Source organism: Solanum lycopersicum, chromosome 8, assembly GCF_036512215.1.
Source record: "Solanum lycopersicum chromosome 8, SLM_r2.1".
NCBI classification, from domain to species: Eukaryota; Viridiplantae; Streptophyta; class Magnoliopsida; order Solanales; family Solanaceae; genus Solanum; species Solanum lycopersicum.
In genome coordinates, this window is record NC_090807.1 from 3,423,588 (window position 1) to 3,494,285 (window position 70,698).

General features: G+C 33.0%; 9 protein-coding genes and 2 pseudogenes across 11 annotated transcripts; 5 read left to right on the forward strand and 6 right to left on the reverse strand.

Annotated features, from left to right (window-relative positions):
- Positions 1 to 1,102: 1,102 nt before the first annotated feature.
- Positions 1,103 to 6,925, reverse strand: LOC101256504 (uncharacterized). 2 transcript variants are annotated; one of them, XM_004244575.5, is made up of 3 exons: positions 6,740 to 6,925; positions 4,818 to 4,998; positions 1,103 to 3,575 (listed from the first exon to the last, which is right to left on the reverse strand). In XM_004244575.5, exon 3 carries the CDS (start codon positions 3,371 to 3,373, stop codon positions 1,382 to 1,384), a length of 1,992 nt encoding a protein of 663 aa, XP_004244623.1. In that variant the 5' UTR covers positions 3,374 to 3,575; positions 4,818 to 4,998; positions 6,740 to 6,925; the 3' UTR covers positions 1,103 to 1,381. The 2 variants fall into 2 exon arrangements, with proteins under 2 accessions (XP_004244623.1, XP_025888112.1); XM_026032327.2 differs by lacking the exon at positions 4,818 to 4,998 and having other exon boundaries at positions 6,740 to 6,903.
- Positions 6,926 to 10,548: 3,623 nt separating this feature from the next.
- LOC101262233 (cation/H(+) antiporter 18-like) lies at positions 10,549 to 14,081 on the reverse strand. Its single transcript, XM_004244676.3, has 4 exons — positions 13,973 to 14,081; positions 13,247 to 13,509; positions 12,022 to 13,023; positions 10,549 to 11,936 (listed from the first exon to the last, which is right to left on the reverse strand). Exons 2-4 carry the CDS (start codon positions 13,439 to 13,441, stop codon positions 10,728 to 10,730), a joined length of 2,406 nt encoding a protein of 801 aa, XP_004244724.1. The 5' UTR covers positions 13,442 to 13,509; positions 13,973 to 14,081; the 3' UTR covers positions 10,549 to 10,727.
- Positions 14,082 to 14,301: 220 nt separating this feature from the next.
- Positions 14,302 to 18,305, reverse strand: LOC101262542 (cation/H(+) antiporter 18-like; annotated as a pseudogene).
- A 192-nt stretch (positions 18,306 to 18,497) lies between these two features.
- LOC543663 (V-type proton ATPase subunit E) lies at positions 18,498 to 23,486 on the reverse strand. Its single transcript, NM_001318159.1, has 6 exons — positions 23,256 to 23,486; positions 22,056 to 22,156; positions 21,103 to 21,295; positions 20,253 to 20,446; positions 19,999 to 20,098; positions 18,498 to 18,843 (listed from the first exon to the last, which is right to left on the reverse strand). The coding sequence occupies exons 1-6, from the start codon at positions 23,355 to 23,357 to the stop codon at positions 18,808 to 18,810; spliced, it is 726 nt and encodes a 241-aa protein (NP_001305088.1). The 5' UTR covers positions 23,358 to 23,486; the 3' UTR covers positions 18,498 to 18,807.
- Positions 23,487 to 24,933: 1,447 nt separating this feature from the next.
- On the forward strand, positions 24,934 to 28,614 carry LOC101257090 (ubiquitin-conjugating enzyme E2 10). The gene is made up of 5 exons (XM_004244577.5): positions 24,934 to 25,072; positions 25,205 to 25,291; positions 26,384 to 26,511; positions 27,823 to 27,927; positions 28,215 to 28,614. Exons 2-5 carry the CDS (start codon positions 25,222 to 25,224, stop codon positions 28,356 to 28,358), a joined length of 447 nt encoding a protein of 148 aa, XP_004244625.1. The 5' UTR covers positions 24,934 to 25,072; positions 25,205 to 25,221; the 3' UTR covers positions 28,359 to 28,614.
- A 3,430-nt stretch (positions 28,615 to 32,044) lies between these two features.
- Positions 32,045 to 36,858, forward strand: LOC101257686 (uncharacterized). The gene is made up of 3 exons (XM_004244579.5): positions 32,045 to 32,331; positions 33,006 to 35,916; positions 36,261 to 36,858. Exons 2-3 carry the CDS (start codon positions 33,048 to 33,050, stop codon positions 36,524 to 36,526), a joined length of 3,135 nt encoding a protein of 1,044 aa, XP_004244627.1. The 5' UTR covers positions 32,045 to 32,331; positions 33,006 to 33,047; the 3' UTR covers positions 36,527 to 36,858.
- A 6,856-nt stretch (positions 36,859 to 43,714) lies between these two features.
- LOC101257985 (protein KTI12 homolog) lies at positions 43,715 to 46,322 on the forward strand. Its single transcript, XM_010326336.4, has 2 exons — positions 43,715 to 43,962; positions 45,123 to 46,322. Exon 2 carries the CDS (start codon positions 45,123 to 45,125, stop codon positions 46,029 to 46,031), a length of 909 nt encoding a protein of 302 aa, XP_010324638.1. The 5' UTR covers positions 43,715 to 43,962; the 3' UTR covers positions 46,032 to 46,322.
- Positions 46,323 to 47,210: 888 nt separating this feature from the next.
- On the forward strand, positions 47,211 to 52,584 carry LOC101262836 (COP1-interactive protein 1-like). Of its 2 annotated transcripts, none has more exons than XM_019215095.3 (3): positions 47,211 to 47,388; positions 48,255 to 48,593; positions 49,490 to 52,584. In XM_019215095.3, the coding sequence occupies exons 2-3, from the start codon at positions 48,338 to 48,340 to the stop codon at positions 51,940 to 51,942; spliced, it is 2,709 nt and encodes a 902-aa protein (XP_019070640.1). In that variant the 5' UTR covers positions 47,211 to 47,388; positions 48,255 to 48,337; the 3' UTR covers positions 51,943 to 52,584. The 2 variants fall into 2 exon arrangements, with proteins under 2 accessions (XP_019070640.1, XP_010324678.1); XM_010326376.4 differs by having other exon boundaries at positions 48,255 to 48,428.
- A 2,390-nt stretch (positions 52,585 to 54,974) lies between these two features.
- LOC101258284 (uncharacterized) lies at positions 54,975 to 62,746 on the forward strand. The gene is made up of 3 exons (XM_004244581.5): positions 54,975 to 55,465; positions 56,751 to 56,768; positions 57,039 to 62,746. Exons 1-3 carry the CDS (start codon positions 55,138 to 55,140, stop codon positions 57,227 to 57,229), a joined length of 537 nt encoding a protein of 178 aa, XP_004244629.1. The 5' UTR covers positions 54,975 to 55,137; the 3' UTR covers positions 57,230 to 62,746.
- On the reverse strand, positions 58,143 to 60,071 carry LOC138337767 (probable WRKY transcription factor 53; annotated as a pseudogene).
- LOC101258576 (probable WRKY transcription factor 53) lies at positions 60,743 to 62,746 on the reverse strand. The gene is made up of 3 exons (XM_004244582.5): positions 62,225 to 62,746; positions 61,809 to 61,937; positions 60,743 to 61,673 (listed from the first exon to the last, which is right to left on the reverse strand). The coding sequence occupies exons 1-3, from the start codon at positions 62,551 to 62,553 to the stop codon at positions 61,049 to 61,051; spliced, it is 1,083 nt and encodes a 360-aa protein (XP_004244630.1). The 5' UTR covers positions 62,554 to 62,746; the 3' UTR covers positions 60,743 to 61,048.
- Positions 62,747 to 70,698: the final 7,952 nt, after the last annotated feature.

Consider the following 70,698-nt stretch of genomic DNA (forward strand, 5'->3'; position numbering starts at 1 on the left):
TAACAAATTGTATTACAGATTATTAGCATAATTTGATGAAAACAAGATCAAAAACTTGAAGAAAATATATTAAAATACAATAAAAATAATCAAGATTAAACAAATAAAATAATAAAAAAAGAAAAGAACATAAAGATTTAATACGAAAGTAATTATGTTTAGTCTCTTTTTTACTTCTTATATATCTTTTCTCTATTAACAACAAAAGGTGATAAGAAATAATCACCGACAAAAGTCCCAATTCAAAATTATATTGATTTTCGATAAAGAAGAATTGATATACACATTTATTAAGAAAAATGCAACTTTTGATCTTTCCTCTTCATTGTAACTGTTTTCCAAATGAATTTAAATCATTGTATCTAGAAGTATGAATATAAATATAAATTATTATTTAATATTAAAATAAAATAAAAACAATATAGTGATTCAATTTTTAATTTGAGAGCTCCACTGATTTTCTTTTCTTTTCTACCTATAGATTTTTTAGATGAACACTTCCAGTGATTATTATTCGTATAATTTAATCATTTCTAAAAATAATTCTTTTGCAATTATTTGTTGATACTTTTAAATTTGTGAGATATAGACTTCTTTGATTTGCTAGTTGCCACTTGCCAGTTAGGAATAGTAAAATAAGGAACAATCAAACTGAGTTATGTCACCAAACAGCTCCCAACAAGTTGTCTTGTAGTGTGTATATAATATATATATATATATATACACATATTATATATATAGAATAGTCCATATAATTTTTGTTAAAAGAATAAATAGAATAGTCCAGATAAATTTTTCCATAACAACATAGTTTATTTGAATAAGATAAGGGGATAAAATTTGCATACAATTTAATATATTTGGTATTTAATCCAAAATAGTTGTCAGTTCCTCTAAAAATATAGTTATCTGATTCGTGTCAGATTCTTCAAAAATATTTTACTTTTGAAGGAACTAACACACATTCACTAACATTTCGAGTGACATATAGTTATCTGATTCGTGTCAGATTCTTCAAAAATATTTCACTTTTGAAGGAACTAACACACATTCATCAACATTTCGAGTGACGGAGCAGAGCCTTAAAATGACAAGTACAGAATAATGACAATGTTATCAAACTCAGATATACAAATGATGTTATGGAAACATCTTTATGATGAGTTACTCATACTACAAAATATATACAAGACCAAAGCAACAAGAAAACATCTATGCACATTATTACCACTATATATTAACAGTATAAAGTTTGAGTCGAAAATGACTCAAACAAATGAAAGAGAACAGCTTCTCAAATACATAATAGTGAGCAAGCTAGATAACAGAAATGATACAAATGTTGCAGAAACTCGAAGCAGTCCAATCGAAATAAATTACCTCATATCCAGTTCTTTGGCGTTACAAAAGGTTTGCCTGGCTTGGATGTAGTCGCTGTGCCTGGACTGCTGTTTAAGGTATGGCATGAACCACCTGCCAGCATTGCCATCAAACTTCCTCCGTGCACTCTTCCTTCGGAAACTGATGATGAGCTTCCACCTACTGCCATGCTTGCTTGATTGAATCCAAAATAGTTCCAACCGGTAGATGTCAAAACATTACTACCTGTGTTCATGATATCAATCTCCTTCATCTTCCCAGGATTTAGGGGTGTTGAATCCAAGGTCGAAGCCCCTAAAGTATCACCACCACCATGAACGCGTTTGTCTTGCTCCAGGGCACCATGAGATTCAACAAGTCCACTCTTCCCTTTTGCAAATGAGTCACAAGTACTATCATTTTGGCTGAATCCGGAATCAGGTTGACCCCAAGAACATCTTTTTCCGCTGCCATGCGCCTTGCAGAAATCAGTGCTTCCCTGAGCACTTTTTGTACAGTCTATGAACTTGCATCTTTTACCACCACCGTGACGCACACAGTAATTTGTCCGGCCCCTAGCACTCTTGGAGCACTCTGGTACAGCACATCTCTTACCACCACCGTGTTTAACACAGAAGAGAGTCCCTCCGTGAACACTCTTTGGGCAAATCCCACCTCCTTCAAATGAACATCTTTTCCCTCCACCATGACCCTTACAGAAAGGTGTGCTCCCCTCTGCGCCCTTATTGCACCCTTCAAATGTGCAACGTTTCCCACCACCGTGGCCTTTGCAAAACATGGTGCTTCCTTGTGCCCCTTTAGAGCACTGGGGGTACTGACACCGCCGGCCACCTCCATGTGAAATGCAAAAGCCAGAGAGTCCTTCAGCACTTCTCGTGCAATTCTCTTCCTGGCATCTCTTGCCCCCACCATGTCTAATGCATAATCCGGACTTCCCTCTGGCAGCACGGGTGCAGCCTTCATGACTGCAACGGCGTCCACCCCCATGTGCAATGCAGAAACCAGTGCGTCCTTCTGCACTCTTGGTACAATCAAGGAATTTACACCGCCGACCACCGCCATGGGCTTTACAAAAGGCAGTTCGACCTTCAGCTCCCTTATGGCAGTCTGGTTTTTGACACCTACGTCCTCCACCATGGGCAATGCAAAAGCCGGAAGCACCCCTTGCTCCTTTAACACAATCCTTGAACTGACATTGTTTGATGACACTGTTGCGTTGCTGCTTCTTTGTTCCGGAAGTACAAGTGACTGAGCTATTTTGATTTGTTACTATACTTGAGGAAGGATCAGGAGAGACTGAAGATGGCTCAATTTCTTTTGTCACCTGTTTCGAGAAGTAACTAGACCCTTCGTCCTGTGGCACATGTAACGGATGAAAAATGCTACTGGTCTTCCAATGAGAAACCACTGATACTTCATGAGTCTGACGAACTCCACCAAAACCATGTGGCACCTTTATGACACTTTGAGGTGAAGTGGAGGTCAGATGCAAACTGGTAACATCAGATTCAGCAGCACTACTGGAAAGACTCAATTCCAGATCAATTGCAGGCCCTTCATCAAGTACTCTTGGATCAGAGCTAATCACACTTTTTGGCCTTAGTTTCTTATCATTGGCCAGATAAAGACCGAAGTCCACCTCCAAGTCCATTGAGGACTCGCCAATTTCTTTCGCTGGAGATATTGAGGTACATACAATGCCTGAACTCCACTTACTTTCCAAGGCACTTGATGAATGGCCTAAGCTTAGACACAAAGATGAACCAATTTGCTGATCAACAGATCCACGAATCAAGCTCCAATTGTGTTTTATTTCCTTTGTAGCAGGGAATAAAGGCATTAAGGACCCAACGGAATCAAGTTGCAGGGTGGTATTAGCACAATCGGCACCTTCAGCTTCAGCTTCGTTTACTCGGATAGAATCTCCCATACTCTTGGATGTATTCGATGAAGGGTTTGCAGCAAACCCCAAATAGTGGAATCTGGAGTCCATGACCAAATACTAGGATGCAACACTCCTATTGAACCAAATCTCAACTGCAATTTGCAAAAGAACAGACGCCTCCCTTCCAGCCTAAAAATTAGTTAGTAGCTAAACTAAGGTTAGATGTGTCAAAAAGAGCACATCCCACCCCCGCTTACGAATCCAGAAGTATCCTTTCTATCCATTAGATATCAAACTTTACACCAAGTTCCTGTAAACAGCAACAATGGAATAAAACTTTATACTGAGTCAAATCTTCAGCAACAAATCATGATAAACAATCATCCTGTACCACATTGAATTTCATTAAAAAGCATATTTCAGGTCACTCATCCACCGCACAGAAGACAGAAAGTCAAGAGAATATGAAAGGAAAGATTTAGCAGATGTATACCAGAATAACAAGATCATTTTTAAGCAAACAGAGTATGTTTTGGGGAAAATTACATAGAACGATTTGACTTCTCTCCCCCCTTCCCCTGCTAACCATGCAAGATTCTTATTGCTAATCTGACCAAAATAAAACATTTTCCTCTTTTATTTTCTGAACTTTCTATTTCAGCTATTGTTTCCTTTGTTTCGGGTATTGCTGTTATCTGTTGTTGTTACTATTCTTTTCTCCACTATTTTGGCTCCTTTACTACTGTATTTCCTTTTCTTACTAATTGTTGTAATTCTTTACTCAACCGACGGTCTATCAGAAACAATTTTTCTACCTTTAGTAGGTAGGAGTAAGGCTGCACATGCACCACCTTCCCCAGACTCACTTGTGGGTTACATTTGGTATGTTGTTGTTGCTGTTTCCTATTTCTGCTATAAGTTCGTACGGAAAGAGATCATATACTCAGAAGCAAGCATTCCAAACACTTTTAGCTCTTCCCATGTAAACAAGAAAGCCCGGACCATACTAGTTTCAAACTTCTAAATCTCAGGAAGAACCATATAAGTGGCTAGCTACACATATGGAGCTAAAAGCGAACAGACACTTTGTTTTACTAAATCTATAAATCAAGCAATTCTTTTTTCAGTCTATGGCTCTATATAACAGCATTTGTTTTTCAGTCAAAGTTCAAAGGTGAAAAGGTACTGAAAAGCTCCTTGTCGGGTTTTTAAACGCAAAATGCAATTAAAGTGTGATTTAGTGAAACAAGACACATTATGTATATGATTGTATATTTCATTTTACTTTTGGAGTAAGCTTGAATACTTATGGTAAACTAGGGTAACTATGAGTATACCTCCTTCCTATAAATCACATTGAAAATTGACCTAAGCTAAAAAAAACTGTCCTACGCCACAAGGAACTGTTTTATTAGCATTAAAACTTTTGATCATATTAAAGCTTGATAAGATTACTGTCCGAAATAATAGAATCACAGAACTACAAGGATATCAACTAAGACATACTTAGCAAAGCAGAATATGACGAAGAAATATGAATTTGTCCACTTACACAAATAGGATTCTTCACTAAACCTCATTTCATGTTCTACCATACTAAAGAATCATGTTGCTTTGTGTACTCTTTCCTTCTTGCTCGTTTAAATCCAAAAAAAATAAAAAAATCAGCCAAATTAATTGAAATCAGGCAGAACACTCCAGATTCAATTCCTTCTTTGCTTTCCACCTCAAGACTGCATAACATAAGAAGAAAAATGAGGGCAAAAAGAAAGGAATTTCAAATGTCCCAAATACAAATATTATAGAAGGAAATTAATCATAACCAAGAGAGAACCAATACAGCTATCTAGTTTTCTCTTGATTAGTATAACTTACAAATAACTTGAACCGAGGGTCTCTCGGAAAACAACATCTCTGCCTTCACAATGTAGGGGTAAGGAATGCATAAACACCATCCTCCCCAGACCCCATTAGTGGATTACACTGGGTATATTCTTGTTGTAGTAAGACTTAATCGAAGAAAAATTGCAATACAAGGATAACAATTTTAAGAGCAGACCCTAGTTGTAAAAGATATTTTTTTTGAGAAAGTTAACGTAAGTTGTAAAAGATATTTCAATCCAAGTTAAAACAGCGAATTGAGGAGTAATTGTTTAAACAAACTAGCTCCCAATCAGAGTTCAACATTCCAAATTCAACCACAATTTCCACCTTTTCCTTTCTGAAAAAAAATACAGATCTGAGAGTACAAAATCTGAAACAAGCAATCAAATCTGTGAAAAAATGTTGCAAAAAATTCAAATAGACAAAATAGAGCTTGAACTTAAAATACATCAGGAGAAAGATTTGAAGGCCTAACTTCTGAAAAAATAAATTCAATCCGAGTAAAAACAAGCAAATTGATGAAAAATTGCAAAAATATACTAGCTAATAATTAATAACCATATTCTCAAAGTTCAAGCTTACAAATTTCACCTAAAAATACCATCTTTTTCTTTCTTAATAATAACACTTGCAAGTACATAGCTCAATTAGGATGATGATTCGAAAATACACTGCTAAAAGATGTCCAAATCCAACTAAAAACAACAAAGCAATTAAAAATTTGCTAAAATAGACGGGGCAAAGTTCAAGATATTATATTCAGCTAAAAATTAAACCTTTTTTTCCCTTTCTTCAAGAACAGCAACAATAAAAACAAATCCAATGTAAATCCCACAAATGGAGTCTAGTGAGAGTGGTGTGTACGCATTCCTAACCCCCACCTTGTGAAGGCAGAGAGGTTGTTTTCCGAAAGACCCTCGGCTGAAGTACTTCTTTTCTTTTCCTCAAAGAAAAGAAACTTGCAAGTGCATAGCTTAATTATACAATCCCAACTAGATTCTGATTTAGGGTAGGTAGATAATTGGCATGGCTCAAACGACGGAGTTATTCAATAAGCAAACCAATCACGAGAAATACAAACCAACAAATCTGGGACACCATGTTCCTAAAATCAAACAGAGAGAACAAAAAAACTTGAAAGTTAGATTTCTTTTTAACAAGGAAAACTCACAGCCGCTACCTGCTCCTATGCCATAATTCGCGAACCACACAAAAAGATAACCCAAGCCCGGTGCAACGAGCTCGAAGCAGAAGGGAAACCCCTTGCTTTCGAAAAGTTAGATTATAGATTCAAGAGAGTACCTTTACATTTGGGGACTTACTTTAAATACAAATGACTATATCTCTATAAACCCCAGATAGGAACTCTATTAAAAATCTCACCTTTTTCTTTCTTTAAAAACAAAAAATCTTACAAACATGGCTCAATTAGCTAACCCCAAGTCCCAACTAGTTTCAAAGTGAAAAAGTTATTCAATAAGCAAAACCAATCAATATAACACAACAGAAACAAGAAAAAAATCAAAATTCAATATTTATGCCAACATGTTCCAAAATCAATACAGAAAACAAACAAATTCAAGAAAGTACCTTTTCAGGAGGAAACTTCTTTTTTTTTTTTTTGATAATTTTTGCAGGTGGGGTTTGTTTCAAAACCTCAGAAAGTATGTGTAAAGTGAAATTGAGATAAAGAATGAACTAGGGCTTATATGATTTCAGCAGCCAACAAGGGAGAGAAACAAAATGAGCACATTATGTGTATAGTAGGTATATATATACATATATGTAATCTGACATGTACCTATAAAGTACCTTGTCATTAGGATCCAAATGTTTGACTTATTATTACTATTAGACACAAGATTTTTGGGATATTGATTTAACACGAAGTTTAAGAAAATAAAATCAGATACATATTAAAATATTATATAATTTTTAAAAAATTAAATAATATTTCATGAAAAACGAATAATTTGAAACAGATAAAGTATAACATCAAGTTTTCCTTATTCAGTAAGCTATTTCTTCGTATTAGAATGTTTACATTTCTCCTCTTTATAGGTTCGAAAGTTATTTCATATACGTTTAAATTATTTTTCTATCACTATCGTTATTTTAAATATATTTATTTTTGATCTTGTCTCTCTTGATTTTTTATTACGTCTCTTTACTCATTCCTATTATGAATTTATTTTTTGCGACAAAAAACTATAAAAAATAAAAAGGACTTAGAGGAGATTAGTACTCTACAAATCTACCTGAATTCATACTCTCTCCATTTCAAATAGAATGACGTCATTTTCTTTTTAGTCTATTTAAAAAAGAATGATATTATGTCTTTCGATTTTTCATTACGTCTCTTTACCCATTCCTATTATGAATTTATTTTTTGCAACAAAAACTATAAATAAAAGGACTCAAAGGAGATTAGTACTCGACGAATCTACCTGAATTCATACTCTCCGTTTCAAATAGAATGATCTCCTTTTCCTTTTTAGTCTGTTTCAAAAAGAATGATTTTTTTATTTTTTCTGGTAATAATTTTTTACGTGGTATGTTTAGTACTATAAAATTAAAAGGTAATTTTGTATATTTGACATAATTTTAATTTAGAATCACATGATTAAATTTTTTTTATATTTTCTTAAATTTCGTATCAAATTAAACTAGATTATTTTTTATGAAACGCATTCATCGTGATTTAGAGAAAAATTATACAAATAATTAAATATATGATTTCCTTTTGATGAGTGGAAAGGTCGAGTGGAGTTATAGTTTTGCAGACAAAAGACACATGTGATACACACAACGTGTCCACCTTTTGACAATTAACGATTGATTGATGGATGATTAAAATTATGCAATTATTAATAATTTAAACACTAATTATATTTTTTAAAAAAATAGTTATGAAATAACAATATGTTTAGAATTTTAATTTTTTAAATTTTAGTTGTTATGATACTGTGGGTCATTGAGTCAACTAAATCATCTATTCATTGGGTGCTCTATGTTAATTTTATATAAATACCTATCAATTTCTACATAGATATATACAGATTCCGTAACGAAGTTAATGGATGTTCGAGTATCCGGCGGACACCATGTGGACCCGCCCCTGAATATTAAAATTAATCATGTTATACTTTATTTTAAAAGGAGTATAGTAATATTGTAATACAAATATAATACAATATATGAATAATTAAATGATAAAATAAGTAAAAGATTTCAAAATTTGTGAATATTCATAAACAAAATGATCAAAGTTAATGTGTATATGAGTAATTGAGAGTTAAACGACTAATAAAATATAAAATGTATCTATAGTTGTTAGAATTAAATAAACCTCTTAGTTATTTAATATTTTTCTATCAAATATAAATAAAATAATATACAAATTGATTAGCATAAACATATTTTAATTATGTAGTAAAATAACAATTAAACTTTGTATTTAGTGCGTTTAATTTATGAAATAACAAACTGAGCTACTAAGCATAATATAAGTTATGCTAGTATTAATTTTAATACACGAATAACTCTATTTATAGCCATCAATCAAGTATTTTTTTTTTCAATTGCTTATCAAATTTATCTTTAAGTAAAGGTTTTGAATTTGATTTTTGAATCTAATTTTACCCCTTGCACAAAATTTTATAGCATGAATTTGAATTCAACCGAGTTTTAATATATTATTTAGCTTGTTATATGATATTTGATACTTAAATTAAGTCAAACTATTTTAAATGCACGCAATATAACTTTATCAAAAAAAATATATATATTCAAAACTTTAATTCGAATGAAAAATGAAAAAACACATAAATAATTTATTAATTAATGTTTGAATTTGTCATATTCAATAAAAAGTTGGCAGCGGCTCGACACCGTTAGTGGTGCCCTCCTTGACTTTGGTTATTATTATTTAATTTTTATGGATGTTTATATTAAAATTTAATATAATTTAAATTTGTATAGATAAAATAATTAAATTTTTTTATAAATATAAATTTTTTAAATTAATGAATTATCACTACTAGAGAACCATTAATTTTTAATTAAAAAACTGTGATGAATTTTTTCTTAGAATTCAATTCGTCAATGACATTTTTAACGACTTATAATTATTTATCAACAAGGTGAATTTAAAGCATTTTTTTTTCAAATCTTTATTTTTGAAATTCAAAAAAAATAAATAGAAAGATATCTTTCTTAAATTAAAAGGAGGGATTTATTTTTTAAAAAAAAAAAAATTGGTAAAATCATAGCAAAAAAGATGAACCCTTGAGTTTAATATTCTTTTGTTCCTTCAATCTATGAACCACTCTATGTTGGCACATTTGCAGTATTCTTTTTCTTCGATAACCATGCTTTTGAATTTCAGAAATTAAATTCTTTTTTTCGTATTCGATCTCTAGAAATTTAAAAAATAGATGCATATATAAACTTGTTTATTCTTTTTAAATATGAGAACGATGTTTGAGATCCAATTAGAATAATATAGCGTTTCAAAAACATGTCATCTCAATATTCTTTGCTATGATACACAAGTTCCACATTTAATTATTATTTAAACACTTTATTCCTTTTATTTTCTTACTATAGACATTATTTGATGAATTGCACAAAAAAGATATCATTATACTAATGGATGTATTATTATTTTTAATTAAAAAAACTAGTTATGGGGGCTATTATATCCATTTTCCATTAGAGTAAAATAAAGAATAATCATTTCCTTACTTTCAAATGTAACCAATTATGTTGCTCAAACTCTAAAAAAATATCGGCAGTAGTATTGTAGACCCTCTCAAAAAAGTGTATTTTTAGAAAATTCGATACGAATTGTTGGGTTTTATTTGCTCTAAATTTCTTACCATAAATAGGTTTTCTTTGTAGGAAAATGTTTTGGATTGACTAATCCTTTTCTTGTAGGAAAAGGTTTACGATTCTATAAATAGACATGTTCCTTCTAACTTAATCAGCATTCACAATGTAGTCTTAAGGGCTTTGAGAGTTTTGGTTAGAGAGAGAATTTGTGGGTCACAAGTTTGATACGTTATCGCTTGTGTGAACCTCCCATGTATTTCGAGTGAATTGGTTGAGGTTGTTTCTCTCTGTATTTTGTACTCTCATATTTATAGTGGATTGCTCATCTCCTTTGTGGACGTAGGTCGATTGACCGAACCACGTTAAATCTTTGTGTCTTTTGGTATATTTCTCGTTGTCTTCTTACTCGTGGTCTTTCGAGGTTTGCTTTGCTAGCTTCCGCGTTTACACCTGCTTATTTCCGATCCTAACACGAATATCATAACATTTTTAAAGAGTCGGAACAACACGACTTCAAAGAAGCTCGAAGATTTTGCAGCTTTGTTTACAACACAAAAGGCAGAAGGAAAAACAAGAGAAATGAGCAAATCTGATAAACCAATAGTCATCTGTTACTGTACAAACTAACTGTAACTACAACATTATCCTATTTTTCGTGTTACCTCCTGTCCCGCCTCAGGAGGATCAACGGTATTCTCACTTACTATCTACATAACTTGAACATTTAACCCTACCTAGTGTTTTTTTAGTCTGAATCACTATTTCCTTCTGTTAACTCTCCATCCTTCAATGAATTGATTGAATCTTGCGATAACTCGCTTTGATACTGTTGCACAACCAAAACTGATGCTGTAGTTGAAAATTCGGAACAAGTTAACAAGTTACCTAAAGGACCTAATTCTGGACAATCACTCTTTATATCCAATGCTAATACTACTTGACCCTCAGACATTCTTCCAACAAGGAACAGATTACATCGCTTATATGCACGAATTAGTTCTGTAGTCCCAGCTCCATCCTTCACTAACTTCTCTTCATATTTGATTGAATCATTCTTGGACATGTTGTGTTTTAAGTCGGTAAGCAACTCTTCATCCTTGGATTGAGCCTCGGGGCTATAAGTTTGATCTATATCTAAGGTGACACTCCTTCCAGCAACCTCAGGGTCAACTAGGAAACGAACCACGAGTAAGTTAATGCCGGGGTGCTCTGCCATACGCATACCATAAGCAAGTGCTTCACGATCATCATGACCCCCGAAGAACAAGATGGTTACTTGAAAATCAACATTGCTAGCAGATACATGAGATGCACCACCGAGTCCTCGGTCTACCAAGATACCAACTGAACAAGGTGCATGCTGAAGAACTCTCCTGTTCACATGCCTAAGATCATCTCTTGTGGTTACAAAATGTCCATCGATCCTTTGACGTTTATGGAATGGGAGGATTATCATGGCGACCCTTTTCCCTTCAGCACCAGCGATGATGTCTTCGTGCATGCTATTCATGGGAGAGATTGCAGTTGTTGGTCGAATAGAAACCTTACTAAGATGCTCAAAAGTCTCAAAAACAACAACAATTTGGTTAGTATCCGAAACCTCTCTTTTTTTCCAAAAAGGCAGTCCATTCTTTCTAGCCTTGTGGACCATTAGAATTGCTGAAGACCTTTCAGAAAGCTCCATGAGGTGCATTGCATACACGCGAAGTCCTTTCTTTGCAGTACCACGAGAAGCCTCGATGAGATTGATCATCGTGGGAAGACTCCTTGTGCTATGGAAACAGGTCAAGATTCGGAGTTGTTTGCTCGTGTCTTTCCTCTCAATTGTTCTGTGCTTGTATTCGGTTGTAGCCAGTTTAGCTGGCTTGTACACTGATACTACTATAGGTGTTGTAATGAATGTAGTGACGAGTGCCATCAAAACGATAATGGCAAATGTTTGATCATTCAATACCTGCAAAAAAATTGAACATACAAAGTAAATTACGCGAAGTAAATTCAAAATCAATAAAAGTTTAATCGATCTGATTTGAACATACTCCTCTGTCTTTTCCAATGTTGAGGACAATTAGCTCCACTAGACCTTTAGTGTTCATTAAGAAACCAAGCATCACGGCCTCCTGAACAGGCATTTTGCACAAGAGCGAGACTAAAGTAGTGCCAACGATCTTCCCAAAACACGATGTAAATATGACTAAAACAAGAAGACCCCATGATTGTGCCCCTTGAATAGTAGCTATGTTTGTTTTTAGTCCACTCGAAACAAAGTACAACGGAAGGAATAGACCGGAAACAAGATCCTCAACTTTTACCACTAGAGCACCAGAAAATGGCCCTTCCTTTGGTACAAGTACTCCAAGCACAAAAGCCCCAAATAGGGCATGAATACCAATAGTGTCAGTAATGAATCCTGCAGCCAACACGGCTCCAAGTGTCGCACAGACGTACAATTCATCAACCGGTTCACCCTCAGCACAACGTTTATCCATCCAGTTGAATATCGGAGGACCAATGACTAGGCAAAGCAAGACGAATCCAGTCCCACACAAAAGTACCCATACTGAAATAAGGGGTGAATTACTAGCACCTGAAAGGGAAATAGCAAGTGCAAGCAGAATCCAAGCAGCCACATCATTGATTGCTGCAGCAGACATGGCCATTTGACCAACGTCAGTCGTTAAAAGCTTGAGTTCAGCTAGGATCCGAGCCAAGACAGGAAAGGCGGTGATGGAAAGGGATATTCCCATAAAGATTAGAAAAGGGCCTTGGCTAACTCCTTTAGCAATAGTTCCTCTAAGAACACATGATGTGCCTATTCCCAATGTGAAAGGGAGGCTAATTCCTGCAAGGGCAATAATAAGAGCTTTCTTTCCAGTACGACGAAGATACCCTGGATCTAACTCGATCCCAACAAGGAAAAGAAAGAATAGGAGGCCAAAATTTGCCAAAGTATCTAGTACTGTGAGGCTCCTTGGTGGAAATATTGCATTCAGATACTTCTGGTTCCGGCCAAGTGCAGATGGACCGAGAAGAATTCCTCCCTAGCAAAATAGAGATCAATTTACAGTCAAACCTCTCTATAACAGTCATCCTTTATAACAAAATTTCACTTTAACGGCCTAGTTAGATCTTTTGGAATCGACTTTAATATATGTTATCTATAACACCATCTCGTTATAGCAACCAAAACATATCCAGACAAACGACACTGTTATAAAGAGGTCTGACTGTACACTGATAGTGTAAAACGGGAGAAAGACTTACGATAATCTCAGCAATGACACGAGGCTGTCTTAGAGGACTGAGAAGATAGGCGAGGACTCGAGTGAGTACAAGCACCAAACATATTTGTACAATAGCAAGTGGAAGTGCATAGTCCAATGGACTATCTCCTTGGAATACTCCATTAGATGTAGCTTTCATAGGTGATGGACATTTTGTTATTGTAGTTGAAGCCATGTTTGAGCTTGAAGAAAACAAACTCAGATCAACCAGAAAACATCATAATCTATCTCATTTTTCAATATCTGCAAACCAAAAAAATCATGTAGAATCCAAAAATTAGATTTTTTTTTTTAGCTTTTTCTTTTGGCTCAACACACAAACATGCCATTTAACCTGTCCATCTATATCCTTCAATTTTGAGCATGCACAAGTAAGTACTCACACACATTCGTACGTTGCATAATACATGCACGACGCTATGTAAGTTTCCACAAAGAATGCAAGTTGCCACATAAAACGTGTGTCTATTTGTTTTAATTTTTTTTTTCAAATTCACAATGAAACATAACTAAGCCGCGCTTATTTCAAAATAGTCAAAGGTTATTTCGAAAAAATGAATATTTTTTATGGTCAAACATGTCTTTTCATATATAATTTTCCGGTGAAACGATTCATCATCCGCCCAACGCCGCCACCCCAACCAAATCATTGCGCTCATTTCCTCTTCATATATATATAGAGAGAGAGAGAGGAAGAGAGAGAAACCTGAACGCCGGAGAGTTTGGAAACAGTTGAAAGGGGAGAAAATATACATTTTCAAAAAAATATATATATCTCTGCAAAAAATTGCAGATGAATTAATAGCAAAGTCAATACACAACGAAGACAAAATGAGAGTTTTAGAGAGAGAGAATATATATATATAGAGAGAGAAATATGGAGGAATGTGTGTTAAAGACCGTGCGATATAACACACGCCTTTCATTAACTGTTTGTTACTAGAAATAAAAAGATAATAATCTCGTGACAAAATCTATGACTACCTTTATTTTATAGTATTTGATTTGAGAGGTATTAGCTAATCGCGAAGAATATTTATCTTTGATCATAATTTTCATTTATTAAAATTGACAATAAATATAATAAATTTCCGAACAACAAAAACAAAGGGAAATGAGTAAACTCTAAATATGTTAAAGAGTACAAACTAATTGTGACTACTACTTTTTCCTATTTTTGCGTATTACATTTAAGAGAATCAACGGTATTCTCACTTACTATCTACAGAACTCGAACAGTTGGAATTTACGTAGTACTATCTCCTTCTGTTAACTCTCCATCCTTCAGTGAATTGATTGAATCTTGAGATAACTCGTTTCGATACTGTTGTACCACCAAAACTGATGCTGTAGTCGAAAACTCGGAACTAGTTAACAAGTTACCTAAAGAACCTAATTCTGGACAGTCACTGTGTTGATCCAATGCTGCTGCAACTTCACCCTCAGATATTCTTCCAACAAGAAACAGATTGCATCGGTTATATGCACGAATTAATTCTGTAGTCCCTGCAGCGTCCTTTACTAACTTCTCTTCATATTTGATGGAGCTGTTCTTAGGAAGTCTGTGTTTTAAGTCGTTAAGCAACTCTTCATCCTTGGATTGAGCCTCGGGGCTATAAGTTTGGTCCATATCTAATGTGACACTCCCTCCAGCAACCTCGGGGTCTACTAGGAAACGAACCACGAGTAAGTTAATGCCAGGGTGCTCTGCCATATGCAAGTGCTTCACGATCATCATGTCCCCCGAAGAACAAGATGGTTACTTTGAAATCAACATTGCTAGCAAATACATGAGATGCACCACCGAGTCCTCGGTCTACCAAGATACCAACTGAACAAGGTGCGTGCTGAAGAACTCTCCGGTTCACTTGCCTAAGATCAGCTCTTGTTGTTTCCAAATGTCCATCAATCCTCTGATGCTTGTGGAACGGGAGGATTATCATTTCGACCCTCTTTCTCTCGGCACCAGCGATGATGTCCTCGTGCATGGTATTCATCGGAGAGATTGCAGTTGTAGGTTGGATAGACACCTTGCTGAGATTTTCAAACATCTCGAAAGCAAAAATAATTTGATTAGAATCGGATGCCCCTTCCTTTGTCCAAAAGGCTATTCCGTTTTTTCTAGCCTTGTGGACCATCAGAATTGCTGAAGATCTTTCAGACAACTCCATAAGATGCATTGCAAAGACGCGGAGTCCTTCTTTCATTGCTGTACCACGAGAAGCCTCGATAAGATTGATCATTGTGGGAATGTTGTTTGCTAAAGAAACAGGTCATGATTCGGAGTTGTTTGCTCGTGTCTTTCCTCTCAATTGTTCTGTTCTTGTACTTGGTTATAGCTAGCTTAGCTGGCTTATACACGGCTACCACTATAGGCGACGTGATGAACATTGTGAAGAGTGCCATCAGAACCATGATGGCAAATGTTTGATCATTCAGTACCTGCAAGATTGAACATTTGAAACAATGTAAGCTTACAAGAAGTAAATTCAAAACCGATAAAAGTAGTTTAGTCGATAGAAATGAAACGTACCCCTCTATCTTTTCCAATGTTGAGGACAATGAGCTCCACTAGACCTTTAGTGTTCATCAAGAAACCAAGCGTAACAGCCTCCTGAACAGGCATTCTGCACAATAGCGAGACCACAAAAGTGCCAACGATCTTCCCAAAACACGATGTGAATATGACAAAACCAAGAAGACCCCATGATTGTGCCCCTTGAATAGTAGCTACATTCGTCTTTAGTCCACTCGATACGAAGTACAATGGAAGGAACAAACCAGAAACAAGATCCTCAACTTTTTCCACCAGAGCAGCAGCAAAAGGCCCTTCCTTTGGTACAAGAATTCCAAGTACAAAAGCCCCGAATAAGGCATGAATACCAATTGCATCAGTAACGAATCCTGCAACCAGCACGGCTCCAAGTGTAGCACAGATGTATAACTCATCAGCCGGCTTACCCTCAGGACAACGTTTAGCCATCCAGTTGAATATCGGAGGAACAGTGGCTATGCAAAGCAGGACAAATCCCGTTCCACACAGAAGTACCCATAGTGAAATAAGGGGTGAATGACCAGTACCTGAAATGGCAATAGCAAGTGCAAGTAGAATCCAAGCATCCACGTCATTCACGGCTGCAGCAGACATAGCCATTCGACCAACATCAGTCGTTAAGAGCTTTAGCTCAGCTAGAATCCGAGCCAAGACAGGGAAGGCAGTGATAGAAAGTGCTACTCCCATAAACACTAGAAAAGGGCCTTGACTAACACCTTTAGCAATGGTTCCTCTGAGAATGAATGAAGTCCCTACTCCTAATCCAAAAGGGAGGCTAATCCCCGCGAGGGCAATACTAAGAGCTTTCTTTCCAGTACGACGAAGAGACATTGGATCTAACTCAAGCCCAACGAGGAAAAGAAAGAAGAGGAGACCAAAGTTTGCTAAAGTATCCAACACTGTGAGGCTAATTGGTGGAAATATTGCATTCAGATACTTTGCGTTTCGGCCAAGAGCAGATGGACCAAGTAGAATTCCTCCCTGCCAAAATCAAGATCAATCTACAGTCAGACTTCTCTATAACAATATTTCAACACTACGTTCCAATATAATTTTTAAACCGATTTTCCATGTTACATTATATGAGTGTAATAACATCTCGCTATAACAACCAAAACATATTCAAGACAAACAAAGTACACTAGCAAGTAATGTTACTTCTATACAACACTTAACTAAGTTGATATTTCTACGACATGTTAAAATACCCTGATAGTATAGAAGGGGAGAAAATAACTTACAATAATCTCAGCAATAACGCGAGGTTGTCTTAGAGGACGGAGAATATAGGCGAGGACTCGAGTAAGTACAAGCACCAAGCATATTTGTACAATCGCAAGAGGAAGTGCACAGTCCAATGGATTATCTCCTTGGAATATTCCATTAGATGTAGCTTTCATAGGTTTTGGACATGACATTTTTGTAAAATTGTTCGTATCACTGTTAGAAACAGATTTAAGATTTAATAAAAACGTAGTCTAACGTCACAATAAATTGTTTGTATGTTTTATTTTACTATATGAATTTAGCTAGTAAGTCTCTTTATTTATAATATAACAGTACGGAACTTAGTTTGATTAGATATGGGAAAACTTCCCTATTTGAATATAACTTTTGACTGCAAATCCTATTTAGATATATAGATTATATATCTAATCCTAAACAATTTTGGTTTCTTAATAAGTAATTATAGAATTTTTAAGGGTTAGGGGCAAAAGAGAAAATAACAAATGGTGAAATTATCGTAAGTTTTTCATGACGTGCAAATAATGGTAAATATTATCAGTGTCAATTATTTATTTTTTTACCAATTTGTCCCAATTTCTGTGTCATTATTTTATTTTATATTAGTCAATTTGAAAAAGAAATTTTTTCTGTATATGATAATGCGTATATCTTAGTCATTTTTTTTAATAATAATTTAACTTTAAACTAATTATTTCAAAAATCAAATCAAATAAGTAAATATACAAAAAAGTTAATGGAAATTTCACATAGTCAATTTTAAAGAATGATATTTTTTCATATTTAAGTAAGTAATAATTTAATTACTTAAAAATATTAATGTTATCTAGTTATATACATATTTATGATTTATTTTTAATTTTTTTTCTTATTGTTTCCTGTCAACCATCCTCACATAAATTTAAATGATTGGAAGGACTATGAGCATGGTTGACAGTGCTTCTCTAACGGAAATAGAAAAAATAAATTTCGTAAATGAGATTCTAATTTTTCTTCCTTAATGAACCGTCCAAACCCATCTCGTTTCCTGTCACATATATACGATATAATTTTTCGACGATAATATTGATGACCTGCAAACACATATTTTGAGAGAGGGGAAAAGGGGAAAAGAGAGAAACCTGAATGCTGGAGAAAGTTGAAAGTGGGAGAAATATCTGCACAATAATTTTTTCTTAATATTTATTTGGTATTGAGCAGCTTTATTTATTATGAAAAAACAAATGAAGACAAAGGAGATGAGAGAAAAACTCTCTTTTCTAAAGAGTGTTGATGAAATTGATAGCAAACTCAATTCACACAACCCCTTCCATTTTTATAGAGCCATGTATTTGGCATGCTCACGATGGTTAGGAGTTAAGTTATTCATGTAAATATATCGAACAATTCCTCGAGTAGCATACATTTAACTACACATTTACACAGAGGGATATTACACACAATAACTTTATATCTCAACCGATAAAAATCAAGCTTATTGACATACATTATACTGCAAAAAATTGCCCAAGCACAGAATTATCACTTAACACAAGTTTTGTTGCAATGCCCCTCCACCAAATGAAATAATCACAACAAAGCAAGACAGTTCCAGAACTGCAAAACAAGTCTTTTTGGAGAAAATAAAATAATAGTACACAAGCAAAGCGATGGATGATGATTTTGAATTCAGTCATTCGCCGATTCAGAATCCACACAGCGATGAACCAAGAGGGATAAATAGAGGAAAAGGTTCCAACTGCTCAAGCAGCAACCTGACCGAATAGGCACTTGCGGATCTGCAATATTTTCAGGACAGTAATAATATATAAGTAACTGATCAAACGAGACTCTTTCAGTGTACAAACACAAGAACAAACCTCTAAAGCAATCTTTCACAACCCCCTTCCCCACCGCGGAACAAATGGAGGAGAGCATTCTTGTTCAGCGCACAAAAACAAGGATAAAACTCTAAAGCAATCTCTTACAGCCCCACACCCCGAAAAAATGGGTAAAATCTTGAAGTTCTCTCTTGCTGTCATCCCATCTGTTATAAGGACTAAATATTCATCTCATTTTATTGGTTTGTATACTCTTATCATCCATTCATTTCTTTTGATTCATCTTCCTTTATACTCTTGTCATTCATTCATTTCTTTTGATTCATCTTCCTTTAATTGTTCATTCAATCCATCCTAACTGGTTCTGTTGCTGTTTATTAACACATTCGTGGTCTCAAGTCTCAATTAGCTTGTGACCTTAAACGGGTCAAGCACCAAAATTACCTCAGACATTTTATGTTAATATTTAAGATTTCAGAAAGTCTCAACAAATATTACTCCCTCTGTCTCAATTTATGTGATACTTTTCATTTTTCGAGAGTCAAATAATTTAAGTTTGACCGAAAATTTGTGCATGGAACCTTCAACTTTTTGAAATGAAATTTATTTGTAAAGTACGTATAAGTACAATAATTGACAATTCAAAATAATTAAAAAATATATGAAAAATTTAAAGATAAACTTGTTTAAATCTCGAAATCCGAAAAGTGTAGCATAAATTGAGACGGAGGGAGTATTAAACAACTGACCGGCCCTCGACTCAGATTAACTAAATCTAGTGGACGAAAAATGATAGGGAGATGGCAGTGCAAATATTAAGCCACATAGCTAAGGGGTACAACATATCAATAAATTGAGCTGCAAGAAGCTATTCCATAGAGATCAATCATGAATAAGAAACAATAATCCTCTAAAATGCATATCAAGTTGAACAATGAACAATTTAAGACACTTTGTAACTCATCTGAACAATATTTTAGATCATAGGAGATGTATAGACAGCTAAAACTCGAGCAGTAGATCACGTACACTGGAGAAACGAAAATAAAAAAAATTGGCAAGACAAGACCACAGAAATCTGAGAAGTATGAAGGAAAGAAAAGAAGATAGTACCTCTGGTAGTTTCTTACGGAACACAACTTCCAATCTGGCATCAAGAGTGTTTTCACACACAATTTTCCCATCTCGAGAAGCCAACACCACTCCTCCGGAGCTGTGGGTATAAAGAGAGAGAGGTAGGTAAGAGGAATTAAGTGATTTTTCAGAACATTAATTTCTCCCAAAAGCAATAACACGCAAAACAAGAGAAAGGAAGGAATGCAACCAACAGATACTCATGAAAGTAAGGTTGTAATAGAGCAGCTTACCAAGATGGACCATGCATATTATGATGTGATGGAGCAGGAGGAAGGTGGATTTCATCAACTATGATCTCAGGTTGATGGACGCTTGCCTTCTCTGCGTATTCTTCCTTTACTCCCTCCAGTACATGTTCAACCAGATGTACATCATGTTTCCGACAACGCAGAAGGACACAAGGCTCTTTAAGCCTAAGCAAACTCTGCAACAGAAAGAGTTGGTTTCAAATCATGCCTAAAGACTAAGCAATAATAAATTCAGTAAGCCATCCAGACACCATGAACAGTCCAGCCAATTACAGTCACAAACAACATAAAAGACAATAATTGTTGTTAATCATAGAATTAGGTTTGGTCATAGCACTCTAGACATTTAAATACTTGCAAAGAAGAAATTACACGCTTCATATTACCATGAGGGTAAGAGCTACAATTTTAGATTCTGTTGAAGTTGAGCCTCAATTTTAGATGTATCGTGAATGAAGGTAAGGTACCAGAAAAAGTTCCTTTTAATAATATCCAATTATATTTTGGTATCTAAAACAAAAACATGATTCTAAAAGAGTCTTAGACTTAAGACCCAGTCCAAACTTGAAGCAAGAGATATCACAATTTTCGTAGTCTCATTTCATTGTAAATACAGTTAATGCCATAAAAACCAAATAAGGATTCATAATCTAGCCCTAAAAGTTCAGATAACATGATGCTTATGGCCACATCAATAGATGACTAATATTGGTCCACTTACACATTATATCTTCTATAACATTCCTACTTGGTTTCTAAGATCTCATAGTTCAATTCATGAAGTCCAGAAAAAAGAAGATGAGAACATCGTGTAGATTAACGTCCATCATACCTGAACAATAAGATCATGCAGAAGCTTCTTATAACCGCCGTGGTGGTGGTGAAGAATAGAATCTATGATGCCGTGCTCATGATGGCTAACATTTAAGAGCTCCTTTGCTGCTGCCTCCTTCATGGTGTTAACCAAGTCGTCCTGAGCTTGAAGAACTTTGATTCGAGAGGCATTGAGTTGCATGGAGTACTCACTACAAGAATTACATTAAGAAGAAACTTTAAAGACCATGTCGGCCAATTGCAGTTCAAACTAGATAATTAAGCTGAATCATATATAGTGTAATTTTTGCAAAACAATAGCAATTAAGAATTTAAATTTCAGATCCAGTTCAACATGATCTGGCTTGCTAAAGTCTACAGAAAAGAACGTCACCAGGAAATCAACTTCAGACCAAATTTAACCATATGGCTTGTTCCAAAAAAAACTACTATATTCTAACTAACAAGAAGTACTAAAAAAGGTATTAATATTTCATGGTAGCACAGTAGAACACTACAAAAGCTCCAAATTATGCACAATGCTTGTACTTCAGACGTACCCAGCAAAACCAACTGAAAAAGTACATCCATGATGTTCCAGACCAAGCATGAACAACACAAGAAGAAACCTGGATATACTAAAATAGAAAGAGGTATTCTCGAGCTGCAAACTAAAATCTTAAGCTAAGACATCAAATAAAAGTAATTATTTTCATCCAAAATCAAGTGCTAGCTAATATAGTTACGAAACAACAAATCAAATTGCTGTTACAGTCATAGTATTACTGATATCTTCTCTTCACATTTAGAGCACGATGGCATTTTGATGGCTGACAGAACTCAAATTGTAGTATTTGACCAGCAATCTGAATTCCCAAACATAAAATCAAAGAGCATTTTATTCAATCCAATTTGACGTAAAGCACAAAATAGTAACACAAGGACAAACCAAAACAAATGAGAAAAAATTACATCTTCTTGCGAACATCCACTTGTTTCTCTTTGCGTTCGTACTCTTGTCTGATCTTCTTCTTCTCTGCTTCCACTAGCTGCAACTTCTCGATGTTGAATTCCTAAGAAATAGCCACATCCAAAGACCATTATTTCTCTAGTTACCTTAAAAGGGACTCCAAAAATAGGCAGATCCAACTATCTCTCTGTGAATTGTCAGAAAAAGTTCCAACTCCAATTAAATACAAAAAAATCTAAACTTTTTCTTACAATATATATAAATTTAGAACTTTTTTCACTCGAACTACATATATAATCCAAAATTTCAAATAGTATGTATATCTTTACACTTATCATCACATTTCAGCAATTTTAAAGTTTGGATCCGACACTGAGTCAGAACTGGTTACAGAAATTAGATGGTCAAAACTTTTTGAGAAGTACAGATTTAAAACTTTTTAGACGAATCACATGTATAATTGGAGATTTTATAAACTACCATACACTTACAATTATTATCACAAAAATTAGTGACAATAGATCCAAATTTTAAGGCTTTTTATGAACCACATATATAATTGGAGATCATAAAAAAGTACCATATAATTACATTTATTATCACAAAAATTAGTGAGTGCAGCATAATTCACACACGCCACTTGCCAAAAAATGTCATTTAAAAACTTTATAGACTCTAACAACATATTTAATTCGAAATTTATTAAAAAACATACACCTTTACACTTATTATCACAAATAATAGTGTCTGCTTCACTATTCACACATATGACTTTAAATTTTGGATAAACCTCTAACAAAGAACAATGCTAGATGCAGAAAATAAATAGTCAAAACATTCTGAAAAGTACACATTTAAAACTTTTTAGAGTCAAACTACTTTCAAAAATATCGATAAGTACTATACTTTTACGCTAATAATCACAAATAACACAACGACTTCAAATTTTGGATCCGCCTTCGACTCAAAAAAATGCTAGATGCAGAACTCAAATAGTCAAACTTCCTCAAAAGTGCTTTTTTTTAGACTCTAACAACATAGATAACTCGAAATTTCTTATTAAGTAACATATATTTTACCACAAAAATTAGTGATTACAACACTATTCACACTTCCCTGACTTCAAATTTTGGATCCGATTATGAATCGAAACAATGCTCAATTACAGAAATAATAAAATTGAAATTCAACACAGGTCTTACTTCTTCAGCAGAAACGGAAATCTCATTAGCTTTTTCTTCCGCTTCCTGACGGATGAATCGGACCATTTGCTGGATCTGCTTGGATACATCGGCGTCGTTCATTGTCGGAGCTGAGTTGGGTCAAAATCGGGTCAACGATGTGATCTGATTAAGGCAATTTCGGGTTATTTCTAGCAGAGATAGAGAGGTTTTCGGAGAAGAAGACGACAGGTAAGAGAGCAGAGTTGACAGTTCACATAATTTGTAGTATCCGATCTATCAACCACGCCTTTTATCAGAAATTCCATTAGTCACCCCAAAACTTCTTTTAAATACATTTAGGTACATTTTTGTTTCTTTTAATACATGTTGTTCCACAATGTATCGTATTATATTGTTTTAATAAATATAACGTTTGGATAGATTGTATCATTTTGTGTTGTTATATAATGTCATATATCGATTATTTGAATGATAATCTTACAAAAAAAAGTAGGATACGGGATAGAGATATTAAATAATTGATAAAGATAAAATGAGAAAAATTTATTAAGGTAACGATGTGATCACACCAAATCGATCGTTTATAAAATGGTTCTTTTCGTTTTTATCTAACGATAGATTCAAAGGATATCATATAGTAGAATTTAAGTAACAATCCAAAAAAACACTATATTTTAGGGTGCGTTTGGTATGAAGGAAAATGTATTCCTAGAAAATGTTTTTCTGAAAAACAAATAGATTTTGGACTTATTTTCTCATGTTTGGTTGATGAGTAGAAAATATTTTCAGAATTGAATTTTAGTGTTTGATTTATGAATGAAATTTTTTTTAAGAAACATCTTTTATTTATAATTTATGAAATTTAAAATATTTTTTAAAAACAATTTTTTTTTGGGGGGGGGGGGGGCAGGGGAAAGGGGGTAGGCATGAAAAAATAAAAATTTGAATTTGATAATATTCATAATTTTTTTTGGGGGGTGGGGGTGGGATGGGGGGTTGGTAGGGGGCTGGCGGGAGGGGAGTAGGAATTTAAAAATAAAAATTTGAAGTTGAAAATATTTTTAAAAAAGCAAAATTAATCTTTTTTTTTTTGGGGGGGGGGGGGGGCTGGCCGGGGGTGCGTGGGTGGGGGGTTAGGTATCGGGTGAAAATGAGTTGATTTGAAAATTTTTTTCCAAAACTTTTGTTCCAACCAAATATGAGAAAATTGAAAAACATTTTCAAGAAAATATTTTTCTTCATACCAAACACAGTCTTTTAGCTAAAAATACAACAGATAACAATCATCCAAACAAGGTGTTAGGGGTTGAGAAATAAGTTCCAGGATTAGTTATTCCACACCCTAAATATGAGATAAAAATAACACAATAATTTTGAGATAAGTTATCTCGTGATGTTATTCCAATCAAATATGGAATAAACTCATCTTAAAATTGATTATGAAAATAACTCTATCTCTTATCCATCGTACCAAACGAGCCCTTAAAGAATCGAATTGAAAGTTATACCTAGAGTTGCCCAAAATGGCAAAGTTAGTCCATAAGTGCAATACGTTTAGTGTATGACACATGTATAACTTACTAAGTACATGATCTTATATAAAAAAAAATACGAAGATCGAAGATTAAGATAAAAAGTTTGAAGTTCAAAGGGATGAAATTGCAACATTTACAGAAGAATAGGGTTATAAATGAGCATAAAAAAATAAAGTTACCAAAAACCAAGTTCACTGTACCTAAAATTTTCTTCTTCTTTGTGCCTATAAAACCCTTCTTCGTTTCACCAAACCAAAAACTCTGAAAAAAAAATCAAAATTGAGTAGGAGGATTTCTGAGGTATGAAACAATTCAGCTTTCGTGTTTCAAATTCTGATTGTTTTCTGTATATATGAGTTGTTATACATGTAAAAATCTTCGTTATATACTAGAACTGATTTAGGGTTTTGTTGTTGTTGTTGTTGTTGTAAGGGATTTTGTGTACGGAAATGGCATCCAAGAGGATTCTGAAAGAGCTCAAGGATCTCCAGAAAGATCCTCCTACCTCTTGCAGTGCTGGTACCATCTATCTCGTTGCTCTTTATTTTTTGTTGTTGTTGGTAAAGTTATGTAGTATTTGTATGTGAGTGATTGTTTTTTGTTATGGGTTATTTAAAAAATTGTTACTTGAACCGATGATATATTGGAAATAGTTTTTCTAACTCCCAGTGTAGGGGTAAGGTTTGTATATAGTCTAGCAAACTCCACTTGTTACTTCTGGAATTACACCGGGTATATTGTTATGATTTTTCTTTTTTTCCAAAATTGACTGATGTTTTGTGGAGTAAGGTTGTGTGAGAATACCGTTGATGAAAAAAACACTTGTCTTCGTTTTTACAAACCAAAAGTTAAAAACACTTGGTGATTAAAATTACGTATTAACTAAGTATGGTTTGGTGAGCTAAAGGTTTTTAGCTTGCATTTGTTCTTGCTGCAAACAAGTGAGTGGATGAAATTCGTTCTGTCTAATGATTCTCCTGGGCGGGGTGAGTCCTTGCAGTGTTGGTACCGGCTCTAAATCTTTGTTCCATTTTTTGTTCTGTAGTTTTTCGTATTGTAGTGATTCTTTTCTTTATTTTAGTGAATTGGCTGGTGTGTTGACAAGTAAGGTTGTGTGAGAATACTGTTGATGAAATTGAGTATTAACTTACTGTTGTTAAGTGATGAAGTCGTAAAGGCTATGTGATGCATTTGTTTTTGCTGGAAACGCAGGCTTGGATAAAATTCTTTTTGATTTATCGATCATTCTGGGTGGGGTAGGTAAAAAATAAAGAAATTGGCTGGTTGTTTTTGAAGATTTTCTTTTTAGTTGCTTGCATACATGATTCCTTGGTTATGATGTGGGAAGTGTGAAGAATTCAGGTTGTTTTTTTGGGTCTGTTCACACATTTTTTTCACCATGAAGTGTTGTTGTTTTTCATTCTCGCACGTGCATTTGTTATAATGGTTTTGATGGAGGGAAGAGAATAATGAAAAATGGTGCGCGAGTGGTTTTTCATTCTACTTTTTGCCATTTTCTTTTGCTGTTTGTATTAGGATGGTAGCTTTGTGAAACCTGTTAAAGATCTGTGTGGAATGTCGTTCTGATTATTGTGCTGTTGTTTGTATCAGGCCCAGTTGCGGAAGATATGTTTCACTGGCAAGCGACACTTATGGGTCCATCTGACAGTCCTTATGCTGGTGGAGTGTTTCTTGTGACCATTCATTTTCCACCCGATTATCCATTTAAGCCTCCAAAGGTATCCCATCCACATCATTTGGGGTTGCATATGCTTTTGCTTGCTAATCAATGCATTACTCCTACATCTTGCTGGGATCTTTTCTCATTATGCTATTGTTTTTAGACTTGCACTAAAGTATGTCAATTGGTTGCAAATTCTTTTTTTTTTCCACAACAATATCTTAAGACGAGTACAGACATTAGAGCTCATGTGCTAGGGAGAGCTGATTTTTTGCCCTTCATCAATTCAGAACTATTGTGTTAATGTGCCTTCTATAAAGTTCAAATTCATTACTATTAATCATGCCTTAAATTTAAGTTGATTGTAAAATCTACAGACTGGTCAATCAAACTGGTATCAAGAAAGCCCAACTTTTTTCTGTGTATCTGCATTTTGCTAACACGGTAGTGATGGTACAGCTGCCTGTGAGTTTTCTTGTGTCCTTATTTGAGAACCTGCAATCCAGGGCTTGCGGAAATTTTGAGACAGATCTGATATAATTTACTCAAAAGCTGCTAAAGTATGCTCTACTTCATGTATTAGTGACAAGAAAGAGTTTGTTTTCTGGCTTTGATTATTTAGTCTAGTGGTTTTCCAATTGTCTTTACCTTTGCTTTGCTTTGCTTGTGTGGAATCCACTGAAGTCATGAACTGTGTGGGAGAATTATTACACTTTCAATCTAAGAAGAATGACTTGGATTTGGCTCAAAGAGATTGGTGAGTGCTTGATACTTAGGAGTAATAACTGGGAGATCCTAGGATTATATTGCTGCTATATCACTCTCTGTGAACCTATCCGCTCCAACCTTGGTAAGCAGGTTTACTTGGTTGATTAGTGGAGCATGTACAAGTTGGTCTTGACACTGTTGTCATCCAAAAAAGACTTAAGAAGGATGACTTAGATTTCCCTTTTGATTGAGTTCATGTTGGTAACTAGCTATGTTGTGAGATCTTGGAATTCTCTGTACTTATTAGATTGGTGCATGAATCTCATAAGCAATGGCTTTCAGTTCCTCAGGTTTGAGAACATGCATCTTGTTAATTTCATTTAAAACCTTCCCCTCATGAGTACTATGTTGAACCCTTAACTAGAGAGGAGACAAATTTTCTTGTTGGTATCCTAGTGAATAATTTTGTTTTATTCCATACAGATTCCAGCAATAGATTGAATTTCTTCATGTGTTTATTAGAATTGACTTGTCGTGCTCTTAGATTCATTTGCCAAAGTACACTGTCTCCCTAGACAATGTTCTGCAACGTGTATAACCTTTTCTTTTCTTTATTCTTTTCCCTGTGAAAGTTTCACATCATTTCTGTAACAATGTGCAGGTAGCTTTTAGGACAAAGGTTTTTCACCCAAACATCAACAGCAATGGCAGCATTTGCCTCGACATTCTGAAGGAACAATGGAGCCCGGCACTTACGATTTCCAAGGTTATTTCTGATATAGTTTTAGACACATTTGTTAAATCTTTTTATTAAAGGAATGCAGTAATATTTTCCTTCTGTCGAGAGGGTAATTTAAGAAACTGAATACCAGTACTTTCTCTGTTCCCATTTTAAGTTGTTCTCGAGAAAGCTACATGTGGACGGATCAAAGTATACCTTGTTCATTTCAAATGCATTAACCATAAATTGATCCATCGTAGTGAAGTGCAGAGAACAGATTATGTTTGCGCGGATGTATGACGGTGGCTTATTCTGTTTTTTATTGCTTGCAGGTGCTGCTGTCAATCTGCTCTCTGCTAACAGACCCTAATCCCGATGATCCTTTGGTGCCCGAGATTGCTCATATGTACAAGACTGATAAAAGCAAGTACGAAGCAACTGCTCGGAGCTGGACCCAAAAGTATGCAATGGGTTAGTTGCTGCTCAGACCCATGTCCGGAGGGGGGCTCCTTTCCCTCTGAGTTTGTGGTCATTGTCTATGACATATTAAGAAGTGTTTGTTTCTTCATGTATAATCAACTTGAGAGGAAAGCTTGAATTGTGGCCTCACTGTGAAACATTGAGTTTGCTGTGTCTGTAAACCTTTAATGGCTTTTAAATCCTGTGGATGGGTTCAAACTAGTAGACATCTGACCCTTGGCAACTGAAGTAAGTGATCTCTTAACGCTTAAATGCTTTTCTGGTTAAATTTTTAGAAAAAAAAAAGCTGCAATTTCCCATGTGATGGTGGGTGTGTTTGGTCTAGAGGAAAATGTTTTCTATGGAAAATATCTTTTTGAAAAATTTCAAGTGTTTTTTTCCCACTTATTTTCTTGTGTTCGGTGTGCAACAGGAGGAAGTTGTTATTTTCTTCACGTACACTTAAACATAGTGGGTGTGTTTGCATACATCTCAATTAATTTGATAATGTAGTGATAAAATTGCATCTCGATAACGTGTTAAATAATTTAATCCATACAAAGAATAATGAAAAAGCTTGACCAAGAGTGTTATATAAAATATTGTTGGAACCCCAAAAAAGATTTGCTTGTCAAAGTTAAATTGGTCCTGTCCTAGGTGTAATAACAAGAAAAACCTTGTAAATTTTCCATAAACCTAGGCACTCAAAACACCAATGATGTTCAATAAACTCTCATTATTTTTAGAAGCTAATTAAAAAGGAACATCAGCAGCATGAACAAGGTATGTCACGGCCAAGGCCAACAACATTAATGCACATGCAATCCCTTGGTCAATTGTTGTACCTGCAAAACAGTCACAATACATAAAATAAAATAAGGATTTAGAATTTGAAACTTATGAAGATTTTATAACGATCTCAAATTAATATACATTGTAATACAAATAAAAAGTCCTAATTCACGTGAAACCACAAGTAGTTGTACTATACGAAGATATTTGCATTTTGTGGCAAAGTACACCAAAACTTGGACACAAATGGATGCTATCTACTTCAATGAGAAAAAATTTGCAAGAGAATATTTCCTTACCATCCAGAGAAGATAATTATTCATTAGATAAAAAGTTAGAATCTCAACAATAAATATGAATTTGTTATCGAGACGCTATGTACTTTGACATCCCATCCAAACTTTCAAATATAAGTTGGATATAGCAAATAATGAAAATGGTTTGTAACATATCACATGAGTCCACATAATCCTCCTAATAGGCAGACAGAGATGAGTGAGGATCAATAAGTTAGTTAAAGAAGTTGATGTTGAACGCTATAACATATTCACATCACAAGATCTATCCACGACCATAATCTAAATCACACCAAGAAATAGTCAAATTCTAAATGATAACAAACAACAAACTAGAAACTCCGGCATCTAAGCAATGGATTCACCTTCACCAATTGTCTTCGCAGCTCACACAACTTCCAACAACTAAGCGTTAATCACGAACAAGTTTAAGTTGTTTAATGGATCCTTACTGTTCATATTGCTCCATTCATACCCATTCTTATTCAATAAGAGAGCCACACGCAAACAAGGGGATTCAATACCACAAAGTCATGAAGATGAACTTCTTAGGCATGCATAAAATTTCTAATCACCTAGACGTAAGAGAAATTCAAGTGTAGCCTTTTCTTAGATTCTTTTTGAATCCCCACTCCGCCACCGACTGAACCTAATTTTGAACATACAATAACAACAAAAAACTCAGTGTGATCCCACAAGTTGGATCTGGAGAAGGTAGGGTATAGGCATTACCGTATTCCTACCTTTTGTAGGGCAAGAGTTCGAGGTTGTTTTCAACAGAGACCTTAGAGAGCTATGATGGAAAATATTCGATGTAAACATACTAACATAGGGAAGGACCAGACACTAGACTCTATTATAAGCAGTCTTACCCTACATTTCTGCGAGAGGCTATTCCCACAAGCTCCAGCTATGCACACAGAGGTCTGTTCTACGCTAGGCTATTTACACATCTTAAACCCCCCTTTTGACATGACAAATTTAATCCAAACCTATCAATATAACCTATGTATACAATTTTTTTTAATTAAAAAAACGTATATTTTCTTCATAGATTTATTTTGCGTCCAAATTAATCAAACAAACAAATTCAAACAGTCATAAATTTGACAGATCCAGTATAATAGCTGTCTCAAATTCAATACATACACATTACTACCCATTAATTGGGTTTGAATAATGAATCGTCAAAAAAAAAAAAAAAAAGCTTACCGTCGCTTGCTGGAGCAGGTGCCGGAGCTAAACCCTCTTGTGCCTGAACGGCCGGAAACAGGACCGAGCAAATCAGAGCAAATACTACAACGAAACTGAAAAGCAACTTTCCAGATCTCATTGTCATTTTTGTGCTAATCTCTCTTTTCAATCAATTCCTTTCTTCTTCTTATTATTATTCTCTCTGCGAACAGCCGACGACGAAGATCTCGAAAGAGGGCCGTAAGCAGAGAGAGAGATTATAGAGAGAAAATTGACAAAATTTCCCTTTTAAATCTCACGGTGTCCAATTTGGGCTTATACAATACGATCGCATTGGGCGGCTTTAATTTTTTTTTAATATTATGAGTTTTAGTAGATTTTGAATATATATAATGTATATATTTGATGTGTGTGCATTTTAGATTTTCGATATACATATTTGACGTGTTTGTATAGATAAATGTATTTCAGATTTTGGATATAGATTTTATATATGAGGTCAAAATTAGGTGTAATTTGTTTTAGATATGTTATATTCAGGTGGATTCGTATGTCTTTGACTCTTATGCACGTTTTTCTCCTATATCACTTGTCTCACTTGGTATCTGATATTCCAGATAGATGTATCTAGTATATACACATATTTAGTGTGATTTACATATATATGAGAATGATTCATATGTATTCAGGGATTTTGCTCGCGTCTTTTCCTATCTTAATGTATTTGATATAACAAATATACAGGTGTATCTGACTTGAAATGTTTAATCGGATTATGAATTATGGTATGTAATTATTTCAAACTATAGTGAGGATCAGTAACTATGATAGGAAAGTATGTTTAACTAGTTTGCCCAATGAAAATAAACAAACAATATAAATCTCACTAGTTTAAGTTTTAATTATGTATCACTTTTTATTTTCCGTCGATTACTCAGATCTACATATCTCAACATGCATGTGGATCAACTTAGATGTACAATATGCAACGTATCTCAACGTGATTCACATGTAATTGCGATATACTGAGTCTCTTTTAAGGGATAAGTTATCAAATATTCCTCTTAAATAATACTTCATCCTTGTGTAAAACAAAAATAATAAAAAATACAAAGAAAACATATATCTTTTCCTTTTCTTGATTGAAGTTATTTAAGTTAGTATTTTTTATTATAAAATGTAGAATAATTTGAGAAATACTTTATCCTATTTTTTCGGTAGAATATTTAAATCACCCCCAAATAAACGGAAGTTCCAATGGCCATGACAACATAGAACTAAAAAAAAAATTAAACCATTTCATAATTATTCTTTAGGTTGGTCAAAAATTATTAAGAAAAATACAAAGTACAAAATATAAAATAATTACTACCTTTTTTTTTTTTGGTCACTTTTATTACCAACCTCATACTTTCAACTTTGATCATTACAATTCCCAAAAAGTCTGATCAAGTTTCTCATTTTTTTTTTGCCTAAAAAACTTTTTTCTTTTTTTTTGTTTCAACTACACCCCTTTATCATTAATTATACACAAATGATGGGGTTAGTTTTTTTTTTGGCAGTTTTAATTTTTTTTTCTGGAGATTATTATTATAATTATCCAGAAGGTGATTATTTGATCTGATCTAGAATGGGTTCATGCTGAATTTTTATTGGGTTTATTCTCAAAAAACCTAATAGAAATTCAGTATTTTTCTTGTTGAAAAAGGTGCAAACCCCATTTTTATTTGTAAAATGGTTTATTTTTGGGATGATATTATTAAGGATATGTTCATTTCATGATAATCTATAGATTGTTATTTTGGATCCTAATTTGATGCAATTTCTTGCTTTTAGTATATAGTTTTAATGTTCAATAGATTAATATTCATGTTAAATAAAATAGAGATAGAGTCAAGCCGAGTATGGAGAAAATTTTATTGGGAGCGCCATCACCGAATGAATTCTGCAAAACGCGATTCGAGTTTAATGGAAGCCCCAATATGGATTTCGAAAACCGGGTGGGACACAAAAAAAATGGAGATGGAGTAGGAGGAGAAGCACAACTTTTATGCATTGTAATTGTAGAATTCCTTGTTTTTTCTTAGAAAGTTTTTAAATAATGATGGTGTTCAAGCCAGCTTTTGCGTGCACCTCAAATATTTCATTAAGTCCCTGCTAGTTTTCATGGGTAAGCATCGAGGTAACAACGACCTCATGCTCGAAAGTTGGTTGGTCCGGACACCATAGTTATCGAAATAAATTTTTAAAAAGCATTTTTGGGATTTGAATCTTGGCCTTCCATGATTTGGTGCAAGTGTTGAATTCCATTGCATATTTTCACTTTATTACTAATTTAGGGTTGAGCTTAATCTAACTTTTGTGGCTTTGTTATTATTGTAGGTCTTTGTTGTATTGAAGTTTTTTGCAACTCATAAAAGGTAAATGGATCAATTTAGGCAAATTGGTGAAGTAGTTGGGAGTTTGAAGGCTCTTATGGTGTTGAAAAATGATATCCAAATCAATCAAAGGCAATGTTGTTTTCTATTTGATATGTTTGTTCATTCTTTTGATACAATTTCACAAGAAATCAAACATAACTTAAGGTTAAATGAGAGTAGTATAAAGTGGAAAGCTCTTGAGCTACCTATGAAAGAGCTTCATAGGATCTTTAAAGAAGGCGAATCGTACGTAAAATATTGTTTGGATGTTAAAGATTTGTGGGGGAAAGCCATAAGTCTCCATATGAACAGAGATTGTGTTGAGTTTCATATTCATAACTTGCTGTGTTGCTTCCCTGTTGTTATTGAAGCAATTGAGACTGCTGCAGAAATCTCGGGGTTCGATGAGGAGGAAATGCAGCAGAGGAGAACCGCGTTAATGAGGAAATACGATAGGGAATTGATTGATCCGAGGTTTTTTCAGTGGATGTCTGGGAAGCAGTATTTGGTAACTCGCGAAATATGTAGCCGGTTGGAGAGTTGTTGGAAAGAGGATAGATGGTTGCTTATCGATATGATAAGGCAAAAGAAAACAGAAACTTTGTTCAAGTATGAACAAAGGCTTGGAGACTTATTGTTAAGGAAATTAGATGGTGTTGAACCAATTAACAAGATATTGTTGCCTAGTTCAATCTTAGTCGGATCAAACGATTACCATGTGAAGAGACGTTTAGGGTCTTGGGGCGGACATGTTAAGGAGATACAATGGTTAGGTGAGAGTTTTGCTCTGAGGAACTTTTTCGGAGAGGTTGAACCGTTACATGATGAGATTTCTTTGGTGTTTTCTTTATCCCATCCCAACATTCTGCAATATCACTGTGGTTTTTATGATGAAGAGAGGAAAGAAGGGTATCTTGTTATGGAGCTGATGAATGATACTCTTACGACGTACATAAAAGATCATTCTGGTCAGAGGAAGAGACCGCCTTTTTCAACGTCTGCTGCAGTTGATATTATGCTTCAGATTGCAAAAGGGATGGAGTATCTGCATTCGAAAAAGATTTATCACGGAGAATTGAACCCCTCTCATGTACTTCTTAGAGCAAGGAATTCCTCAGCAGAGAGCTATTTTCACGCGAAACTCAAAGGTTTCGGATTAACTTCAATCAAAAGTACTTATAAGACTGCCAGCCACAATGCAGCTGATTCCGTTATATGGTTTGCCCCGGAAGTTCTTGCTGAACAAGAAAAACCAGGAAGCAAGTGTGCCTTCAAGTACACAGAACAAGCTGATGTTTATAGCTTCGGAATGATTTGTTTCCAAATTTTGACGGGGAAAGTTCCGTTTGATGAAGGACATTTGCAAGGGGAGAAAGTCGTGCGGAATATCAGAGCAGGGGAGAGGCCTCTCTTCCCATATCCTTCACCTAAATACCTTGTGAACTTAACAAGAAGGTGTTGGCATACCAATCCAAATCTTCGTCCACGTTTCTCGTCTCTATGCAGGATTTTACGTTACATCAAGAAGGTCCTTGTCATAAATCCGGAACATGGCCAGCCTGAAACTGCCCCTCCACTTGTAGACTACTGTGATATTGAGGCTAGCTACTCAAAGAAGTTTGCTGAAGAGGAGAGCACGAGTTTGATTCCCGTATCACAGATTCCTTTTCAAATGTTTGCTTATCGGCTCATTGAGAAAGAAAAGATTATTGGAAAGAACTGGGATCCATCACGTGATGGTTTTTCGGTCCACAGGAGAGCATCATTGCTGAGTGATGACGGGCAATTGTCTGCGATGGATGATCTCTTTCTTGCACCGAGTGATGGAAGGTCAGTTTGCTCTGAGATAATTGACAGGAAAGATTCAAGATTCTTTGATCAGAGGTCCGCTATCTCCGAGATACCACATAGAAGGCTTCTCTTATTCGATCAAACATCAGTTGGTTCTGAGAGTCCGGAGAGGAGATTCTCGTCTGTGGCAACAGCAGATGAAACACTTTTCTTTGCTGATAGTCCGGACAGGAAAGGAGCAGTATCATCACCATTAGTTAATAGGTCACCACGCATTGACTCATTAGAGAAAAAGATCGTTTCATCGATGGGCAAGAACCAAAGACTCAAACTTTTGGCCAACCAAGAGAAGGCAATGTCTCCAAAAGCAGGTGATGAAAAACCTTCATCAAGCGTAGCAGCTCCGCAAAAATTAGCATCTCCTCGGACTTCAGAGAAGATGAAATCAGCTGAACAAAATATAGTATCTCCTCCGACTTCAGAGGAAATGAAACCAGCTGCAAAAAATTTAGTATCTCCACGGACTACAGAGACGAAGAAATCAGCTGAGCCAAATTTAGTATCTCCACGGACTACAGAGATGAAGAAATCAGCTGAGCTAAATTTAGTATCTCCACGGACAACAGAAACGAAGAAATCAGCTGAGCAAAATGTAGTATCTCCTCCAATTTCAGAGAAGAAAATTTTATCTTATGATCAGAAACCGACTAGTTCTGAGACTCAAGAAAAGAAAAATGAATCAGATGATCAGAAACTAGTTAGTTCAGAGGCTCATGAGAAGAAACATTCATCTGATGATCAGAAATTACGACGTTCAAAGACTTTAGATCGGAAAAAGTCATTAGCTGCCAATGACAAACCACTTCATGGAGAGGAGATGCAAAGAACAAGTTCGAGAACCAGGAGACTAAACCAAAAGTTATTCAACATTGCAGACAAGAAAGTTCCTGAACCTAATCAAATTTCAATGTCATCCGAAAATCACGAGAAAATTGCATCCAAGCCCATCAACCAAAAGACAGCAGTCAAGAAAGATTCATCACGTAACAAAGTGCAGGACAGAAAGGCTAGCACAATACCAGGTTAGCTCTTCCACGAACCACCCCCACCTCCCAAAACATAGACGGAAAAAGAGGAATAAATAAGACACTCCTCCCGTTTCAATTTTTTTGTTTGGTTTTAACTTGGCTCGGAATTTTAGAAAGTAAACAAGACTTCTGAATTTTGTTTTATTAAACTAAGGATCCGTGGAATTTACCAAAAAGTAAAGAGACATTCTTGTTGAAACAGACTCAAAAAGGAAAGTTAAACAAATAAATTGAAACGGAGGGAGTAGGTCTTATTTTGTCACTTGATTCTCAATCAGTCTGATGTTTAGTGTCTGAGGACATCCAAACATGAGTCTAATGTAAAAAAATTTATGCAGAGAAACTGATCGACGACTCACCAATATCCTCACCAGCTAGAGGTAATAGAATACATTCATCGCCAATGTCTTCTCCAACACGATCCCCAAAGACATATTCAAGATCACCAGCAATCGGTTCAAACGGATATGGATATCAATCCCCAAGTTCATCACCATTAAATCCATGTTCACGATGTTCAAGAGTAAACCGAGAGTACCAAACTTCAGGTATGAGCCCACATACACAGAGGAAAGCTCATACCTGTCATTCGGAGATAGCTTAGCTCTTCATCTGTCTTCCAATGCATGCTTGTACAGTCAAACCTCTCTATAACAACATTTTTGTACCCATAGTTTTTTGGTTGTTAGTGCAAAATGCTGTTATAGGTAACATATAATATAACACAAGCAGAAAAACGATTCCATAGAAGACATGATTGTTATAAAGAGGTCTAACTGTACAACAATATTTGCACTGTGGATCAACGGGCCTGTTGAAAGAGCACCGATGTGACATGTAGTCCCAGTTAGAGCTAGAAAAGCTCCCCAGGTTTTCATGGGGACCTTTGTAACAAGAGAAATATGAATTACTATATATACAGGTTTTCCACTTTTATATCTGTTTGTCAAAGCTCTCTTCACATTATTTTCTAGGCATAATACATAAAAAAAAAAAAACACTCAAACTTAGTTTCAACTGACAAGTAAACACTCCAACTCGTCCCTACCATGTCTCATGGACAATCAATGTTGCTGCGGGTGCCCATTGTTAGTTAAAGTGTTCAACTGATACAATGGAGATGAGTTAAGGTGTCTAGATGTGCATACTCAAAGTTGGAGCGTTTAGTTATTAGTTGACTTTTAAGACCAAGTTAAAATGTCCATCTATTTATTATGTCTATCTTCATGACTTTCTCGATTTCACGGGTGCGATAAAGGCGTGTAGTAAATAAGTTTTTCTTTTAGTTTCTCCGCAAGGATCTTTTGGTCTACTATCTAGAAATGGAAAAGGAGATTTATATTTCTTTAACTTTCTTTAGAATTGATATACCTCTTATTACAAAGAGTGACTCACATATATCACAACGTTAACTAAATTCACTCACATATGCTTCTTACCATTGTAAAAATGATTTTACATATATCTCTATCATTACAAAAGTAATAATTTTTTTAAAATCATGTATTTGATCTTTTTCACATATAAATTATTTTCGACTTCTTTAATTATTATTATTTTAGTTTTTTTTTTAATTTTCTTTAATGTAAAAAATAAAATAAAATACAAAAAAAGAAACGTGAATGAGAGAGAAAAATTTAAAACTAACTTTTTGGGGCTATATTATAATTTAATTTTTATAGTTGTAAAATTTTTTGGGGCATATATAAAAAAATTATAAGAAAATAATTGAAAATGATAAATTTGATCATCAAAATAATAAATTTAGACTATATGTTAAATTTTTAAAAAATGTTAAAATGTTCAAATATACGCCGACATCAACATGGATTGTTTTTTTATTAAAAAAATTAACAAAAAATTAATTTAAAAAATTAATTTTTTTCACTCTCGTTAGAGGAAAAGAGTATATATGAATTATGAATCATTTGTGTAAAAATTAGGGTGTATATGACTCACTTTCATAATAAGGGTACTTTAACTCTAAATGACGAAATTGAGAAGTATATCAAACCCTTTTTCATCAAGAAATCACGGGTGAAAGTATATGTTCAGATATGAGTTCGATCAAACTCCAATTTTTTTCTTAAACATGTAATTATGTTTAAAAATTTATTAAATAGGTAAGAATATCAAATTTAAAACTCAGTTATTAACACTTTTTTATTTTGGAAATTCATAAAGTTAAAATTTTGATTTCACCCCGAAAAATATCTTTTGAGTAAAGTAGAAATCTTTTTAGAAATTATTAGAGTATGACTGGAAGTTTGTTAAGTATTACAAATATAATATAATAATCTAATATTTTCCTTGTAAGATTAAGAAATGACTACGCAATCCTTCACCATAGATAAAGAACGTGTCAATCTTCCATCATATATACCGTTAGATTTCGGTAAATTTCTTTTCTAACGTCTCCTATTTATCATATTTACTTTTTTATTTCGTTATTAAGTGTTTTTTTATATTGTAATTTTTGAATTTGTAACAAAATATGTGATATTGAGGTTATTTGGGACATGAATTATAGGTGACAAAAAAGTTTTGAAATCTAAAAAAAGTGACCCTAGTTTTAATTATTAAATGTAGGTGACAATTCCTTCGTCTCCACCCTTCTGCCGCTTCCTCCTCTACAACAACCATCAATTTTTTCTCCATTGCCATCACTCTCTTATTCTTCTTCTTTTACCACCATTGTTGTCACCTTCTTATTTTTTTACGTATGCCTCCACAACAATCATCACCTCCACCTTTATTGTTTCACTTTATCATCCTCTCTTTTATCTCGCTTGCTACAATAATTATTATAGTTCCTGCAGCAACTTCAGTCGTTGCTGAAAAAACTTCAACAGTTGGTACAATAACTTAACAGTTGCTAAATAAACTTTAACAATTGCTAGAATAACTTCAGCAGTTATTGTGATAACTTCAAATATTGATTGATTTTCTTAAAGAAAACAATTACTTCAACTTCAAAAAAATTTAAAACTAAAGCAAAATAGTTTGTGAAATAGGACCAACAAGAGAAAAAAATAAAATATGATAAAATATAATAAAAGTTAACGATAACTATAGCAATAATAAAGAAGAACACATAAATGGAAGTAGAGAAAAAGAAATGAAAAAGAAGAAGAAATCTTGGAAAGAGAAAGAAAGAAGGAAGAAGAGGTCGAAAGAAATTTTAAAATTTAAGAAGCTAGGGAAACTAATCAAACATTTTGAAATTAGAAATTGAGTTTATTTTGAATGTTTTTAAAAGTTTAGAAGTTTTAAATATTATATTTTAGATCCTAATTATCTTAATCACTAATTTAAAAAGGTTGATTTGGTCAAAAAAAAAATTCATCAATTTTAATTTAAAGACTTTTTTTGTCACTTATTCCTAAATGGTCCAAATCATGTATTTGTCTTAAAAGATGTGTCAAACATTAATAAGCTATTAGTTTAGAATTCAGTGCATTTAGTTTTTAGGTTATCATCGTGTGGGATCACTTTTCACGCACATTTAAAGATTCAGAAAATTAAATGAATTAGAATCAATAAACATAGTCAAGGGCGACTCAATAGAACGAACGGTCTAAAACAATAATTTAGAATTTTCAATAGAATGAATGGTATAAAGCTATAATTTAGAAATCACAAGAATAAACATATATAAATTATTGTATGTTATATTACAACACAAATGTTTAAGTGTTTTTTATTGATTATACTTTTAAAAACTTTTCCAACATAGTCAACTGTTACATAAACTGTTAAAATTATTCTTAAAATGTTCAAAAATAAAATTAAAACTTTACTTCATTAATATGCCAATTCGAGTTCATTTTTTGTATTTATATAATATTTTGTAATACTTTTAAATATATCAGGCCAAGAAATTCGGACAACCATCCCCCTAGGTGCCAATTATATAATATTACGTAATACTTTTAAACATAAAATTTAAAAATTATGTGCTTTGTCAGTAAGAGATTACCAACCAACTATAGTGGAACCTCTCTAAATTATTACACAAAATATTTAAAAACTCTATAACATAATATTTTTCTTCGATTCCGACGTGGGAGAGTAAAAAAAATCACCAATTTTGATAAGATAATAAGATAATTTATTTTAATAATATTCCTTTATAAATATATGGTCCCATTAGTATTACAAATTAATAATTCATTAAAGTTATAAAAATATCTATGACAATTTAGTGAAATGTGATTCTAGTGTCTTTTGTTAAAAGTCAAATTTAGTTAAAGTTATTCTCTAACTTAGTATTGCATCCAAATGTCATGATGTTGTCTTCTCCAACTGCATTCAAAATTGTGAAGAGTTCTAGACACAATAAGTGTTTCCTTATGTGTAACACCTCATAATTCTATTCTTAGAATTCCAATTGATTGTCGTAAATGTATCAACTTGGGTCGGATTATATATTACTTGTTCATGTATATTATGGTTCATTCCTAAGTATTAAAAATGTTTAGGATGTGAGTTGACGTAATGATGAACCTTTAGCACAAAGTCAAGTTGACAGGTTACTAACAATTAAGTTTTTCGTGTAAGTCAATTCAAGGATCAACTTCAATCAATCATACCTCCTAATATATGAATATTTTTTGTAGCTTAATACCAACCAAATAAAAGGCATTGAAGTCTTCTTTCATCCGTTTTTAACTGTTCTTCAATCCAAATTTATGTGCTAAAAACTATGTCATTTTCTTGAGCACTATGTAGTCTGCGAGAACCAAGCAACAAGCGTGCAAAGTGAACGCCCGTCCGTGACCGTGCGACAAAGGTTTTGCTACTGCTAGGTGTGCGCGAAGTGCCGCACGATTAAGGCTTCAGTGCTCGAACGGGCACGCTTCCCAAAATTCTTTTGATTTTCTCTTCCACATTCTACGAGGGGTCTTTCTTCCTTTACTCATCCTAAAACCCTTATTCGTTCGGATTTGATAAGTTACGATAAATTTTTCTCCTTCTGTTAGTGAAAAAACTTACAAGATAATAAAATTGCACGATTACAATTGAAAATAAAATGAAGAAAGTAATCTCTTCAGGCTAAGGCGCGGATATCTCGCTCTCTTTAAGGAGATTCAAGCCCACTGCAGCAAATGTTTTCACCGGTCCAGCAGTAGTCCTCTTTGACTTGTCCCCTCCAGGATACAACAGTCTTCACAAAGTATAACTCAACAACTCTGGACAAGAGTTGAGTTCAAAGCTCCACAAAAAAGAACACCTCCTTTCAACTTATAAGAACTCTCTTTTAGACTAACTCTTTCACTCTTTGTTTTCTCTTATGAATTGTGTGTCCCAAACCAAATGAAGACCACCACTATTTATACTACAAGAAGTCATCCTAGCAATAAATAGGAAGATAATGGAGGTAGTAAATAGTGAAGATAATGGCCTTAGGAGTTTCATAGGTTACATAGGTTACAATAGGAGTTACATAGGTTACATATGTTACAATAGGAGTTACATATGTTACATAGGTTACAAAAAGTAATGGAGGTATTAAGAATGAAATAAAGTGATGGACAACCAATGCTAATGGATGATTTAGAAGTCATCCATTCCAATGTTCATTCTTATAACTCCAAAATAGCAATTTAATATTTTAAATATTAATATTAAAATGCTAATAACCTAACACCTTCTTTTTCCTTCCCAACACTTCGAAGAAAAAGACCTACAAGATATTTAGAGATTTCAATCCCGATTGTTCCTCAAACTTCAAAATTAAGGTATGTAAAACTTTAATGAGAGTGTTCCTTCGCTCTCATTCTTAAAGTATTTTGGTTCTCAAAAATTTCACAAGATTATCAAAAGGATTTTTAAGAATTTATGATCTTTTCTCGGTAAGTTATGCTTTTCATTGTCTCACTTTTATTTTGAAACCTTACGTTACTAATTTAGCATGATTTTTATGGATTTTAATCATGAAAATAAGCATGATATGAATTACAACCTAAATACATGTTAACTTAGCTTACCCTCATGTATGATTCAAGATGATGATAAGTGATTTTCATATCTATGAGCATCATATGAATATATAGTTTTGGGAGGATTATTTATCTCGCGAGAATGTGAGTTTAGAAAACCCAAGTTCCATAATAAGTACACACAAATATAGGATTATGTTTCACTGCTTTGTTGATTGACCTTCCGAGAGGCTCTGGACCCACATAGATATGATATGGTCTTATACTCTAGCAAGATATAGGGCATCCCTTCCAATTGGGTTAGCTGCTGGACATCATGAGCTCACATGATGTATGTAGGTTATCAGAAACTCCCCAATTATGCAAATTTTATGATATGTTTTTAGGTCTATATGGTTCATTTTAAATATGTTATTTTATGTATAGAATTACGTGAGACTACTGAAAATTACTCAAGTATATGCAAATGTACTTTTAAAAATAGATCTTTATGATATTTGATCATGGACTCTAATTATTTTCTCTTCAAAAATTTTACAATATAAGTGATCTCGAAAATCTTATTTCACTATCTTGTGCATGATTCTTTAATTGATTCTGCAGTCCCCCCTTACTTAATTAGCATATTCGACGGACTAACGCATATATTTCTTGAATATCATTTTCACAAGAGCGTTTATTTAAATTCCTTGAGGTTTCATCTCCGAATAATATTATTAAAATCAATCGTCATTGAATCTTGAAACATTCTTTAAATTAATAAATATTAATGTATCGGTTACATAATACATTTTACAAAATAATAATGTGTTGTCTTCTCGAACTGCACCCAAAAATTGTGAAGAGTTTTAGATGCGATAAATGTTTTATTATGTGTAACTAGTTCTAGATGTACTATATTCTCTTTAATTCATCATCAACATTGTTTTTCCCGATGATATCTACAATTTCTTAACTTTGCTCTGAACATGTATCATTTTCACTCAAATTGCGGTTACCGAGATTATGACATCAATTTTACAGTAGTAATTCAAATGATTAATTATGACCTCAAATTCATGAATGTGGTTTTAAAAAGAGGGTACATTTAATTCCTTGAGATTTTATTTGCGAACAATGTAATTGAAGTCAACTGTTATTAAATCTCCAAACACTCTTTAAGTTAATAGATTTTAATTTGTCAATTAAATAATATATCTATAAAATAATAATTGATAAAAACTGAATCCAATTGCACAATTAGAATTGAATTATAGAAGAAGAATTAATCTCAATTTCATATTGATCAGTCCCTTTACATTGTATTACTCTCTACATACATATACATGTACTAAGTGACTTATTTACAAGAAAATCATCTTCTAGATTCTTCTCAATATCCTAACTAACTATCATATCAACTTAACTAATTATCACATGTAAACTAATTAAGTTAATTATTTACAATCTCTTTGTTATAATCTCTAATAATAATGTATTATCTTCTCGAACTACACCTAAAAATTGTGAAGAACTCCAGACGCGATGAGTATTTCATTATGTGTAACTAGTTCCAGATGTACTATATTGTCTTTAACTTTATCATCAACGTTATTTTCTCTGATGGTATCCACAATTTCTTCTAAGCTCCGGACCTTTGAACATATAACATTTTCACTAAAATTGCAGTACTCGAGATTAGTGACATCTATTTTACCAGTAATCCAAATTATTAATCAGAACCTCAAATTCATATATGTCGTTTTCACAAGAAAGTTCATTTAAATTCCTTGAAGTTTCATCCCCAAACAATGTAATTAAAATCAATGTTCATTGAATCTCTAAACACTATTTAAATTAACAAATATTAATTTATCGATTAAGTAATACATCTATAAAATAAAAATATCTAATGCTCCCAACAATATTAATTTTAAAAAAGTTTTACTGTATTAAGAAAATTTTAATTAATAGTAGCAATAAATACAATTTTTTTTTTAATGTTTTAGTTTAGGGTATTTTGTTTCTTCCAAGTGTGCTACTGGGTTTAATAGGGCGCTGCTCACAATTATACTAACACTTCACCTCGTCTTCATCAGATCTGCTGGTCTCTTTTTAGGTATGTATCTTTTCATCTTTGTTTGCTCATTGCTTTTGATTCTTCGTTTAATTTTGCCTCTTCAGATCTATATATGTTTTCGAATTTGAGCGTACTGAATTCGGGGTTTTATGGTTTTTGGGTGAATTGATGAGGCGTTTTAATGGAGGTCAGAGGTAGGGCTGGAAGTAGAGTAGAGTTTACAATTCGATATGACTAAGTTATTAATTTAGAACTCACTAACTTAAATGAATTAGAATATTTTGAATCGATAAGTTTACAATTTGATAATATATTGGAAGTTCATGTATTCCTAGATTTCAAGTTAATATGTATAATAATAACTTGGTCTATAATCGAAACTGTGGATCCGGCCATGCTCATTGTGTGATAGTTGGTTTAGTTTACGATGTTTAAGGGTGGACTCACCCTTGGCGAAGTTGCTGAAAAATTATTTTGTATATAAAGGTCAAATGTTGGTCTAATAAATCGATATAAAAGTATTGATACCTCTTGACATAAGTTAAAGGTTTAGTCTAGTGGTTACTGGACTATGAAAATTTCTTAAAGTCGGGTAGTCTTAGCCTTTATGGCCTCGTAGTAATTTCTCTTACGAACAAAATTTACTACAACCATAAACCATTGACACCCCTTCGTGAAAATTGTAGTAGGCGATGTCGACCAAGGGTATTGTGATTCTTGTGAACAGAGTTTGTCAATTGCATTGAGATCAGCAAAAAGACAATCAACTGTTGTTTGAGATACTTTTATTAGGTTGCTTGCTATTTCTAGTTATGGAAAGTTTGGAATCCAGTAGACATTTCGTGACATGGAGAATGTATTGGACTCTTAATCTAGAACATCGAGTTTGAAACACCATTTAGATACAATGCATACAACTTATTGAGAAAAGATGTCAATGGTCATATTTAGGCATAATTATGCTTTCACTCTTGTAGAACATGAAAGCATTGGAACATTCATTCATATCTAAATTCAACAGGGAGACACATATTTGTTGTTACGAGTTTTAGATTATTTGTTGTAGGGACAATGTAGTTTAAACTGTTTTGTTATCATTTTTCTGCTGTATTTTTGCGGGGGAAACACTTCCATTGTAATTTTATGATCAAGCTACTTGGGTCAATTTCATGACTTGTTCCTTTTTTTGTTGGTTTTAGATGGCATTGGTTGTTATCTGTGGTCAGCCATGTAGCGGGAAATCAACAGCTGCAGCTTGTTTATCTGAAGCACTTAGACAAACGGAACCAGAACCATCTGTTAGAACTATAGATGAAACTTCATTTCATCTTAGTCGCAACCAAAGCTATGCGAACATGACCGAGGAAAAGAATTTAAGAGGTGTATTGAGGTCTGAAGTTGACAGATCTTTGTCAAAGGACAGTATAGTTATAGTGGATTCTCTTAATAGCATCAAGGGCTATAGATACGAGTTATGGTGTTTGGCTAGAGCAGCAGGGATTAGATATTGTGTTGTCCATTGTGACGTTGATGAGCAATCTTGTAGAACATGGAACGTCGAACGTTGTGAGAGAGGAGAACCGTCTTACGATGATAATATATTTGAAGATCTTGTAAGAAGGTTTGAAAGGCCAGATAGCAAAAATAGATGGGATTCTCCATTATTCGAGTTATGGCCAGCTAAAGAAGGAATTGATAAATCATCTACAGCTATGGTTGATGCTGTTACCTATCTTACGAAAAAAGTAGACTCGAAAACGAGAGATGTTAAGATCCTACAGCCGACCATCGCGACACAGACTGCACGTGGTTCTGAGGCCAATTCTTTATATGAGATGGACAGGGCGACGCAAGAAATTACAAATGCTATCGTGGAAGCACAGTCCCGCGCTCTTGGGGGTCCTCTCAATGGTGTGTCTCTTGGTCCAGGAATACCAACTATAGATATTTCGAGATCTGTCAGCCTGCCAGAGCTCCGTAGGCTACGACGAACTTTCATCAAACTTGCTGGACAGACGAGCTTGAGCGGGCCACCTCCGCCTTCAGATGCTGATAGTGCAAAAAGGATGTTTGTTGATTACTTAAACAGAGAACTAGGAAGTGGTTGAAAAATTATGTTACAATGAAGGTACACATGGAGGTTTGATAGTTTTGACGGGTATAAATGGGCTACGTGAGTAACTATAAGGGCATTTTTGGACCAAACTGCGATGGTGGTTACGTGTAATCCTACTTTTTTTTTCAATAATCAAGGGAAATTATATTGGCCTTTCTTAGAGAAGGGCTGATTTGCAAGCAGGATTGATCAATCTTGACTTACTGTAAAATTACATGATTTTTATGCTATAAAGAATGTTTGTAGTGTATAATTTAACATGTTATACTATTTTTTTCCAGAATATTTATCTAAGCGTAATCCTTTATAATCAGGGAAACTTACATAAATGTGCTATAATAAAAAAAAAATATTTACCACTTATAGCAGTAACATTTTTTTTTTCACTTGATCGCTTTTAATTCATTTATAATAAAATTTTAATACATATTACAAAAAACAATTCATTATTCACATATAATACAAGTTTTAATGATGGATAATACATTTATCACACATTTTAATACACTTATAATACAATGTGATCATTTTTTAACAAACAAACACAATATATTTCAAAAACGATTATAATTCAAATATATTGCATAAATAATTCACTTTTAATACATATTACAGATTTATCACAGTATTGCTATAAATGATAATAAACAAAAAATATCTCTAAAATCAATAATTATTTTTTAAAATGTATTAATTTATGTAATTTTTCCTTATAATTACCTGTAGTTAGATGTTAAGTTTATTTGAAGATATTTGTCGTATATTTGATTAGTTTCGAGCAGATGCCACACACAAATTACAGGATTAGAAGTTTGAAGTTTCTGTTTGGATATATAATTTGAATTTGTTAAGAGCTCTATCTATATATTTTATAAAGAAAAAAATATTTTCTTAGCCAAACTGCTTTAACTTTCTAAAATAAATAAATAGATACAGATATATGTAAAAAAATAATAAAACACTTTAGGCGTAATGATGGATACATTGACCACAACTTGAATTAAAAAAATATAAATCCAACATTAACATTTTAATTAATTCAAATTTCTGTTATTATTTTTTGCCTCAATATTTAACCTTCTAAAATCATATTTTTAATATTTTATACTTACAATATGAGAAATTAGACTTTTAGAATAATATCAATACAATGTCAAATTAAAATAAATGCTCTTTGTGATCCCCATTTTGTTTTTCTTCCTCTTTCAACGCTTGCTCCTTTTTCTTGATTCAGATAAATTATCTTATTTTTTTTCTCCGAAAATCGATAAATATTTTGAGATAAATAGCTTTCGGATAAAAATCCAGAAAAATTGATTCTTCCCAATGAAAATAGTGAATTTTGCATGGTAATATATTTCTCTTTTACTTTCATATATGTTCAACATTTTCATGACCTATCTTGAATCTCCAGCTTCAAAAAAAGCATTTCAGATTTTATATATATATAGATATTTTGGCTGAAAATTGGTGACTATATTTTTCTTTTGTAATTATGGTGCCCGGACAAACAAATTATCTGCACCTCGACTAATTTAACGAATTCCAGATGAAAAATTGGTGATAAGAGGAGTATAATATGGGGCTTTGAATGAAAATGAATCAACAGATTCATGAAAAAAAATATGAACAATCTCATTAAAAAGGATTTTTTTATATTAAAGCATATATATGATTTAGGTGAAATTTTTTCTAACAGCATAATGTCATAAATTATTGGATGAATCATGAAAAAATATATTCAGGTCTTCTCCAGATATTTACTTTTCTGTTTTAATTTGTTTCTTTTTTCTTAAAGAGATATTATATATGTCATAATTTAGGGCGGGCTACTATTTTGATGCGAGAAGCAGTCAGCACAGGTATCAGTTAACTCTATGCATCAATAGAATGTGTTGATGTGTTTGGTTATGACTCGCATTTTTTGCATCTCTATTTGAACTCTTGGCTCCGTCACTATCCACATCAAAAAAACGAGTTATTTGAAGTGTTTCTATTATGATTTGTAGATCCTGATTTTTCTTTGATTCAGGGCGGGCTACTCTTTTAATGCGAGTAGCATAGGTACCAGTTAACTCTGAGCATCAATGGAATGTTTGATGTGTTTGGTTATGACTCGCATTTTTTGCATCTCTATTTGAATTCTTGGCTCCATCGCTATCCACATCAAAAACTAGTTATTTGAAGTGTTTCTATTATGATTTCTGTAATTCAGGGCGGGCTACTATTTTGATGCGAGCAACACAGGAACGAGTTAACTCTGAGCATTACTAGCCTCTGAAAATTCGGAGGGTAGACATGACGAAGAGAAGTTGGAAGGAATCAATGAAGGCATTTGGGAGTCATATTGATCCTGAGAAGGAAGAACAGTGGAAATGGATGAAAATAGGTAATTATTCGATTCCAGAACAACCTCGACCCTTTGAATGTTATTGGAGGTTGTGGGATAACGCGTTAGAGGCAAAAAGAAGGCAATATAAAGCGAGTGTTCGAGCACAAATTTACCCCCAACGTGGTGGATTTATGTGGTATACAGAATGCCAATTGGTTCGCAGTAAGTTGCTGATACATCCTGTCAACAAGTGCTTAATGGTGGCAAAAAACTTAATGTTAACTTGAAAAGTTCACATTCAAGTTTTATATCATATGTTCATACCATAGAGGTGGATTTTGAATATATATATTTTGTAGCTTCAACTGAACTCATTGCTTTCAGCTCGAATTGTGTAAACATAAGCAAAAAGAGTAAAAAAAAAAAGCATGCCATATAATATGATTACACTCCTTTTGAACCCACCGATTCTAAATCCTAGATTCACCTTTGTGTATAATGGTGGCAAACCTTAAGAACTCTGTTTGGTTTTGCTGTTATCTATTGTTTGATAATGTATGCGTGTGACATGTATTGTCTTATCGAGAACATGTTATGTTGATTTAACTGATTTGTATATCCTTGATTCACCTCTGTGTTCTAATGGTATCAGACCTTAGCTGCCTGTTTGATTTTGTTGTTTTCCCTCGTTTGATAATGTATTCGTTCTGAACTGTGTGCATTGTATTGCATTGTCTGGTTGATACAAAGTTTGGTTAGATTGTATTGTTTTCTGTCGTTTAACAAGATTTTCTTGTTTTGTATGATTGTATAATAACTTGTACACACTTTACATTCCAACTTGTATCATCATGTAATCATAATAATAGAATGCACATTGAGATTATGTGACTTCAATAGTTTCTTGCACATGTTAAGCTACCTTTGTTGCTCAGACTCTTTTAAAATATCGTCACGTGCGTGCCAGATCCTCCAAAAGTAGTGTATCGGACACGGATGCTGCATCATTTTTGGAGAGTCGGAGCAACATAACCTTTTATGCTTTTTGTTGTTTTTGGAGAGAGTCCGAGCAACGGTAAGAGAATTTCTAAATTGAAGAGTTTTGTTTGTTATTGCAGAAATTGAGAATAAAGTAAAAAGGATTGCAAAGCTAATCAAGAAAATAAATCAAGGTAGTAGAGAAGGGAACTTGAGAAGAAGATCAGAATTGCTTCAACTTGTTGATGAATTCCACAAACAGTACAAGTCCCTCTATTCGGTGTACGATAATCTCAGAGGGGAAGTAAAGAACAAACTTAATGAAGAACACGAGGATGATTTATCGTCTCAATCTTCTTCATCATGTTCGAATTCAGAATCATATTTTAGCCCCGAGGAATTGACCGCGAAAAGTAGTTCATCTTGCTCCTATTATGAGCCTCTTGATGAGTATGCTATTTTGAAGGACAAAGTTATAACTTCAAATATTGAAGTGAAGGGGGGAAGTGTCGAAAGTTATGATATGGAGAATTTTGAGACACCGATGTCTTATAGCCGAGGGTCTGAGTCAGGGGAATTCTTCAAAGACTTGAGGATTCAAGGTGAAGAGAAGTTTATAGATGAATCTGAATGGTTCCAAGAGAGAGTAAAAGAAAAAGAAGACGAAATCTTGTATCTCACCGATGATTTTGAGCTTCGAGAGAAGGAGAGATTGTCTCAAATGAAGGGGTTAGAGGATCAAATTGCTAGCATGAAGGTTGAATTATATAACTTATGTGTTCAAAAGAGAGAAGTTGAAGAGCAACTCGAGTGCAAGTCGAATGAACTTAAGCAAATGGAAGATAGTAACTCGAGACTGCAATCTCGTGTGTTAGCACTAGAAGCAACCTTCACAGAAGTTGATGAAAATCTACTGAACTCAACATCTAGAATAGATGATCTTATGGCAAAATCACACGTTCTTCAGCAAGAAGTGGATCGTTTAAACACTGAAAAGCATGAATTGGAACAAAAGTTGTTAAATGAAACCAAGAAAGGATCAGAACAAGTCAAGGACTTAGAAGACAAAGCACATTCTTCAGAACTACTACAGCACGTAAATGGTCCACTGCAGCAAGAAGTGGACCGTGTACGTGTTCAAAGGAATGACTTACAACTAGAAACCAACAAAGGATCGAAACAAGTTAAGGACTTAGATTTTTCAGAACTACAGAAATCTGATTTGGAGCTGTCACTTGAAAAGAAGTCTCACGAGGCATCTGACCGAGTTAAGGATTTAACAGAAAGGACTACTTATCTGCAACATGAGTTGGAAGCCTTAAGAAAACAGAATTGTGAACTAGAGTTGTCGCTCCAAGAAAAAACTCAAGAACTATCAGAATGTCATCTTCAGATAGAAAACCTAAAAGGGGAACTAACAAGCACTACTTCATCCGAAAAGGGGCTAACAAAAGCAACGGAGGGCTTAAAATCGGAGGTGAACTCACTCATGGATGCAAAATGTGACATGGAAGAGAAGATAATGGATATGAATCAAGAAGCTTATCATTCAGAGTTACAAAAAGAAAAGCTGACTGATAAGATCATGGAATTGGAAACAAAACTATTAGGAAAAGAAGCAGAGGTGGGAATTCTTCAAAAGAAGCACGAGGTTTACATGAACGATATGTCGGCTCAAGGTTCAACATTGACAGACCGAATCAACAATATTCAAAAGCAGATGCAAACCGCGGAAACTGAAAAATCAAGATTTCAGTCTCAGCTTGAGAAGGAAAAACATGAATTTTCCCAAAGCCTTATGCAGATGGAAAAGAAAAATACCGAATTGACTATCAAGATCGCGGAGCAGGAGAAAACATTAAAAGGGATGCAAGATGTTGTAAACAAGTCAAAAGGGGAACATAAGCAAATGGAAATCAAGTTAGAGGATTCCAAATTAAATTTTCACAATGCTGAAAGAAAACTAGGAGAAATGACGGAGGAACTACGCAAGTCATTTGAAGACAGTTTACGAATCTTGAGCAGAAGGATCCGCGTGGCAGAACAAATGCATATCGAGAACAAGGAGTGGTACCAAAAAACCAGAAACTCATACGTGAAAGAGAACAAAGATCTAAAAGAGAAAAATGCAAGAAATGAAATGGGGTTGAGGGGAATTAAGGATATATCGTTGACAGCTAGCGATATGTTAGGTTCACTAGACACTGTGGCACTCAAGTTTGAGGAATGCACTGCTCATTTCTTGAATCGAATATCAAAAAATTCATGCGAGCTGCAATTTGTAAAAGATTGGGTGATGAGGAAAAATAAAGTGATGGCACACGTGAAAGATGACTTTGATTGTTTACTTGCACAATGTGATGACAAAGAATCTGAGATATTGAAGTACAGAGAGAAAGTTTGGAAGTCAGAGAACAAAGTTAGGGAACTAGAGAAGATGATCAAGGACAGAGAGGAATCAATGTTGTCTCTCAAGGAGGAAAAACGAGAGGCGATTAGGCAATTATGTGTATGGATTGATTATCATCGTAGTCGGTCTGATTACTATAAGAGGATCTTGATAGCTGAATTTGGCCGGAGGAGCGCTCCCTAGGAATGTTTTTTCCTCAAGAGCTATCAGTAACTTCTTTAGTCATAGTTACATGAGGAGATATATGAGCTTGTGTCCTTTTTTTCTTCTTTATACATCTGGTATCCGAAATCTACTGAGTTCAAATTTGCGCTAGCCAACTAAAGGATGGGAAGGCTCTTCCTGCCAAGAGTTTCACTAGTTTCTTCAGTTATAAGTAACATCTTCTTCTAGTCAATCGTTCAGCGTTGGCGCCACTCAAGGGGGAAATGTGCTTCTTACCATGAGTTTCTTCATTCTGACTAAACTAGAGAAGGTTGGAACCGCCATTTGCACAGCCCTCGTGACGGGAACTTGCTTAGATCAAGCCAAGAAGCTGATGTACAAGGTTAACAATCTTCCTGAGAATTGTAAGCCATTTTGTTTTATGTACTCAATAGGCTTGTTCTTGTTAGAAATTAGTATGATTGTATACTGAATAAAAAAGTGTATGAGGCACAAAATTAGTCAAGACACTTAAATAATTTTGGTGACAAAGCTAGACTTTGCATTGTATATTTGGATTTGAGAATCAACTAAATCTCTTGTTGGAGAAAAGAGATTATGTTAAAGAATTCCATATGCAAGAACTGATGTTTTCTAAATATAACTTTATTTCTTCTCTTTTGTGGTGAGTTTTCTAATTTAATAGCTAAGATTGGATTTGGAACAAGTTTGAGGTTTTACGGTTTATTGAGGCTAATGAGAATAATTAAAGGAAATGACATATTTTAAGTAGGAACTCATCTAAGTAGTGAGCAACTTGAGATATGCTTCAAATGTTTAGGTGCTCAATTAGAACAACCTGTTGTTTGTTTGTCTAAAATAAAATTTAATTGAACAAGTTTATGGATTGTCTGTGTATTCCACCAAAAAAAATAAAAACAAAGATGAATCGGAAAATTACCTGATAAAAGTAAATAAATATATGCGCAATATTTACCTAAAAAGGAAAAGTTAAGCAACAAAGCAAATTTATACTATTTAATCACTTATCATAGCTATAGTTTGTTATAATTATCACTAGCGGCAACCATTATACATTAATTATATGGGCTGATTTCGAGTTTGTATAATTAGTCATGTTTGTATATGTATAATTTGTCCGAATATACAAATATATATATGTATAATATACAATTATTTAACTTATATACATATATAGTTCACCTCTCTCCCACTCTCTGCGCTCTCTCTTTCGCATCTCTAACCCCTCTACCAATCTCGCTTGCATATATATAAATATATATATATAATATACAATTATATACATATATAATTCACCTTTCTCCCACTCTTTGCCCTCTCTCACTCGCCTCTCTCCTCCCTCTCCCGATCTCGCTCGCCTCTCTCCTCCCTATGCCACTCTCGTTTTCCATATATACAAATACATATGTATAATATGCAATTATCTACAGATATACATATACAACTCACCTTTCTCCCACTTTTCCCCCCTCTCTCGTCTCTATCCTCCATATAACATGTAATTACGAATTATAATTATCAAACTATAGCTATGGAGAGTAATTGGGCTATTTTAAGCGGCTATATGTAAAAGTTTCCCTTTGAAAAATTATAATATATAGTTTGAATTTAGGTTTTATTTCTTTCGCTCGGTATCTATTCCCTTGAAGTTATATCGAGTCGCTTCGTACCCGTGTATAAATTCATGTTGTATCTGTGTGTTATGATACTGAACCAACGTAATAGATACATAGTGAAAACCTACACTGTATCATAACTTTTTTTTAAAGTAAACTATTGCTACGTCCAATAATTGAGATAATGCACAAGTACCCTCTCAACCTATGCTTGAAATCTCAGAGACACACTTATACTATACTAAGGTCCTATTACCCCCTGAATTTATTTTATTAATAATTTTCTACCCCTTTTCGGCCCACCTGACACTATCATGTGGACCCAACGTTGTTTGACTTTTTTTTTTGAAGTTAGTGTCATGTAGGCCGAAAAGGGTTAGAAAATTACTAAAAAAATAAGTTCACGGGGTAATAGGATCTTAGTATAGTATAAGTGTGTTTCTGGAATTTTGGGCATAAGTTGAGAAGATAATTGTGCATTTTCTTTCCAATAATTAGTCAAACTATGTGTATGATCAATAATTAGGGCTTAAATTATGTTATTTATGAAATTTTCTCTTTATTAAATTTAAGAAATAACAAAGATAATAGAAATAATAAGGTTCTATAACGATAATTTTAATAATTGCGCTCCATAGCTATAGTTCTATTTGCTATGGAGTTTGCATTTTGTGTATTTCGATTGTGAATACATAAACAAGGAAAATCTATACAAATTATGTATATTTATACATTTGGGAGTTTTTTAGAATTTTGTTGTATATTTCTCTAGTCAATATACAAACATGGTAATGTATTGTGATTCTTTTTATAAAGCGTATACAAATAGTTAGGTTAACCATATACAAATTCTAAATTTATACAATCAGTAACCGAATTATACAAATTCTGAATTTATATAATCAGAAACTGAATTAAACAAATTTTGAATTTATACAATCAGAAAATCGAATAGCAAAATTTTGTGAAACTATAACTACAAAACTATAGCTATATTATATAATATACTCTAAGTGATTGTCATTCGCTTAATTTTCCCTTTTTTGGGACAAATTACAAAAATACACACCTTTTATTTCACTTATTTCCACTATTTCTATTACTTTTTAAAATCTCCAAATTCACTTAAGCATATTAACGTATCCGAGCCAGTATTTAACGCATTCGAACTACATATTATGTATTCAAACTAGTTTTTAATGTATCCGAGCTACTATTTAATGTATCTAAGCTATATATTATGTATCTGAGCTACATATTAATATATTCGAGACAATATTTAATGTATCCGAGCTTCAATTATTGTATTTGTTTTTTTTAATTTTTAAGAGATTAATATATTTAAAAACTTATTAGGAATAGATTGTAATTTCATATTAAAACTATGATATTCATGTAATTTATATATTTTTTTTCTTAAGGCACTTGGGCCATCTTTAATTGAGTAGATTAGACCAACTATGAATTGGTTCACAGTAGTCCAGCAAGCCCATATTCAACTCCTCTCACTCTATCATTTACTTATGGTTGAGCCTTCATTTCTCTTTTCAACACAGAAGAAGCCATTGATGCAAAAATGCTGAACTGTTTACACCCTGTTTGGAAGAACCCCATCATTCTTGCTTCCTCTGCTTCACCATTTTTCCACAATTTGAGAAATACCAAACAGCTCAACTATGGGGAAAAAACAAGACTTTACAGCAAAAGATCAAGAATTGTGTGTGGGTTTTTGCCAGTTGATCCATGGGCACCAAATGTTGACTCACAGAGTATAGCTTCACAGCTATTTGCTTTTTCTCTGTTCCCTTATGTGGGTTTTTTGTACTTCATCACCAAATCCAAGACTGCCCCAAAGCTTACACTTTTTGGGTTTTATTTCTTGCTTGCTTTTGTGGGTGCCACAAGTAAGTTCCTTCAACATTTTCCTTGTGTATTTATGTTTATATATATTTATTGTTTCTCTTGTTTTATTGTTTTAGAGTATTCATCATATTGTGTCTGTTAGGAAGAACCCCATTATTCTTGGTTCCTATGTTTCTCCATTTTTTCAACTGTTGCCAAACAAATCCTAATTTTAGAAATACTACCAAACAACTCATCTGTGGTGAAAGTAAACTTTATACTCCCTCCATTTTAATTTGTTTGTTTAGTTTTGGCTCAGCACGGATATTATGGAAGTAAAGAAAATTTTGAATCTTGTAGTCTTAAACTAAAAATACGGAGAATGTATTAAAATATGGTTTAATTTTGTAGGTTTAATTTTGTAGTCTCGAGCATGACACGTGGAAAGTTGAAACTAAAGAGTTCCAAAGATACATTCCTTTTGAAACCGACTAAATAGGGAAGTAAGACAAATAAATGGATGAAACAAAGAGAATATCGATAGTTCCATTTTTAATTGATTAACAATTATCTTCATAACCAGCAACCAAATGACCCCTTAAGAGTATTCATCATATTGTGTTTGTTTGGAAGAACCCTATTGTATGCTTTTCCATTTTTCAATTGTTCCCAAACAAATATCAGTTTTAGAAGTACTACCAAACAACTCAACTGTGGTGAAAGTAGAAAACTTTATAGTGAAATGAGCAAGATTTGTGTGGATTTTTGCCTGTTGTTCCATGGGCACCAAATATTGACTCACAGAGCATAGCTTCACAGCTCTTTGCTTTTTTCTCCTCTCCCTTATGTGGGTTTTTTGTACTTGATCACCAAATCGAAAACTGCCCCAAAGCTTACATTTTTGGGGTTCTACATCTTGTTTGCTTTTTGTGTAGTAAGACCTGCCAAGGTTTGGGTAAGGTATGCATACAGTCTACCCTCCCCAGATCCCACTTGTAGAACTATACTAAGTATGTTGTTTCTTGGTTCAAATTCGATGAGAGCAATCATTGAAATATTTGCCTTGCATGGATACTGGGTTCGATGTGATTGACCAATCATGGTTAATGACTGGTTATGCCTTTCATTGATGCTTTAAGATTCTCTGCCTAGAGCTTTGCCTACTTAGATAAAAGAAGTAGTTGTGCGTAAATTTTGTCCACATACTTCTCTGCTTATGTTTTACATATCTACCTCATATTCTTCTTCAAAAAATTACATCTTTATACTGGTAATATCATTTTAAGTTTTAACTCCATTTGATTTGTTTTGACATTGTGTTCTTTCTGTTTCACCTCTTTTGTGCAGTTCCTGCTGGAATTTACGGTAACTTCCTCTCTCAGCAAAGAATCTATTGATTGTGTAAGAGGGTGTTTGGCTTAGCTTGACCAACTTTTAAGTAGTTTTCAGCCCTCAAGAGTGTTTGGATATTTTAAAAACGACTTGAAAAAAGTTAAAAGTAGGTACCCCCGCATTTCATTTTCTTAACTTAAAAGTTACTGAAGTTTGAATTTTTAAAAACTACTTTTAGAAAGCTAAGCCAAATGGGCCCTTCTAACTTTTAACTGTAATTCTAACTGACATGCTTTGGAACAGCGAAGGTGCATTATGGAACTTCCCTGTCCAACGTTGATTGGTTGCATGGAGGAGCTGAGTCACTGCTCACTTTAACCAATTTATTCATTGTGTTGGGGCTAAGGGAAGCTATTAGGAAAGCTGAGAATCCTGAAGAGAGCAAAAACAATGATGTCTCCAGAATTAAAGAAAAGAAGAAGTCATCAATCTAGTTGACATGTACCTATCATCCTTTTGTTGTTTGTATACATCTGAATATCAGCGGTTCAAAGAAAAATGTTGCGTTTTCTTTGCCCGTCTGGTTTCACTAGGTATATGCTGTTACTGGATGCTGCTCTGGACTCTTTTGTCCATTGTATTTTCACTGCAAGCATAGGTTTAACAGTCCCATCCTGATGCATCATTAGAAAAAGATTGTTGTATAGATTGCGTCAATCAATGTTATGAACAGTCAATGAAGCACATAGTTAATCACCATCTTCTCTAGCTCTCATGCATGTGCTTATTGTTTAATCTGTTCAAGTTTATTATTCAAGTAGTCGTAGAAGTCTCTTGTAGTTTGTTCGTCTTCGATATCTGTTACAATTTATTGTTCTTGTACTTCAATTATAGTATTATTTTGTTATTGTTTGAGTTCCCCTTTTTTTCATAATGCTCCATCATGCTGTCTTTAGTATTTTGTGGTGGCTTCTCCGCTTCCGTTATTTCTTTTCCTGAACTACTTTGATATGCTTCTTCTTGAGCCAAGTGTCTATCAGAAACAACCTCTCGACCTTCCAAGGTAGGGGTAAGGTCCACATACACACTACCCTCCCCAGATCCACTTGTGGGATTACACTGAATATGTTGTTATATTCAAAAGGTGAACCTGGACCCTTAGCTGTCTGTAGTTTGATAGAATTTATGAATTTTCAATAGCCTTTTGCAAGAATATGCTTAAATTTCACTCAGCAACTTGGTGTCAATTGGCTGGAAGTTCAGCCGTTGAAAACAGTACACTATTGATACAAATTTAATATCTAGTTTCTAACCTGAGGCTAGTTGCTATTAATTTTTGCAATCATATCCATGTCTATACTAATTCCTAAAGAAGGGATAGTCAAACCTGACAAAGCAACTCGGTGATAATATCCAAACTGTTTGTTAGTCTTTATTGTCATTTTCAAGAATATTAGCTTGGGTTCATGAGAAAAAAATGGGGTTATCAAATGAGAAGCTTGGATCTAGGTCCAAATGATCTAGGGAAATCTCAACCATGTATCAGAGAACTTGTTGTGGAAGTGTTGGCTGAGAATATATGGGCGAGGTCTGATTCTGAATGGTGCAAATGATGAACATTCCAAAACCATACATCTGGCAGCTGCATGAGACTGAGAAGTAGTTCGATTCTGCCATTCAGGGGTTGTAGGAGAGACAAAAGATGGTGAATAGCTGCTACCTATCAGATTATTATCAACATGGGAAATCTGGAAATGTCAATTTTCCTCTGTCAAACCAGAGAATGTTGAAGGCAAAGAGAAAGAACATGCTGTTTCATTCTTGTCCAAGTCATTAGTGTTGCCTCTCAGGTTTGATCTCAAGTTCATCAATACTTGATATGAATATTGCCCTGCTTGATAATCGGCTTGTTTCTTCAATTCTTGTTTCTCTGGCGATGTTGGGTTTATTGCAGAATAAGTAGCTTGATGACAATTATGGAAACCCCTGTATGTGATCTCAAATACAGTTGGAGACTAGGATCATCATCTGACCTTTGCACTTGCTGCTGCCCAACAATTTTGCATGTATGATATGTGCATCTGTGGTAGTTTCTGCAAAACATATATAAACTTGGTATCAGAACATAGAATTCTGTTTCCTAAAATTCCCAGAAAAGTATACTCCTGTCATCTTAATTATGTACTTATAAAGCAGAATGACCAAAAGGAGAACATTTTATATTTGAAGTTGAAATGTGCACATAAGCATGATCGTCTTTAATACATTTCTTTTGGTCTTTGTATTGGGAACAACTTCTCTATTCCACATACATTCTCTGTCATAAGAAAAGATTTTCTGAAGAAGCAATTCTTGATTTTTAGAAGTGGAAGCTACAGAGCTCAAGTAAGCTCTAATCTGTTTAGCGTGTTAATTCCTAGAGTAAGCTCATTGATGAGTGTCTTCTATTCCCATGTTGAAACAACAATCCATTTTAAAAGAAGGAATTGGAAAATAAAAAGGGAGTTATTGTGAAGCATATAAAGGTGGAAGCTGCAATTCGCTTATACCGAGCTCTCCAACAACAGCTTTGTTTAGTAGCTTAACTCTTTCTCCTGACGTGACTCTTTGAGTTTCTTGCTTGAGTTAACTCAAAAAGGTATCTTCTCAAATACCCTTGAAGTTGCATGCACAGTAGGTAAGAGGAGTCTAGCATAACAGATTACAGGAACTTAGATATGATGTGAACCTACTTCACTACCCCGAAAAATGAGCACAATTTTGGATACAGAAAAGGCTCGTCTTTTTTTTTTTTTTGAAGTATGTGTATAGTGGGGGGTGGGGTGCTTAAAGAGATTATTGTTGGAGATGAATACTGAAGCAAAGCTGATAGAAACATTTGAATTTAAAAGGGAAGTATCTGTAGTATAAATCATGAGAAAAGTGAACAAGAAGGCATGTGGATGAAAAGGAAGTGGAGGGGAGTTAGAAAGTTGACTGCTGAATTCTACTTGGACTGGTGTTTGGTCAAAATCTCTTATAAGTAGTGAAAATAATGAGATTGCTAATAAGAAAGTCCAAATATTGAGAGTTGACCATTTCAAAACTTCAGTAGTCTATAAAAGAATATTTTAGCTTACATACAGTAATAGACTCATAGTGTAAAGAAATTTTATACTATCAAATTATTTAGAAATCAATTACAAATAAGTTTTTATATCAAGTGTGAGTTTAAATCCTAAAAATCATTTGACAACTCGAACTATGGTAAATAGAAGTAGGAGGTAATTAATATTAGAATATCGAGTCTTTTATGTGAAATTAAATACACAGTCAAACCTCTCTATAACAACTATCCTTTGGAACAACACTTCATTATAATAGACAAGTTTTACTTTGGAATGATTATTTGTGTTACATTTAGCCTCTATATGACAACATTTTACCTTAAATAACATATACCATTATAACAGGACACTCATTGTAAAATTACCTCTCTATAATAAACAAGGGTCTCATCTTGATGCATTATCAGTGAGAGATTATTGTATAGATTGCATAAATCGATGTCATAATGCAAGAATTGAAGAACTTAGTTAATCACCATCTTCTGTGGCTTCATACTTTTTCTGATGGTTTATCTCATTCTTAAACTATTATATTTACTTGTTAGTCTGTCGGAATTTATTGTTAGGTTCTCCTGACTATCAAAATACCTGCTCCGAACAATTTCATGTAAATGGCGTGCTCTCTTTAATGGTTTAATTGCTAGTAATAGATTTTCTAATTCTGTTGTCCATAAAAAGGGCAACCCGATGTATGTAGCATCCCCTATTCACGAAGGGTTCGGGGAACTCGTGACCTATCGGTCACTAGAGACAACTTTAGTTTACCATTGCATCAGTGTACTGTCTGTTTGCAACAAACCTAAGGGCTAGTCACATCTTAGTGCCTGCAGTTTTTAGATTTAATGCTTTGCGGTTTCATCAATTGTTCTTCGTCTACTAATATGATATAGCAAGGAAAGATAAACTCAACATAGTTTGTCTGTAGTTTATTAAAAATCTTGAATGTTCAATAACCAAGAATATGCTTTAATTTTCACTTAGCAGCTTGATGTCTAATACTGGAAGTTTCAGCCCTTGACACAGTAGACTATTGGTACAAATACGATAGCTAGTTTCTAAATACGTGGCTAATTTGTTGTTAATTTTTACAATAATATCTATACTAATTCCTAAAGGAAGGATCATCGACCTCAATAAAGTAACTTGCTGATAACATCCTAACTGTTTGTCTTTATTGTCCTTTTTCTAGGGTATTATCGTATAGGTTCATGAGAAAAATTTGGGGTTACCAAATGGGAAGTTTGGATCCAGCTCCAAATGGTCAAGTGAAAAATCACCCACAATTGGAGAACTCGTTGTGGAAGTGTTGGCTGAGAATATATCAGTGAGGTCTGATTCCGAATGGTGCAAGTTATGAACCATTCCGTAACCATTCATCTGGCTGCTGGTTGAGACTGAAAAGTAGTTTGATTCAGGGGTAGTAGGAGAGACAAAAGACGGTGAATAGCCGCTACCTATCAGGTTGTCATCGACATGAGAAATCTGGAAATGTCGATTATCGTCTGTCATACCAGAAGAAAATGTTGGAACAAAGGAGAAATGACATGCTGCTGGGTCATTCTCGTCCAAGTCATTAGTATTGACTCTCAGGTTTGCTCTCAAATTCATCAACACTTGATTTGAATATTGCTGCCCTGTTGGATAAACGGCTTGGTTTTCGAATTCTTGTTTCTCTGGCGATGTTGGTTGTGGTGCAGAATAAGTAGCATGATGACAATTATGGGAGCCTCGGTATGTGATATCAAATACAGTCGGATCATCATCTGATCTCTGCACATGTTTTGTTGCCCAACAGTTTTGCATGTGACGATAGGTGCATCTGTAGTAGCTTCTGCAAAACACATGTAAACTTTGTATCAGAACATAGGTTTCTACTCTTCAACTGTTAATCGATCGAGTGAAAAGTTCATTTTTCATTTTTATGAGTTTATGACTTTCATGCAGGTTACTGAAGTTGACTTATTACCTAGGATATTTAGCTCTTAGAATATCCTTCTGTCCGTACTTTCTCCAGCTATATCCATCATCAGTAGGACCTTCAAATCCGCTCTCCGCGCTGACTTTGACTTGTTCAGTCCATGTGGGCTGTGATTTTCTGCAATATCCATCAAGAACCAGGTTAGTTGACCAATCAAAATTAACTACTAAAACTTTCTCCTTTTCATTTTATACAGTAGTATTTGACTTGACACGGATTCCCAAAAAGAGGAGACTTTTTGGCACATAACGGAAGTAGTATCCTTAGATCTTGTGGTTTTAAACATGTCATGACATTTCTATAGCTACAAAAGCAGGTTACTAAAGGTAAAACGAGAAGTTTGAAGTTAGATGAATTTTCTAAATATAGAAAAGCGTCATTTTTAACGGAATTTGATCTTCTACCTCTTCTTTGAAATATTAATGAGCGCATGATGATCTTGGTCACTCCTTTTCTTGTCATCACTCTTAGGACTTCCATCAACGGATGCCGAATACTCGATTGATCCAGTTGATGGTGGTAGATCCGGCGGGGATTGTACTGTTGAGCCACCCCAGTTGAGAATCAACAGAGATTGCTCGTAAGAAGAAAGAATCTTCTGAAGAAGCAATTCTTGATTCTCAAAAGTTGAAGCTGTAGAGTGGAAGTGTTCTCTAAGTTGCTTTGTGTGTTCAATCCCTTGAGTTAGCTCATTGATGAGTGTCTTGTATTCCCAGTTTGATGCACAATCCATTTTGAAAGGGAGAAGTAAAGGGGGAGCTATTCTGAAGTCCAGAAAGGCGTTCAATTGGTGTACGATGTGAACCTACTTACGAATAGAATGTCATCAACGAGCAAGTTACTTCGAAAAACGAACACAAGCTTGGTAAATGGAGTAAGTTTTTTTTTTCTTTTTTAGAATCTTGATGAGTTTTGTGAAATTTGATGGAGAAGTTGAATGAATGAAACATTTGAATTTAAAAGAGAAGGAATTATAGTGAAACAAAAAAGGCATGTGGAAAAAAATGGAGAGTTTGAAAGTTGACTGATGAAAACGAGTAATTCTAACGTGGACTGGTCTTTGGTCATAATAACAAGAAAGTCCAAATGTTGAGTGCTGACCAATTCAAAACTTTAATAGTCTCAATCATCTTCAAATCTTTTCGAGTCTCAGATTTGAATTTCGAGTATAAAATCGTTTTTGTTTAAAATGATATGCGATTTCTGATCAACATTCTTAATTAGACGTCTTTGAGTTTTAGTTTTATGTATGGAATCATATTTACTTTTCAATATAGGATTTCTCTGTTTCAATATGAATTAATTATTCGAGTTTCAAGAAAGACATTGGACAATAATGGGAACTTTAAAAAAAATAAAAATATAAAGTTTATAAAAGAGTTTTAATTTATATATAATTACAGTATAATCTTATTACAAATAACAAAATAATTTAAATATGCTATATAATAATATTATATATATTCTCTTGCCTCAGGCCTCACCAGTCACTCTATTGCATAATAACTGTAGAAACAGATAATAATCCATTGGTTGACCAATTCAGACCTCCCCAACTAATTTTAATATTATATGTGCAAAGATTTTTAATATCGAGCTTATATTCTTTATTTTAATTTTAATAAACTTTATACAATATTTCAGTTAAAAGTATCTCGACTACTAATATATAATGTATAACTAAAGATAATCAGGTAGGTCATAATTGACATATGTTTATCCCCGATTAATATATAAGTAAGGATAATCAGGTAGATCATGATCTATATATCTATCTGACATTTTTTCTTATATTCAATTATTATTTTTTTCGTTTTAATTGTTTGTTTTACTTTTTAATTTTTTTATATGTGTGTGTAAAAAATGCTATAAATTATATTACTTGACAACTTAAAATATTTTTTTTAAAAAAAATAAATAAATATATATATATATATAAAATTAATTCAATAGCTTATAAAAGTTTGATTAATTTATAAAATTAATTTATTTGTGTCACATAACATGGGACTAAACGGAGGCGAAGTCTGAATTTTTGATAAGGGTGTTCAAAATTGAAAGAAATAGACACACGAAGTAGTCGAAGGGGGTTCAACATCCACTATATATACATAAAAAATTATTTTAACCATATAAAAATAACATAATTTTTCACCGAAGGGGGTTCGGATGAACCCCTAATATATGGTGGCTCCGCCATATATTATTTAATTTGGAAAACTACATAAAAAGTATTGTAAATCTCAATAATTAATACCCACTGATTGACTCTTTAAATTCTATGTGTTACCTACATTGAGACAAAAGTAGTAACATATATTATTTAAAAATTAGGTTAAAAGGTACTATAAATTACAATCAGTAACAACTTAAAATAATTAAAAATCATATTAAAATTTGATTGACTCTCTAAATTTTATCTATGTCACATAAAGTGAGACAAAGAGAATAACATATATAGGGCCTGTGCTAACATGGACACTTGTATCGAGTTGAATTTATAAGAATCGACATCAACAAATTGAATTCATCCATGTGTATAACTCGAATTTTGGTTAAAAATATTCTTACTATACCCCCAACTTAAATTACGTCTTTAGATTATCATTGCTAACAAAAAAAAAACATTCTTCAAGTATTTAAAACTTAACAACTTTCATCCAATCTATTAAAAATTGTCAAAAAATTAGTGATTCAACACAAAAACATATTCAATTCATACTATTGTCATAAAAAAAAAACCTACCTATAATTTTAATACCTATTCAAAAAAATTCCAAAAATAAAAATAAAAAATTTAGACCCTTGTTTGCTGTTAAAAAGAAATAAAAATAATGTTAGTACGGTGTGAGTCTCCTAGGAAACATGTCTTGTTTTTCTCCTTTTACAACTGAACGAAGTTAGAGCTTAATTACACACCATCTTCATTTTGGGAAGTCAAAATGTCATTAAATCAATAGTTTTTCGAGGCAAAATGATAGTTGAGGTGATCACAATTCAATTGATTTTGATTTCTAGTATTCGAATTTCGTTTTCAATTATTAGAAGTAAAAGTCTCTGATTGATAACACTTTTTTGCAGATTCGATGAAAAGAAAACTTTTCAACTGATATACATTCGATATCAAATCAAATAAAAAGTAAACAAAAACAAAATTTCTACTTAAAAGGAAGACAATGCAAAATGTTGTTTTAAAAAATCACAATATTATTTTAGATATATGTAGAATGACCATAATAATTGGTTTACTGGGGTGGTTTAAGGACTTTTGTTGAGAGTAGTGTGGACCGTACATGTATTTATAAAATAATTATTAATTTTTGATAAATTTTAACAAAAGAATGAAAGTTATAAAAATTTAAATAATAAAAAATGCATTTTATTAAGAAAAATAATTTGATGATGTATTTTAAATTAAAGATATAATAAAGATATTTATGTTCAGAATTTTTGTAATGTTAATATTAAAACCTTTAAACATCAAAAGTCATATTATCTAAATTTTGTAACTGGCTTTTGTGTCCACTACTATCACTAAACCTTAATTAATTAATATACATACTTTCTTGCGACAATATTACGTAGCATTCCTTACGTAATAACTCTATGAATCTAGATAAAAAAAATAAAAGTGTGACCAATTCAAATCTCATATATATATATATATATATATATACGTACTACATATAGTGAAGGATGACCAGTTAAACATCTTTCGTTGAAGAATAATATTATTGGATATGTAGCAAGAATTGATGGGAAATAGAGGGAAGGAGAGGAATTTGAAAAGTTTAGAACTTGAAAAGTCCTCTAATGCTTTAATAAAAAAGGCAATAGTCCCTCATCGGTAATGGAAATGAAAATAGGAGAGTTTAAATAAATAAACACTCCTATTAATTATTAAAAGGGTTGGAAAGAGGGACCCTCCTCGCGCCGTCGTCGTCGCTCGCTTTGGCTTTGGCAAATGATCGAGAGATAATTTTTTGGACAAATTTATTTTAATTATTTATTTAATTAATTAAATGGCCAAAAATTATTTTCAATTAATCAGTTGATAATAGAAATTAACCGAAATGTTTTCAACTTTTTAGTTAACCCGACCCAAATCCGCACGCGTGATCCGTTTTAAATTCCGTTATATTTAAAAATTTCCGCCACTATTCTGAAAGGTTGCAACTTTCAGGAACAGTCAATACCATTTGAAAGTTTGCAACCTTTCATTAATGGTTGTGTCAATTCTGAAAGGGTTGCAACCTTTCAGAATATATTATTCTTGCCTATAAATACCATTCAGTCTTCAGAATAATTACTAACGAATTTTCTGATCTTCCTACTTCTTAAAAAACACATTTTTCTTCGTGTACTTTCCTGCTGTGGATTGATTCGCTGACAGTAGAGTTTTTGGTATCTATACTCTACTGATTAAGATCATTTTACCCTGGGAGGTTATATTCCAAATCATACCTCGGATACTAGAGGGGAATAATTTCCTTAAGGGGACACTGTGAATTCAGTGGACTTGATTTTCTTCCTAAATTATCAAAAAGAGTATTCAAGATTCTGGTAAATTTTACAGATTAAATTATTTTTACAAATAAATTTCTGTTCATCTTATTTACTGGTTCTAAAAATCTCAGTTACTTCGTGTTTCTGAATGATTTATTACAACCAGTAATTTTTGATTTTTTTTAACACAGATTGGCAACAAATATTATATGTTAAAAAAAATATAAAATATATAAGTTTTTAAAAAAGAAATAAATTTCAAACATTCTTAATTAAATTCCTAATTTTGTCATTGTGTATATATAACATTAATAATTGAGTTATAAGAAAAATATGTCTCTTTTTAAAAATCACATTTTAAGTCAAAGATTGAGGGTAAGAATTGTTATCTTTTGAACAAATAGAACTTTGATTCTTCAAAGTTTAAATATTATCCTAATTTTTAATTTCAAATTAAAGATTATCCTCATTAAATAGTTATATTAATTTAGTAGATGTATTTTAACGGTTAGCTTTTCTGTAGTCTAAGAGTTTGTTGGAAATTATTTTTTTTTTATTTTACAAAAGATAGGATTAAAGTTTACGTATACTCTATTTTTTTTAAAAATCCATACGTAGAATCACAATTCACAGTAGATATGCTATATATTGTTGTTAAATTCAACCATTAGTTTATTATTAACTAGAACTAACAATAGTTTTCAATTGTTAAATAGAATTAACAGTATCTTAAATCCATTGTTTAGCAATATAAATTGTTTCTCATTTTTAACTAACTAACAAGTTTGATTTTGTCAAAGTACAGAAAAAACGAAACGAGTAAAATGCTTGTATATATCTTTTTTTCTTTTCTTGAAAAGATTGTACTTCTAGATGTTCAAAGATAAATTTGAAATAATGTAGCGACATTACTAAAAATAATAATTTGAAATTAGTGTTAGATAAATTCTCTATTTTCAATAGTAAAATCCGTTATCAATTATATTTAGCATGAAATCACCATGAATCATTAAACAAAGTTATTGTTAATTACAAGCTTTTATGAGAGATAAATGATAAAATTCATATTTATTAGACCTTTTTAGTATAGTGATGTAAATATAGTCTTTTATTAATGTAGTCTTAGATGGAATTGTTTACCAAATAAAGACAATTCGAAAAATCAACAATCACCAACCATGAATTTCAAGATGCTTCAATAAGCTTTCTCCAAATATTTCTATTTCACTTGTTGTTATTGTTGACACTGTTTGATTTTTCACTTTATAGTTTCAAGAATTTAAAAAATTTGAAAATAAAAATTGTGGAAATAAGGATGAGGATCCTAAAATGTGTGTGGATATAAAGTGATAGGATTAGAAATTTTAAAAAATTGAAACCACTCAAGAGTAGACTTTTTAAGTAGTTAGAGAAGATGAAGTTGCTCGAATGATAAGTGTTCTAACTTCCGATCTTAAGGTTATGAGTTCGAATCATTATACTTGTGATTTTAGAAAATTAACAAGCAAAGAAGTTGACCTGGTCAATAAGAGGGAGACATGTGTGACTATTTGTTCAACTTTATACAAGTTTAAGTGTCTATTTATGCACACTCAAAGTTGAAGAGCATCAATATAATTCGAAGCCAAGTTAAGGGACATATTTATGTATTATGCCTTTCTTTTAATTGTCATATCATTATTATCGTGCTAATATTATTTTTTTTCGTAATTTTACTTGGGCTTTTTTGTTATGTACTCCCTCCTATTATGTGCTTTAATTTAAGGGAAATTTTTTAAAATGTCAATATTTTAACATTTAAGAGAGCTCATTAGCAACACTTTCAATATTTAGTAAAAATGTCAAATTTTAGTTTGTTATGTATTTTATTTATGTTTTTATTATTTGTTTTTATTTAAAGAATATAATTATTTAATAACAAAAGGGAGAAAATCAAGGGAGAGAATATTTCAAATAAAAGATAAGGATCACTTAATTTTCTCATAAGTTACATTTTCAAATAAAATTTAAACTTGTTCTTTTTTTTTCTCCAGAATTTTTACCTATTTAAAATTATATTCATTCCACAATATATTCTATTTATATTTATCATAGTTTTTTATTAGTTTGTATTCATTCCAATAGGTATGTCGAATGTATATATATAGTCATTTAACAAATATATTTGTATTCATATATTTTTTTCCTTATATAGTTAATTTTTTTCAAAAATCTTGTATTTATTAGTTTGTATTCATTCCATTAGGCATGCCGAATGTATCTATATAGTCATTTAACAAATATATTTGTATTCATATATTTTTTTCCCTATATAGTAATTTTTTTTTCAAAAATCTTGTATGTATTCATTTCAATATGTATTTTATTTGTATTTTTATTTATTCTAGCTTTATTTAGAAATTTGTATAATAATATATAAAATACAAAAAATTAGTATGATGAAAAAGTGAATGAAATATAAAATTAAAAAGAAATAATTGAATATTTGGTGTACTCATTCTTAAATAAAATGCATAACTAGTTGACATACCTTTAGAATAAATACAAATTAGAAAAAAAAATGTCAAATTCATAAACAATGCAACATAATTTTTGAATGAATACAACTATTAATTGTAAAAATACATACTGACTAAAACAGTATCAAAATTCAATATATACTTCCAAATTTATGAATACAAAAAACAATAAAAATATGAAATACAAAAATTAATACTAACTGTGGTATATTGACATAACTAAAAAAAAAAACAGAATACAAAATGAATTAAATATATGAAATACAATTCCAAATGTATGGATACAAATACAATAAAACAATGAAATACAAAAATACATACGGACTAAAACAGAACAAAGTTTTAATATACACTTTCAAATCTGTGAATACAAAAAACATTAAAACTATGAAATATACACAATCAAACTCATATAATGTGTTACATTGACATAACTAACACACACAAAAAAAAACAGAACACAAAATATAATAAATATACGAAATACAAAAATAAATACTAACTATAACATAATAAAAATTCCATATACACTTCCAAACGCATTGTAACATGAATTTTTTTAATCTTAAAAGTTACTAAACAAATTAAACTAAACATGCAAGACACAGAACATGCCAAAAAAAAAACCTATTATCCCACAAATTGGTCTTCTTCAACTTCATGGTTATGAATTTGTGTGAGATTTTGCACATCGACGGATTCATGCATTTTTCCCCATCGTATATCCTGCTTAGAATTAGAAGCGGAACCTACATTATTGTTTAATTCTTGAGTGAAAAAAATTAAATGATGGAAAATCGGAAGAACTTTAATTATTTTGTCCAATAACTCTAGTAACTTCATTGAAAAGAGAATTATGTAGTCTCAAACCATAAAAAATGTTTTAAGAATAACAACAAAACAAAAAAATTAAAAAAAAAAACACTAAAATCAGTAAGTAAATAAATGAGAAATCTAAAAAACGTAATACCCAAATCAAGGTTAATCTTCAAATCAAATCTTGCAACGAAATTAAATAAGAATAATAGAAAATATTAATATATTGAATCGAAAATCTATGAAATTAATTTGGAAGAATGTTAGAGAGAGAAATTGAAAAGAAGAGTAAGAAAAGAGAGAAAAATCTAGCAATTTGATTAGGAAGAAAGTAAGAGAGAGAAATTGATAAGCTTAAGAAAAGAGAGAGAAAAATTAAGATGACATTAACATCTATCCAATTACATAAATATAGGAAAATGTGTAATTTATACGAGAGAGAAAAAGAGTGTAAATAATGAGAGAGAAAATATTAATAATATCAAAATAATTATTTATTTTTAAAATAATGACATTTTTGACATGTTTACTAATATTCTTAAAGTAGGGATATTATAACTAAATAAGTTGATTTTTTTAACTAGTTAGCTAAATTTCCCTTAATTTAATATTATACCTCTCTATATGTATAATGTATGAATAAAATATGTATATACATCATCATCTCTTAACTTTATTTCTGAAATTATATTATGTTCCAGGTATATTATAGTTGTTGCTTTTGATATATAACTCAACTATTCAATCTTCAAGAACCTACCATACATTGTGTACTTTTGATCTCTTTATGCATTGAAAATATTTCTTTCTTATTTGTTTGTCTTATTGGTCTATTTAAAATATAAATATATTTTTTAATAATATTTTAATTTTAACTTTCTTATGATAAATTTTAAATCACAAAGATTAAAATTTTTTGAAATCATTGCCAAATTAAAATAGAGAACATTTATTTTTGAATAAATAAATTCAATTCATTTCAAATTTTATACATAAAAGGATCATTTCGATTTTCGGTCATTCTCCCTAGCGCGGCA

Coding starts and splice junctions, on each gene's coding strand:
- LOC101262233 (XM_004244676.3), bottom strand. CDS start 13,441: ATGGCTTCAACTACAATAACAAAATGTCCATCACCTATGAAAGCTACA. Junction 13,024..13,246: donor GTGTCATTGCTGAGATTATC/GTAAGTCTTTCT, acceptor CTATTTTGCTAG/GGAGGAATTCTTCTCGGTCC. Junction 11,937..12,021: donor ACATTGGAAAAGACAGAGGA/GTATGTTCAAAT, acceptor ATTTTTTTGCAG/GTATTGAATGATCAAACATT.
- LOC101257985 (XM_010326336.4), top strand. CDS start 45,123: ATGGCATTGGTTGTTATCTGTGGTCAGCCATGTAGCGGGAAATCAACA.
- LOC101257090 (XM_004244577.5), top strand. CDS start 25,222: ATGGCATCCAAGAGGATTCTGAAAGAGCTCAAGGATCTCCAGAAAGAT. Junction 25,292..26,383: donor TCCTACCTCTTGCAGTGCTG/GTACCATCTATC, acceptor TGTTTGTATCAG/GCCCAGTTGCGGAAGATATG. Junction 27,928..28,214: donor CGGCACTTACGATTTCCAAG/GTTATTTCTGAT, acceptor TATTGCTTGCAG/GTGCTGCTGTCAATCTGCTC.
- LOC101262836 (XM_019215095.3), top strand. CDS start 48,338: ATGACGAAGAGAAGTTGGAAGGAATCAATGAAGGCATTTGGGAGTCAT. Junction 48,594..49,489: donor AGAATGCCAATTGGTTCGCA/GTAAGTTGCTGA, acceptor TTGTTATTGCAG/AAATTGAGAATAAAGTAAAA.
- LOC101258576 (XM_004244582.5), bottom strand. CDS start 62,553: ATGGATTGTGCATCAAACTGGGAATACAAGACACTCATCAATGAGCTA. Junction 61,938..62,224: donor ATTAATATTTCAAAGAAGAG/GTAGAAGATCAA, acceptor TGGATATTGCAG/AAAATCACAGCCCACATGGA. Junction 61,674..61,808: donor CTAAGAGCTAAATATCCTAG/GTAATAAGTCAA, acceptor TGTGTTTTGCAG/AAGCTACTACAGATGCACCT.
- LOC101257686 (XM_004244579.5), top strand. CDS start 33,048: ATGGATCAATTTAGGCAAATTGGTGAAGTAGTTGGGAGTTTGAAGGCT. Junction 35,917..36,260: donor AAAGGCTAGCACAATACCAG/GTTAGCTCTTCC, acceptor AAATTTATGCAG/AGAAACTGATCGACGACTCA.
- LOC101258284 (XM_004244581.5), top strand. CDS start 55,138: ATGCTGAACTGTTTACACCCTGTTTGGAAGAACCCCATCATTCTTGCT.
- LOC101256504 (XM_004244575.5), bottom strand. CDS start 3,373: ATGGACTCCAGATTCCACTATTTGGGGTTTGCTGCAAACCCTTCATCG.
- LOC543663 (NM_001318159.1), bottom strand. CDS start 23,357: ATGAACGACGCCGATGTATCCAAGCAGATCCAGCAAATGGTCCGATTC. Junction 20,447..21,102: donor TGCATGATCTTATTGTTCAG/GTATGATGGACG, acceptor TTTCTGTTGCAG/AGTTTGCTTAGGCTTAAAGA. Junction 20,099..20,252: donor AATATGCATGGTCCATCTTG/GTAAGCTGCTCT, acceptor TTATACCCACAG/CTCCGGAGGAGTGGTGTTGG.